At 43.3% G+C, this 70,582-nt stretch overlaps 4 protein-coding genes across 6 annotated transcripts; all 4 read left to right on the plus strand.

Annotated features, from left to right (window-relative positions):
- Window positions 7,517–14,280, plus strand: PEX26 (peroxisomal biogenesis factor 26). Of its 2 annotated transcripts, none has more exons than XM_021390371.1 (5): window positions 7,517–8,151; window positions 8,454–8,597; window positions 8,937–9,250; window positions 10,310–10,456; window positions 11,424–14,280. In XM_021390371.1, the coding sequence occupies exons 1-5, from the start codon at window positions 7,886–7,888 to the stop codon at window positions 11,525–11,527; spliced, it is 975 nt and encodes a 324-aa protein (XP_021246046.1). In that variant the 5' UTR covers window positions 7,517–7,885; the 3' UTR covers window positions 11,528–14,280. The 2 variants fall into 2 exon arrangements, with proteins under 2 accessions (XP_021246046.1, XP_021246057.1); XM_021390382.1 differs by having other exon boundaries at window positions 7,525–8,151; window positions 8,457–8,597.
- LOC110395670 (tubulin alpha-2 chain) lies at window positions 12,503–19,382 on the plus strand. Of its 2 annotated transcripts, none has more exons than XM_021390361.1 (5): window positions 12,503–12,640; window positions 16,047–16,260; window positions 16,871–17,019; window positions 17,418–18,098; window positions 19,042–19,382. In XM_021390361.1, exons 2-5 carry the CDS (start codon window positions 16,233–16,235, stop codon window positions 19,330–19,332), a joined length of 1,149 nt encoding a protein of 382 aa, XP_021246036.1. In that variant the 5' UTR covers window positions 12,503–12,640; window positions 16,047–16,232; the 3' UTR covers window positions 19,333–19,382. The 2 variants fall into 2 exon arrangements, with proteins under 2 accessions (XP_021246036.1, XP_021246028.1); XM_021390353.1 differs by lacking the exon at window positions 12,503–12,640 and adding an exon at window positions 14,438–15,214.
- Window positions 22,775–29,562, plus strand: LOC110395666 (tubulin alpha-4 chain). Its single transcript, XM_021390338.1, has 5 exons — window positions 22,775–22,915; window positions 26,015–26,237; window positions 26,952–27,100; window positions 27,637–28,317; window positions 29,248–29,562. Exons 1-5 carry the CDS (start codon window positions 22,913–22,915, stop codon window positions 29,533–29,535), a joined length of 1,344 nt encoding a protein of 447 aa, XP_021246013.1. The 5' UTR covers window positions 22,775–22,912; the 3' UTR covers window positions 29,536–29,562.
- Window positions 34,011–49,669, plus strand: USP18 (ubiquitin specific peptidase 18). The gene is made up of 12 exons (XM_021396212.1): window positions 34,011–34,053; window positions 34,462–34,756; window positions 37,012–37,205; window positions 38,259–38,355; window positions 39,624–39,769; window positions 41,676–41,755; window positions 42,559–42,705; window positions 44,836–44,931; window positions 46,062–46,232; window positions 46,645–46,776; window positions 47,220–47,269; window positions 47,782–49,669. The coding sequence occupies exons 1-12, from the start codon at window positions 34,011–34,013 to the stop codon at window positions 47,828–47,830; spliced, it is 1,500 nt and encodes a 499-aa protein (XP_021251887.1). The 3' UTR covers window positions 47,831–49,669.

Consider the following 70,582-nt stretch of genomic DNA (forward strand, 5'->3'; position numbering starts at 1 on the left):
GCCTACTGCCCTTCTAGCGCTTCTACACAAATACACTGTGTGAGAAACGTGAGGGCAGGTGCTCTCTATCACTGGGTACCAAAATTGGCAAAAATGGCAGAAGCCATCCAAGTTGCCATCCTTGCAGGACTGCTCAATGTTTATGCAGGGGTCTCATTTCCATCATTTTGCAGCTGAGTAGTTTTCTTTTCTAGTGTATACAGCTGCAGCATACTTTCATTTCTTTGCTTTACTTCAGTGCACTTCTTTTCATTTAAAGTTCTCAGAATGCTTCATAAATACAACATAAACATAGCTCTTTACAACTACCTGAAAGGAGTTGGCCTCTTCTCCCAGGTAACAGTGATTATGACAAGAGGTTATGGCCTTAAGTTGTCTCAGGAGAGGGTCAGGCTGGGTATCAGGAAAGACTTCTCAGGAGGAGTGGTGAGGCACTGGTGCAGGCTGCCCAGGGAGGTGGTGGAGTCACTGTCCCTGGAGGTGTTCAAGAACCGCGTGGATGTGGCACTGAGGGACATGGTTAGTGGGCATGGTGGCGATGGGTTGGCAGTTGGACTAGATGATCTTAGAAGTCTTTTCCAACCTTAACAATTCTATGATAAACTACAAAGCTAATAAACTTTCTCCCAGGTAGGAAAGACAACGACATTATCTGAGAAGTTGATGTTCAGAAAAACTTTATAGGATGAAATCTCTAGTCAATAAACTCTACCTCTCAGATGACTTGGAATAATTCAAATGCTTGACATGTACCTACTCAGGACACTTTTAATTTTTAGCTAAATCAAGACTCTTGTACTTGTTTATGAATCAGTAAAGCTGATTTAAAATGCCTATATTGATATAGTCATTCAACCATTTTGGAAACACTGGGAGCAGCTTAGAAGGTCATTGTTTCCACCCCCAAGGGTACTAACATACCCTCAATGCCCTGACCAGCCTCACCAAGGACTCTCACCCTGTCCCTTCTTCCTGCAATCCAGAGACATGAGTTCCATTTAAGCCCCGTCCTGGGCACCCAGATCTGGCCTATTAACGTATGTTATGTTGTAACTGTGCACGTCTGTGGCCCAGTCTCTATCTCCTGGGCAGACCTTGGACCTGTGTTGTTGCAGTCCTATCTTCAGCTGCTCCTGGTACGGACCCTGAACCTAATTCATCAGTATGCCTTGGCTCATGCTGTTGATGAAGCCTGTTATCAGTGCTCAATGCTTCCAACCCTCTTTGGATCCCATAGGTGTGACTGCACCCTGCTCAGAGGGCACTGCCTCTGCCTTCCCTGAGCTTACAACTCGTCCTCTTCCACGGAGCAGTCTTGCTGCTCCAAAGTTCTTGTCCCCACAGTCAGGCTGCTCTCACACTGGAGATGCTGAAAAAGATCTTGCAAGCACCTCAGTGCAGAGTCCAGAAGACACCCTGGTCCAAACCCTCCTCAGCAGTAGCTTAAAAGCAGCCACTGTCTTTGCCGTGAATTGGCTGACAAGAACTGACACAAGCTGTTGTGTTTCTGCTCTCCACAGATGAGCCAGCATTGGTCTGAGGTGAGAATAATTTGTGGTGGGAATACCATGCTGAATTCCCCAGCTGAATTCACCCCCAAAGGATGACTGCAATTGGAGGCAGGAAAGTTATAGCTTAAAGTTCACTTTGACTAGACCAAAAATATTTAAAATGCAACTGTCCTGATCTATGGAAGAGTTCCAAAATACATTAATTACAGTTTATTAGCTTTTCCATAACAATTCAAGCAAGTTCTTTCAGACTGTCTACACTGAGCCATTGTTTGGAAATAAACATTTTGGATCTAACCCTAAATGACAAACGATTTCATATTTAGTAATACAGACTCAGTTTTCAACTTTCTCTGCACGCAGGCATGCGGAACAAAAAAGTAGTTGCGAATTCTGGCCTTTCTTTCCAGTCTGCCCAGACTCAGGCTGCTTTTAAAGGAGAGGCAGCAGTTAGATTCTGGGCTGCCCTTCCCCCAGTGCCAAGAAGTAAACAAGTATGTTTAAGGCAACATAAACTAATTAGACACCTAATCCGACGTTTGTCTGCATCCAGCACTGCTATGACGCGGCTGAGAAAGATGAGAAGGACCAGCAAGAAATGGACAGAGGGAAAGAGAACATTAATTTGCAGTAGAAATAGGAGGTAACACACTGCTCTAGGCATTAACTTTACACAAACTGTGATCATACCTCTCAATCCAGTAATGCCCTAAAATAGCACGCAGATCTTCAAAAGGAGGGGAAATATCCTACCTTAAAAAGAGTTGTTGCTTTTTCATTACCTACGTAAAAAAGCCTGGAGACAATTTAATAGAAAAGTAACAGCTTCTTAATGACTATATCAGGTCTGTGAGCAAACCATCAAGCCGTGAAGTCTTGACTGACTCCCAACCACAGCCCAGGTGCCCACACACCTTGAAACACAAGACATGGGCTGCATCAGTGAGCAGCCCCTTTCCAGCTGATCCCCTCCAGGGCAGAAGATGCTGTTACCAAGCAACTCCGCAGCACTGCTGGCTTTCCTAAAACAACCTCTAATTACAACCTGTATGAGCATCACAAGACTTGGACAAATAAGAGCCAGGTCCAGCAACCTGAGGTGCACAAGAGTTTGCTAATGTCTGTAACATTTTCTGCAATTTCCACTTCAAAATGCTGAACATGTAGGGTTTGTTTGTAATGATAATTAACAGGAGGTTGTGGTAAACTTGCATTCAAAATGAAGGACGGATATCTGACAAATACTGAAAAAAGCAAATACGGAGAAGTTAGGAAGCTAGGTTAAAATGATGTGATTTGAGAAAATAAATTTCTATTTCTTATTTGCCATATGGTGTCAGTACATCCAGGTTTCCCATTGTCAAGCATTTCTCCTGGCTAGGAGAGCACAATTATCACTTTTGAAAAAAGAGGAAAGAAAGAGATTAATGGCCAACAACTGATTTCAGCAGGTGGGACTCTAAGAAGAGATATGAACAATTAGGAGGACGTGTAACTCTGAATTGGTGAGTGGAGAGAAGCAGTGTTACACAAACAGGATTTAACTGACCCACACTGGTGACAGCCTTCAGTATTTTCTCACAGGTAATAATAACTGGTTGCAGAAAAGAAGCCTGAGGCTTTTGACCGAACTGCTCACCTTACCATGATAAAAAGCTCCACCCAGCACCAATTATTACTTTTATACCAGTAACAATGAAATAAAAAGAAACAGCAGTTATACTTTGCTGCCCTGCCAAGTCCGGCATTTTGTTTGATATGGAACAAAGAAAGAGGCATAATTAACTTAAAATTGACCTTTGTTTCAAAAACCTTTTGCCATTATATGAGAAAAACACAAGTTACTACAAGTTGTAGTAACAACTTGTAAACAACTTGTTTCCAGTTTTCTGGTTTCCAGTGTTTGCACTTTACACAGTGTTTATGTATCTGTGATGAAGGGTAAATCAGGAATTTGCTCATACTTTAATGTCAGGTGATATACCCCCATTGGACTGTGACTATGATTACCCCTGTAGTTTTTCTCTCCTGTCTTCTACCATTCTTGCCTGTTATTTATATGGGTCTTTGTATGGCCAACATAAGAGGTGAGTGTTTTAAAAACCAGTAACTAGGAATAACAGCAGGTGGTCTCAAAAGCAGGTGAATCACCACTTACTAGTTCTAGGTTTAAAACAACAAAACAGGTTTGATTCTGTCCCATACTACGCAAAATAAGAAAGCAGGTCATGCTGGGCCAGCTGTTTAGTGCTCAACCAGAAAGCGCTCACCTTCGCACATCCGAGGGCTCTCATGACAGCCTGCCAGGAGCCAGAGGGAGCCCTGAGTCTGTGAGAACTGAAAGGAACTGCAGCCAGCTACTTTTGTGTTTAACAGGAATATGCTGCTCATGAAAATTACAAGCAAATTACAGGTTCCAGCGTGTAACGGTCTAGCCAGACCTGAACAAAAACACGTGGTGTGAAGGACAGTGCTGCATGCTGGGACCTCACTGCTTTATAAATAGCTACAACATTCTGCAAAACAACAGTTTTCCTAGAGAATGTCCTTTCTTCAGCTGTGTTTATAATGCCTTTATACGACGTGCGACTCTGCTCTTTGTTTTTATATGGGTGTAAACGTGTTTCTTCAAGTCAGAAGGCCTCATTGTTTTTAGCTCCTGGTCTCCCTAATGCTGCTAATCCTATATTAACAGCCTACTGACACAGAAGAGACCGCAGAAAGGACTGACTGCCAGTGCCCCTGGCCCTGTGACCGCGTGCTGGTCAGATCTGGATTAATACTTGAGGCGATTTACCCCAGGAGGCCTTGTTACAGGTGCCTGCAACTCTAAACTCTCCTTGAACTGCTTCGGAGGAGAGGAGGAGGGCAACCTGTACATTCACAGCTGGTGAAGACACAAACAAGGCCCTTCTGTACCTCACCCTCAACCAAAAATCCTAGATTTTGGAGCAGAGGAGAAGAGCCAGGCCTCAGCACCCCACTCAAGGGGCAAAATCCACAGTGAAGTCCTTCCTCTCTTACTACCTGTCACTGACAGCAGATTTGCCTGAATTTAGCTTTTCTGGTTACTAGAGATTGTTATCCAGGAAGCAAGATGCAGCCAAACATGTTGACTTCCTCTAGTATTTTTGTAGTGATTTTGCACAGCTGCATAGGTGAATCTGGGTACAAGTGTAACTCTTACAGCCTTAGAAACAGTTTACACCATTTGCACTTAGCGAAGGCTGGAAAAATAGCATCATTCTTACTTGGCACTGAGATCCATGTGATAGCTCAGTTTACAATTCTAAGCTGCCACACACATCTCTCCATGGCCCAGCACACCTCCTGCATTTGCAACCAGCCATGAGGGGTCTAAGGCCTGGGCTAGGGGTTCAGCATTTCTTGTCTCTCCCGGATGGTTCTGTAGCAGAATTATTTCATTTGGCTTGTTAAGCAATTGCCAGTAGGACAGGTAATTGTTCCTAGCCTGAAGTTCTAGAACTGAGTTACCCTTATTTGTAGGCCAGGGACCTGTCAGAGTTCAGCCTTCAAGGCACCACACTGTCCCCTATAGGAAGAGGAGTGAAGTACAAAAACATACCGTGCCTTACAGAGAAATTAAGTTGACCCATAATTACAATAATTATTACAAGGCTGCTTTTTCCATCTTAGCTTCTTAACCAACAGCCCCACAACTCACACAGCTGTGTTACTTAGTGCATCTCCCGCCTCTCCCCTGCCCTTCTCTGCCTCCAAAGAAATGCACTGTTGTTGCAGCTCACGTGTCTTTCCACAGTTCTTTATTAATAAAGAGCATCTGCAAGGAAGCGGGATCTGATTCACCCCACAGCACAGCTGCCCTTGCTGCTGTTTTCCCACCTGAAACAACAATTCCCTTTCCAAAGTCCCTTCCATCGGCCACAGCAGCTAGCTCCACTGTCACCCAGGCAGCACTGTACCCTCCTTCTAAGGAACAGAATATTCTTGGCTGCTCTCTCCAAGAGATGTCTTTGAACAAAATCTTTGCATAACGCACTCACCTCTTTTTCATGCTGTCTCGCTCCTTTTCAGAATCTCAGTGAGGAGCATTCAGTGAGTGCGAGGCTTTTTCAAATTTGATTCCTTATCCATATTTGGGAATTTGTGCTGGGCACTGGCTGGTACAAGCCAGAATCTTCCCACAGTGCACTTTGGGACTTGTAGTTCCCAAAAAGGAATGTTGTTTTCCCAATTGCAAGAGCCAAGCAACAGTAACAGAAATCCAAAAGGCTTTTATCTCTGCCTTTGCTTAGCTGCTGTGCCCTGCATTCTGCACCGTCTCTGCACTGTGCCTCTGGCTTCAGGGGGCTGAACACGCCTGGAGCCCCTTCCACAGCCTGCAGCACAGCGCACAAACCAGTATGCCCTGCCAAAGGTGCTGCTGTGGGCGCCTGTCCTGAAAAGACAAGGGCTGGTGTATGGTCCTGCTGCCTGCAAGCAGCTCCTCAGGGAGCCAGGAGCAGGCATGATGAGACTCTCCTCACCTTCTTCTGGCATAGAAGCCCCCTTTTTAAGCTCATGCTTCACTCTTCAACGCTTTGCATTAGTATACGTGATTTTTTAATTACTAGAGGACCAGTGTCGCAAAAAGCAGAGTAATAAATCCTGCCTCTTCTGTAGAGATTCATTTTTTTGAAGAGGGTTTTCAGAGTGCAATAGTTATTTTGGAATTCGAACACTCTATTGTTTCCAAATATCAGCTAAAGAAGAATGTGGCATATTTTATATTCCCGCTGTGCAGAACCAGTAGAGACGCTGTTACTATTACCCAACTCCGTTTCATAGCTCAATCCATCTGCAGCAGCGGGCTCTCTGGCTACAGAAGCGATCCCAGAGGAACACAGTTTGAGGAGAGGACAGTGTGTACCCACCCCACTTGCAGACTGCCTCAGCTGTCAGCAAAGAGCGCTCTGCCTTCCTGCCACCCCAAAGCCCTTCACTGGCGAGGAAAATAACTGGATTACAGCTGTCCTGGCTCACTTCACAGCAACCCTCCTCCTGCGCTTGGAAACTGATCTGGGCTGGCCAACATGCTTGTGGTTGGTGACACCTGGTGGTCTTGAGGAGAAACGCTCAGGGCCGTCGCTGGGCCCTGACCCTCCTGCTGATGGGGCAGCCGAGCTGCGAGGCTTGGTTCTCCCTTGGCAGCCAGATGAGTGAGAAGCTAAGGGTTTCCCTTAACCCAGCCCAACGCCCTTGTCTGGAAAGCTGCACGGAGAGAAAGGATCTGGGTTCATTTTGGGGCCCCTTCCTACCAGAGAGACATTGAAGCCCTGGAATATGTCCAGAGAAGGGCAACAGAGCTGTGAACAATCTGGAGCACAGGTCTTATGGGGAGCAGCTGAGGGAACTGGGATTGTTCAGTCTGGAGAGGAAGAGGCTCAGGGGAGACCTCATCACTCTCTACAACTGTCTGAAAGGAGGTTGTGGTGAGGTGGTGGTCAGCCCCTTCTCTGAGTTAAGGCCATTCCCTCTTGTCCTATCGCTGTTAAGTTGCACCAAGGGAGGTTCAGGTTGGATATTAGGAAAAATTTATTCTCAGGAGTGGTGAGGCATTGGAACACCCACCAGGGTGTGGTGGTGGAGTCGCCATTCCTGGAGGTGTTCAAGAACCGTGTGGATGTGGTACTGAGGGACATGGTCAGTGGGCATGGTGGGGATGGGTTGGCGGTTGGACTAGGTGGTCTTAGTGGTCTTTTCCAACCTTAGCGATTCTGTGATTCTATGAATGTGTGTTACTGAGGCAAAAACACGGGCAGCTCTTCACCCTGAGAAAAACACTGTCTCACGCAGGTACAAGTCTGTGGCAATGTTAGGCAGCACGGATCTCCATGGTGCTGCTGGGCCAACAGCAATAATAATCCTCACATAGCTTCGTAACCGGATTTCATCAGAAACCAGCCTCTACTGCAATACAAAGCAGGCCTTACAAAACTGACTGTGATCGCCGGGAAAGCAAACATGAATCCTGTGCTCAGCTCTTCGTTGCTGTGCCTCTAAAAGCCCTCTGCCATAGATGGGCACCAGGTGGCCGGTGGGACGCTGCTAACGGCCACGGCTGGCCCGGGGGCTGCAGGTGGCTGTACCCGGGCCCCACGCCCAGCCCCCCGCAACCTGTCCTGGCACCACAGCGCGTGACCGCGGCTCCTCGGACCGGGGAGAACCCGTTTTTAATGGGTCCGCGCCGAGCTCGCGGGTCGCTGCGCCCCGTAGTGCGGCCGGACTACGTTTCCCGGCGGGCGGCGGGTCGGAGGAAATGTCAGCCGGGGGCGGCCCTTCCGCTGCCGTGAGGCGGTGGCGTCGGGGATCCCGTGCGGCTTCCCGGCGGGAGAGGGCGGCCCCGGGAAGCGATGGCGGCGCTAGAGCCGGAGCCGGAGCCTGAGCCAGGCGGGCAGCAGGAGGCAGGGCTCGGGCAGGGCGGCGGCAGCCCTCCCGCCAGCCCTCCAGCGGCCGCCGTGGGCGGCGGGACGCCGGCCTGGTCCCCGGCTTCGGCCCAGGCGGCCTCGCTGCTGGAGGAGGCGGCGGAGCTGCTGGTGTTGCAGCGGGACTTCGCCGCCGCCCTGGAGCGCTGCGAGGCGGGCTGCAGCAGCCTGGGCCCGGCGCCCGGCGCCGACAGGTGCGAGCCGAGCGGGCTCCGTGCGGTCGTTGTGCCGCTCCTTGCGTTGGGAACTCCGAGGTTTGCGTGTAGATACGAAGTGTGCGGATGCCGGCAGTGCTTGCTCCTAGAGAGAGGGGCTGCGTGCACCTGCCCGGGTGTACTGAATTCCCGTTGTTTGAGGGGTGGGAAAGGGCAGGAGGAGAGGGAAAGGAAGGGCAGACAGCTGGCGGAGAAAGACAAAGCGCTTAAGCAGGGGTGTAGCTCATAGGGGTGGATAATGTGGTTCTAAGAAGCGCTTAGGTAGGTGTGTTTTTTGTTAGCAGTTGTGCTGAAGTGAAGTGCTCCCTTTGTGTGGTGGGGATTCAGGCGCTGGCTGAGATGAACCGGTGGAGAGAAGTTCTGTCCTGGGTCCTGCAGTACTACCATCGCCCTGAGCATCTGCCTCCAAAACTCCTGGAGCTGTGGTGAGTGCGGGCTGCTGCACGCAGAGGCAGACTGATTAGATTTAATAGCCGGCTAAACTTGAATATTGTGTGGTATTCTCACTTTGCGCGCTGTGAGGATGAAAGTGGAGCTAGGGACAGGCCTGTTCTCCGAAAGAAAAAAAACACAAATAAAAAGCAAGGTTGTATTTATTAAAGCAGCTTTAAGGGGATAAAGTACAAAACTCCAAGGGAGAATTGTTCTTCTGGGAAATCTCTGAACCTGAGATGTAAACCTTGTCATATGTCTTCATGGTAAGTGCCACCTGTCTCAAATTCTACAGAGTTATTGCCTTCTAATATTTTTTTCCTGTGTTGCAGTATCCTGTTATACAGCAAAGTGAGAGAGCCCCAGGTGATGCTGGAGGTTGGCAGTAGCTGGCTGAGGGACCAAACTAATAAGAGCCTCCCTGAGTATGGTTCATTGCTGGAGCTCTATCTGCTGCATGTGCTGCTTCCACTTGGCCGATTTGAGGGGGCAGAAGAGCTTGTGTACAGCTGTGATGTTCTTGACAGTGAGCAGAAGCTGGCATTTGTTGAGACCATTTGTGAAAAGCGATGTCAGTGGACTCAACAGGAAGAGATGCACTCAGCTCATGATGAGCAGGAAGACAAAGCAACAGAGACTGTTTTAGGTAGGGTTTCCCTCTGTTTTTTGTACTCCTCTCTCAAATTTCAAGGTTTAGAGGTACACATATCTTAAAGGTTACTGGAATAGTTCCATCTAGACTCATCAACATCCATGCATTCTGTGTCATTAACCTATGAACTGTCTGCTCTCTTCCTTGTAATCTGTGACAGTCCATCCCAGAAAATCTGCTTGTGTCCTAGAGCTATTGGTGACATGGCTTTCACAAGCAGTCAGGGCTTTGCAGTGTGTATGAACAGCAAACTGTCACTGGTACATGAAGAGAGAGGAAGCAAGTTCCAAAAGTGAAAGCTGTTCACGGACCCTTGATCACTGAAGCTGTCTCATTTGCTGATGTCTGAAACCAGGCTGAGACCAGTGGCTTAGGAAGGAAGCAGTACTTTATCTTTCCAGCTGTGCCCTTGCTTTTTCTTAATATTCTTAATTTCCTTAAATGACTTGGTGGCTTCAGTTCAAATACAGTTGTGCATTATGCATTGACTCTTCACATCTAGCTTTAACAGATCTGCAGAACTACCTGACCAATTGTGTTCTTGCATTACTAACAAAGAGTAGCAAGTGTTAAGTCTGTATTAATACTAGAGTTAGGCTTTACCAGCCTTGAGGAATTCCTGCTGGCTATCACAGAAGGAAATAGTGATTTGTTTGCTGACAATTACAAAGCGTGCTTGTTGGTTCTATGTATTCTCTACTTCTATGTTAGCAGTCAAGCCCATGTAGAAGAAGCTACATCTGGCATTTAAAGATCTGCTTTTCCAGCACTTTACCTTCCAGGAGAGAAGCAGGCACTACTGAGGTATAAATTCATATGTAAAAAGAGTGTAACAAATTGTGTTATGAAATTCTAGTCTTTCTTTTTCTCTATGTAGAAACAACAACAAAAAACACCACAACCAACCAAAACAGAACACAGAAAACACCAAACAAAACCTCTCTCATGTATTCAAACTATGAACAGTCTTATTTATATTAATTTCTTAGTATCTGTGTGATTATTTTCATATTTTTTACTTTGCCCCAACAGCTTTTCTGTTCTGTGTTCTAGGTGCTCTGTCTCAAAAGCTCTTGACCATGCTGACTTTGCTGCGAAGAACACTGAGGTCCATGTCAAGCCACTTCTATTTACTTCCTTATAAAAAGATGCTCTTGGCTACTTTTCTGCTGTACCTGGTGGTGGTGAGATTAGACCCAGGTAGAGCATTAAGATCTCCTTTTCTTTTTTCTTTTTTTTTTTAAATTTGATTATGGCTATAGAGAAGAAAATGGATGATTTTTAATAGATTAGATCTGTATAAATGTTTTATCTTTAGGAGAGACAAAAATTGTGTGGCTAGAGGCTTATTTCAAATATTTTCAGTTGCAATCCATGCAGAAAGATGTAGATCTACAAAAGCCAGTCTTCTGTGAACAGTGATTTCATCCTCAGTTCTTTCCAACAGACAAAGTGCTGACTGAGAGAAGCAGGCTGGGCTGTCCTAGATGCAGCCTCTCCCTCAGTCACTTTGAGGTGCTACAAGGTGAATGTCTCTTGGAAGAGTGATTGCAATTTAGAGCTGACCTGTCAGGGAAGCAGAGTGTTAGCTGCCCAGGGCAGCAGTGTGGTCACAGTCCTGATCTGCTTACACGGAGGTCTTGCAAGTAATGGCTGAAGCTGTCATAGAATCATTAAGGTTGGAAAAGACCTCCAAGATCATCTAGTCCAATCATCTACCTACTACCGATATTACCTGCTAAACCATGTCCTTTAGTACAACATCTACGTGTTTCTTGAACACCTGCAGGGATGGTGACTCCACGACCTCCCTGGGCAGCCTGTTCAGTGCCTCACCACTGAAGAATGGGCTGTTTGCATGACACGGGTGGCTACTGAGCTGTGGAGGGATTGCATGTTTTTCATATCTGGAGATGCGCCTTCTGCTGGGTGGCAGGTGTTCCATAGCTATGCAGCAAATAATGTGTTGGAAAATACTGAAAAAACCTTGCTAGGTATGGGAGCAGTGCCCTGGGTGAAGGCCTGAGTACTGAACTGAACAAAACCAAACAAGACACCTAGGTTTCCATTAACTGTAGTTGAATTAGTGCTTTCTTAATGTGTTTGGTCTGTCTTAGCCTTTTGTTACAAAAGGTAAAACTGTCTTGCTCTTTCTTTTGCTTTGCAGCTTCTCCTACTTCCCTGCCATTCATTTGCAAACTGGTCCAGCTCTTCCGACAGGCTTGGGCAGCTGTGTTGTCTCCAATCCACAGGCCTCCAATTCAAGACTAACTGTCTTCCACCACAGAACATCTTTCTCTGCTCCTGTGTCAGCTTGTCTTGAGGACTTTACGAGGCTCTTCAAGGACTGTTGAAATCAGTGTCCTAGTGGAGATGACCACCTGTGATCTCCTGTGAAGTGGTCCTCTCCTTTCTTCAGACAGGGAGTGGTGGTGTATGAATTTTGAAACCATGCCAAGTATTCCTGACATTACCTTGGCTATTCAGCACCATTCTGTCTGACACCAGAGTAAAGCCACTCCTTCTGTAATCTACAACTGATTAAGATCCTCCTTTTGAAACACTTTGCTTTGGGTGTGGCTCTTGAGTAGACAGTCCTGAAGTATGCTGCCTGTTTGGAAGATGGTTCCATCCTTGCAAATACCATGCAGTTCACTGAACAACTGAAACAGCATTCCTGGAAGCAGGAATGTTAAAGGCAATAGAGTATCAGTAATTAGGAGGAATATTCTATTTTGCCTCAAATCGCAGTTCCTCCAGCATGGGACTGAGGAGAAGTACATGGAAGAAAAACACTGCAGAAAATGAAGCCTGCTGTGTTTTGAACACCATGGTTTCTCTTGTGACCGATGCCTCCTTATACAGGCGCTCTTGATTTTAATCATATCTAAGGCAGAAAACCTAGGTGGTGTGCCACAAGTACTGTTGTGCTGCACCTGCAGTTCTTAAATGTGGATTACAGTACTTGTGCTTGCCTGGTGCACAGTAATCTGTAGGAGCCAATGGCAGTGGTTAGGAAATTTATTTTTTTTAATTGTATTCCGTATTATTGTCTAGTTGAACCACTGAGGTTGTTGCATTGTTTTACTCTTTTCCTACCTCTTGCTTTGTTTATGAAGATGTCAAAAAGTCCCAGTATGTCTAGAAACCTTCCTGCTGCTCCCATAAAGACCTAATTTACATGGTAACTGTTCAGCCGTGCTCCGTCATTCAGAACAAAAAAATCTTTGGTAGAAAGAGAGAGCTCTGAGATCCCCATGCCTGTGGCAAGAAAGTTACTGTCTTTACAGAAGGTCTGTTACCAGGCTGACACCGTTTCTGATCACCTGGAGCACAGATTGGAGGTCTGCAGAAGAACGGTTAATTCCCATCGATTGACGACGAGTAAGTGCCAAGGGAGAGAGCACTATTTCAAGATTGCTTCTACTGGGGCAAGCTGTACATGTGCTGGAGGGAACAAGTTAGAGCCATGTGGCAAATGTAGCCAGCCATCCCAGCATCTGTGCCAAGGTGATCCAGGCTGACCAACGTCAGCCAAAACTACAGAAACAAAGCCACCTTTTTGGTGAGCAATTTCTATCCAACACACCAAGCTTGTGAAAAGTAGCCAGTATAGATCCCACTGCAGTCTTACAGTGCTAGCCTCCTTCAAATTGATCGTTTGTTTCTAGAAATAGCTATACATAGATGGTGGCTATTTCGGTTTTCTTTACAAGGATAGCAGCCTGTTGGTGTGCTCTGTCACTTCGCAGCCTACCAGGCCGCTTGGAAAAGTCTGCATCTTTACTTCTAAAAATTATGTTGTGTCTAGATTTTTCTTGAGTTATCCTGATAGAGAAATACTCCAGTGTTAGTGTGAGATAAAGTGGGGCACCCATGAATGCAAAAAGCAGTCATCACCTTGCCTAGTTATCTCAGGTAAACAAAAAAATAAAACCACAAGACATTCCTATCCTCTCTCCTCTTGAATTTTTGTCTCCAGTTGGACTTGATATCAGGACAAGTAGCACATAATGCTTCACCAAATTTAAAAAATATATATATATATATATTTCTAATATACTGTGTATATATAGGGAGGAGCAGTTCTTGATACTACTAGATGATTTATGTAATCTAACTATCCGTGTAGCTATGCTTCCCTGCAGCCAGCACTTGTTGGATTCTACCTGGTTTTCCATCACAGAGGGTCTGGCTGGAGTTGAGTTCCTCCAGAAAGTGACTGGGTTGCATCTACTGGCCACCTAGTTTGCAAGACCTTGCTCTAAAGATTTTGTAAACCAGTTAATGAAATAGTAAACTTCCCTTTGAAGTCAGGCTAAATTCTTAGCAATACGTGACCGTTCAGCTAACAGCCACTTTTTAAATCTCAGTTTCTGTTAACACTTACAGTTAAATGGCAGAGCTGCATTTTGAGGACTGGGTTCAATGGGTTTGCTGCACAGAACGTATGTTATGTGTAGAGCTCAGTTAAATATCATAGCCATTCATTTATCAGAACTCTAACATTCAACTTGATTTTATTGGTAGGTAGCAACCTCCACTTCTTTTGAGTACTACTGATTTTGGACTGGAATCATGTTTAGCTCACCGTTGAGAGGGGAGAAGGCAGAGACAACCAATCTTTCTTTTTTTCTTTTTTTTGTAAAGAATACTAAACCTGCAATATTTAATTTTCACAATTAAATGACTACTTATTTACCTCTTTGTAGAGTTGCTTATTTGTGCTATGATGAAGTGTATCAAAGCTTTAGCACTTAATGTATTGCCGCTGTAGAGCCTTGAAATAGTTTCTGGAAATGTTTCATATGTGTCCTCATTGTACAAGTATATTGGAATCAGGTAGAGGACTTCCCAATTAAGTAGAGACTTACAGGTCTGCATATTCATAGGAGTTCAGAAAGTGATAATTACTTTCTGTGAAAGATACAGCATATATATATTTTTAAAATATATTTGAGTGTTTCTGTGTACCTTGGGATGGCCAAGAGCAGCACTACTGAGAATAAAATACCTGGTACTTATCTTGATCTATGTTTTTCTTTGCATTGTCATTGTATCATGAAGGGAAAAGTTGTAGTCATGTTAATTCCCTAGGAATCCTACCATTTAAGGCTTGTTCAGAGGGAATGTGCGTGCCTACCATGTACATGCGAACTTTGTGCTGGTATCTCCAGATGAAAGAGCGAATGATAGTTCTGCTTTTTTGTTTTAGCATCCTCATTCTGGATGCAAAGAACTTATGTTAGCCTACAGAGTAAACAGGTGGAGGAGTGAAGAAAAGTTGTCTATATTCGGCTGAAGGGACGTCACAAAGAAAGGAGGAAAGAAGATAATCCTGTGTACTTTGCCCACAGATGACCAAACAGTCAATCAAGTGGAATTCCTCGTAGTCCAACCTGCTCCCCAACTCATTTCAATCACTGGGACTTGAGCAAGTTGACTGTAGATGAAACGTGGATGAGGACATGGAGCTTCTGTTGTCACAAGGACAAAATTTGAAAATAATGCCACCTGTTGGAAGTACTAAGAAATTCAGAATTGATAAAAATTCTTAAAAATGAGTTATCAGTAGCATATTCACCAGTTGTAAGCATTTTAATGAAGGAAAACAGTTATTTAACAAAATACCTGTTAAATTCTGGTTAGAAATATCAGCTGCAACTTTTTTTTTTTTTACACCACTATTCGGTACAGAAAATGAACTGGGAAAATGTGTTTAAGAACAGACTACAAGGCTGGGTGAAAGCAGGCTCTGATGTGATGGGTGGGTGCAATGGGATGGTTGCCAAGGAGAAATTGTGACCTCTTCTCCTGCACTGTGATGCTTCAGGGCCCCAACCAGCAAAGTATGAACGCCACTCTCCCTTGCACCAGGTTGCTTATACAACAGTAGATACATCAGTAACCAAAGCTTCTCCTTCCCACCAAGAAAGGAAGCTCACAGGAGGAAGCATGGTAACAGAAGAATCATTATTTTATTGGTGAATGAGCAAGGAGTTGGGCCTTTCTTTTTTTCTAGTCTGAGCAAGATCTGAGGGACAGGGGAAAGGCTGATGAAACTTTTCTTGCTTCAGATTTGAAACTATGGCTAAGTGAGGGGGACCAGAGATGAATGGTCACAATCTGTGGTCGTCCCAGGCCATCACAATTCTCTAAATCTTTCGAGTAGTGTAAACCAGGGAAAGTCTGTAACTCCTGTACTGAGTCAAGGCATTTGCAATTGAGAGGTCGGGTGAATCTTATCAAAGGCTTTCAAGCTTGGTTTGAAAATACGTCCTTGAATAACGAAGAGATTCCCACAACCTCTTGTGAGGTTAGTATTAGGAGAGTCACTATTAGTCTTGGTTTCTTGTTTCCCCTCAAACACACAGACCCTGGACATAGTTGTGTCTTTGCTTGTATTTATCTATGTTAAAATTTGGTGTTTGAGCTAGACACTGAAATTGGCCTTAGCCACTCTTTTCTAATAAAATAAAATACATTAGTTTCTTAAATGTCCAGAGTCTTGAAATTGCTTTCAGTCTACCTCAGATCTGTGGCTGTTAAGGAAGAGCATCTTTGATCTATTTGTGCTTTGATTTCACTGGAACACAGTAACAAACCTAGATTTGAAACTGTACACTGCTATACTATTTTTAAATAAGTGTCGGAACATTTTTCCTTGATTCCAGTCTTGGGGAAAATTTTGTAACCATTGGTTGAGTTGAGATTTCATGTACAATCAGTGTATAGACTATTAGGATATTAACCATTTCTTCTCACCATCTTCCTTGTCCTCCCACTTCAGCGCGAGTGCATCTCTGTCCACATTGGCCAAGCTGGAGTTCAAATTGGCAATGCGTGCTGGGAACTCTTTTGCCTGGAACACAGCATTCAGCCTGATGGCACCTTCAGCGACCCACCCAGCAACGATGACTCTTTTGCCACATTTTTCAGAGAGACAAGCACGAGTAAATACGTGCCCCGGGCTATTATGGTGGACTTGGAACCAACTGTAGTAGGTCAGTACAGAATTAATCCTGGAAAACTGAGATGAATTAACTCCTCTGTGTGCCAAAGTTCAGAACACAGAATAACTTATGTCTTTACCTTTAGGGATGATCCCAGCATCCAGATAGAACCGACACATTTAAAGGTTTTAATAGCAAGTATTACTAGAAGATGCGATTCTCAAGGAAAAGATGAAAACTGACAAACTACGCCCTATCATGGATGCTTTAACTAATATTAAAATGGAAAGTTTTCTATTGTCTAAAACTGATTGAGTACAATTTAACTTTCTTTAAGAAATATTGTTTTCTTCACATTCACGTGGAACACAGGAACATGAATCAGAAAGCAGGACTGTCCTGAAAGATGTTTTACTCCTGCAAATCTTTTCTAATAATTCCTCTGAAGGAGCCCAGTTCTTTTGTCAAAACTGAGAACATCCCAGATGCTGCTCCTCACCTCTGTACTTGTGTTTTTTCTTTTTTTTCCCCTCCCCCCTAAACAGGCAGATCCTCTGTATCATGTGTTTGCCAACATAAAATGCTCCCTTTGTTTTGCAAACATTGTTAACCTTGTTGAACTGTCTCTTCTAAGCTTATAATTCTTTTTTCTCTTGTTCAGATGAAGTGCGAACTGGCACCTACCGGCAGCTTTTCCACCCAGAACAACTGATCACTGGAAAAGAAGATGCGGCAAACAATTACGCACGTGGCCACTACTCCATTGGCAGAGACAAAATTGACATGGTGTCAGATCGTATCCGCAAACTGGTACGCAATATTACATTGAAAGCAAGGCCATTGGCAGATGGGAAATGAAATAACCATGTAGTGCATATTTTCGATAGTGGCTCTAATTTTGCTTTTTTTATTGTAATTGGCTCAGAACAGAGCAACACAGCTCCTCGATGTCCATCCTTAGGTTTCAAATGAGTGATGACTTAGGTGGAAAACATCAAATATTGATGTACCATTATTATATGGTCAGGAAAAAAAAGAAACAGTATTATTGTAGTGATACTCCGGCCTGAGACTTACAGACAATGGGAGTTTTCTGAAAAAACTGCTGATGTCTTTGCTGTGCATTGCCTGTGGGTATTGCTATTTCTATCTGAGCGAAATTTGAAGATACGTTCACTTATTCTTTCCCTTTTCCTGTTGGCTTGCAGGCTGATGCTTGTTGTGGACTGCAAGGATTCCTCATCTTCCACAGCTTTGGTGGGGGCACCGGCTCTGGCTTTACCTCTTTGCTGATGGAACGTCTCTCTGTGGAATATGGGAAGAAGTCTAAACTAGAGTTTGCCGTCTACCCAGCTCCTCAGGCCTCCAGCGCCGTGGTAGAACCCTACAATTCTGTCCTTACCACACACACCACCCTGGAACACTCAGACTGTGTCTTCATGGTGGACAATGAGGCCATATATGACATCTGCCACCGAAACCTAGACATTGAGCGCCCGACATACACTAATCTCAATCGCCTCATCAGCCAGATTGTCTCCTCCATCACCGCCTCGCTGCGTTTTGATGGTGCCCTCAATGTGGATCTGACAGAATTCCAGACAAACTTGGTGCCCTTCCCACGTATCCACTTCCCCTTGGTGACCTATGCCCCCATCATCTCTTCTGACCGAGCATACCACGAGCAGCTCTCGGTGGCTGAAATCACCAGCTCCTGCTTTGAGCCCAACAACCAGATGGTGAAGTGTGACCCCCGACAAGGGAAATACATGGCTTGCTGCATGCTCTATCGTGGCGATGTAGTTCCCAAAGATGTCAATGTAGCAATTGCTGCCATGAAGACCAACAGGTCCCTTCAATTTGTTGACTGGTGTCCAACAGGCTTCAAGGTGAGAAGGGCTGCCATGAATTTCCCTTCAAGGGCAAGTTTAGTCTAGCTGAAATCTTGTATTTAAAGCTTTAGATCTTGTATGCTTTTCACTTGTGAAAAGAAGGAACTTAAGCAAGCTGTGATGGTATAAAATGAGCCCTTCCTCCTTCAGGCATCCCATAGATAGATACTCTTAAGTATTTAAACAAATGAGAGCATATATAGCATTTTTATATTCAGTAACAGGAGTATGTGAACCTACAAATCTTTGAAATTAAAGAAACTGCATTCTAGAAGATAGATTAAGGTACAGCTTACATTCTAAACACACCAGTGAGGGTGTTCTCCATGAGTTTAAAGCAAACCAACAGAATAACCCAAACCGCAAAACTGTGCCAATTATAAATTATTGCAAACTGAAACATTTCTACAACATCTCTGAGAAGTTTATGCCAATTTTCCCAACCATACTAACATATTTTATTTTTTCTTCACTAAGTCCTGTTTTGGTTATTGAGAGTAGGAATTGATTTGCACCTGAAACAGTACATGGAATGACTTAAGACTTAGCAGGGATTTACTGTTCCAGTCTGGTTCTTTCCTTACCTCTTTTCCTTCACCCAACCAGTGCTTTTACAGATTTCTTAACCATTACGGTTTTCGTAACCTTTTGTAACTGTAAGGCTATAATGTGATGGAAAGTACAGCAATAATAGCAGGGTGGCACAATCCTAGGCTGCAGCAAATGAGGACAAGCCCAAATGCAGCAGCCATGGACACAGAAAACAAAGGAAAAAAAATTGCTTACCTTTGGGAGGCCTCAGGTAGGCAAGGATCTCCAGCAAGATGTCCTTGTGTTCACTGTCAGCCCTTAAATGAGGTCTGGGAAGGGGTGGAGCCAGGATCCAGGAACCTGTTTGTTTAACTGTTTTTTATGCAACCATTTTATCTGCTGTTTGCAGGTTGGGATCAACTATCAGCCACCAACACCTACACCAGGGGGAGACCTAGCCCAGGTTCAGCGAGCAGTCTGCATGCTGAGCAATACCACAGCCATTGCAGAGGCCTGGGCAAGGCTTGACCACAAGTTTGATCTTATGTATGCCAAGAGAGCGTTTGTGCACTGGTATGTAAGTGAAGGCATGGAGGAAGGAGAATTTGCAGAGGCCCGAGAGGACCTGGCTGCCCTGGAGAAGGACTATGAAGAAGTGGCAACTGACTCATTTGAAGATGAAAATGATGAGGAACCTTAACATTCACTTTGCCTTTTTCTGTGCATAAACGGTTTGTCCTTCTCTGTGCAGAAGATTGTCTCTGTGTCTTTATTTCATATGGCTACATTTTTGCTTGTCTCACACATAGTATGTTTCTGGCCTCACCTGCAGTACTGTGTCCAGGCATGGGGCCTCCAGCACAAGATGTGGATGTGGAACTGTTGGAGCAGGGCCAGAGGAGGCTATGAAGATGATCAGAGGGCTGGAGCAGCCCTCCTATGAAGAAAGCTGAGGGAGCTGTGCCTGTTCAGCCTGGAGAAGACCAGAGGATAGCCAATGTCACTCTGGTCTTGAAAAAGGGCAAAAAGGTGGATCTGGGAAACTACAGGCCAGTCAGCTTCACCTCTGTCCCTGGAAAGGTGATGGAACAGCTTGTTCTGGATGCCATCTCCAGGCAACTGGAAGAGAAAAAAGTTATCAGGAGTAGTCAGCATGGGTTCACCAGGGGGATGTCATGCTCAACCAACCTGGTAGCCTGTGATTTCATCACTGGCCGGGTGGACTGGGGGAGAGCAGTGGATGTAGTCTACCTTGATTTCAGCAAGGCATTTGACACTGTCTCCCACAACATCCTTATAACGAAGCTGAGGAAGTATGGGATAGATGAGTGGACATTGAGGTGGTTGAGAACTGGCTGACTGGCCAAGATCAGAGGGTTGTGATTGGTGGTGCAGATTCCAGTTGGAGGCCTGTATTTAGTGGAGTTCCTCAGGGGTCAGTGCTGAGTCTAGTCTTGTTCAACATCTTCATCAGTGACCTTGATGAGGGGATAGTGTCCACCCTCAGCAAGTTTGCTGACGATATGAAGCTGGGAGGAATGGCTGACATACCAGAAGGCCTGGACAGGCTGGAGAGTTGGGCAGAGAGGAACCAGATGACGTTTAACAAGAGCAAGTGTAGAGTCTTGCACCTAGGGAGGAATAACAGCATGCACCAGTACAGGTTGGGGGATGACCTGCTGGAGAGGAGCTCTGCAGAGAGGAACCTGGGGGTCCTGGTGGATGACATGTTGGCCATGAGCCAGCAGTGTGCCCTGGTGGCCAAGAAGGCCAATGGCATCCTGGGGTGCATTAAAAAGAGTGTGGCCAGCAGGCCGAGGGAGGTGATCCTCCCCCTCTACTCTGCCCTGATCAGGCCTCACCTGGAGTATTGTGTCCAGCAGCAGCGGGCACCACTGTGAGAGATGTGCCCGGGTGGGAGCAGCGCTCTGCTTGGGGATGGGTATGGAGCTCCAGGAGGAGGCAGGCAGCCTATGGGCATCAGGAGCTGCAGAAGGAGATGCCCTGAGGCAGTGCAGAACCCAGCACTGCTCTCCTTCAGCAGTGATTGGGGATTGCCCAGCTCTGCAATTTGTTAAGATCTCTTTGCAAGGCCTCTTCACTCTCAAGGGAGTCAACAGCTCCCCAAAGCGAGTGTCATGGTACTAAACATGTGCAGACACTTTGGAAATAGGATGGTTATTAAAGGACATGGGGTCTAAGGCTCATACTTCTTTTGTTCCCTTAACACAATCTTTTCATTACAGTAACTCTAAGCTCTAGATTATTCAAAATGCTGTCTTCAGAGAAGTGTCTATTTTTAAACAGAGAAAAAGGAGTTGGGTTTTGTGTGAGGGTTGAGGGTTCTTTGTTGTTGCAGTTGCTTTTTTTAAAAAACCCTTTAGGAGGCTGATTTTGATTGATAGTAGCATTAACAGTTGGAGATAATAACTCACAACTGCACTTCTGTGTTGTCATCATATAGCACTCCCTCCTCCCCAGAAGTGTTCGACCAGTGAGGCATGACCCAGACTCTGTTCAGTGTGGCACCAAAGATTGCTGAGTCTGTAGGTCCTGGACAAGTGAGGTGGGCAGCAGAAAAATTAACACTGATTCCAAGAGGTGCTCTAACTGCCTGTTCACAACAGAGGAGAGGGGTAATAGAAGAGCAGAGAAAGTGCAGATATGGACAAAGTTGCAAATGTTTTAGTTTTTTTTAGTAGATTCACAGAGCTCTTCTGGCTTTTGTAGCTGTGACATCTGACATGTTGACTCAAAGAGTGACTAAGATGTTCTGGATAGTGGACTGCCTTGTACTTGCTTTGAGACTTTTTCCTGAGACGATTCTCTGTACAGATGCTCCATCTGGTGGAGCCCAGAATGCTGGGTCTTGACTGGAAAGTTACCAGCTCCTTTGGAAGAACGCTAGACCAACCTATTCTTCAGGCTTAAAGTTATGGTCTGATGGTTTCCTGGAGAAGTGTGAGACTCAGCTTAAACAAAGCGGCAGGTAAATTGTCATGGGAATTCTTCCTCTCCAAAAAATATCTTTGGCTTCAGAAATCTGAAGCCTTCCTAGCCAAAGTCAGAGATGTTAATTTTCTAGGTTTATGTAAAGAACACTCAAACAAGAGCATACCGAAGTAAATGCGAGCTTATGAAAAATTGTAGGTATACTTCACACTATTAAAATGAAAGATTTAAAGCAAAAGATAGGTTGCCAACAATGGCAGAACAATCTATTGATATCATCATGTCAAAGTAGACTAACCTAAAATTAGTAATTGCAAATTTATATTTCTAATGATTAAACAATTATAAACAGTATATTTCTAAAGCTGGGATACATAATAATACATAATACTCAGATTCAAGTGCCTTTCTCTTTGTGACCTAGGAGCTGAAATAATGAGGACTTATCTGTCCAGTGGGAGAAGCTGCTTCTTCCCAATGTTGAGCTAGTGCTGAAGGAGCAAACAATGCAATGGTGGAGGCAACTGTCCTAGTTCAGAGCACAAGCATTTGTGTGATGCCTCCAGCTATTTCTTGCAATAAGCAATGCAATGAGAATCAAATTCCTTTCTGTGTTTGGACAGACAAGTCAGACTTCATACTGAATGCCGCACCATGCTGCTGACAGTACAGCCCAGATGGCTGTATGGAAAGAAAAGCAACGGAACTAATTGAAACATTAACAGAGAGGCAGCTGGAATATGGACAGAAAGAGGACAGCCCAGCATTTAAGAGCACTGTCAGAAGACACTTCAAAATGGGAAGTATATTTACTTTCCAATTCTCAATTTTTGCTTTTTCTTCTATTCTTTTCTTTCCCACTCATTCGTTCCCTTATGAGCTCTGTATTCCACACTGGAATTTAGGAATGATTCTTGTCTACACATGCACGCTGACAGAACAGGGAATTGGGACAGCATATCTCCTGTATGTGACACGTATTTATAGTACTCAGAAATTACAGTGTGAGGTACGTTGCATGGCCACATTCGAATTTAATAATCGTGCAGAAGCAGAAGGGTCTAAATGTGAAATCTTGGGGTATATCTGAGCTCTGCCTGTCTGGCTGAATTTGCATATTTGGGGCGGCTGGGAGGGCAGAAGGCAGTGATGCGGGAGGCAGAACTGTGGAGTCTGTGACCTATTGCCCAAAGCACTGTGACACTGAAGAGCAGAAGCAGGTGCCCAGTGCTGGCCCAGGCTGCTTCCTGCTCTGCAGTTCAGTGCAGGGCTCCGCAAAATCCTGCCATCACTGATCCGAGAGGGAAGGAAACACCACTGGAGACGCCATGGTAAGGGGGAATGTGGGATCACCAGTCATACAGGGACGGGGAGGATTACGGGCAAGGACAGTCAGGGGGATCTGCCATTATCACCGGCTTGTGCCACGAAGTCTGATCTCATTCACTTGTTACGATGTAAAAGGTCAGGAAAGGAGTGTCAGAATATCTCACTGGAGCTGCAAGGCATGCAGAGCCACGATTTTCTTCAGAGGGTCTCTAATTAGTGGAATTACAAAACGAAGTAGATCTGGAGTTTTAGCTTTCTAGTAATCTCTATTGTGTCTACATTTTGTCAACACATGTTCATTTTCATATGAAATAATAATCCTTTTCCTTACAGTTGTGCTTGTCTTAAATTACTTTAGCCCTGATGGCTGTACTGTTCACAGCTATACACAGTATGTGTTTCTGGAGTGCAGGAACGTTTCTATGTGGGTATGTGTTTAAGTAAGTAAAACAGAATTTTAAAGATTTTTCTTAATAAATCCATAGAAATTGCTCAAAATCTCTTATGTGAAAAAATAATTTCACCTGGTACACCAATTTAGGTCTATTCCTGTCTTATTTTAGTGTAGAGAACTATGTAATTTTCTGCCAGTACAGCTGCAGGTCCAAAATGAGAAAACTTATTTCACAGGCAAAGTACATACACTTCCATGTATTTACCATGCCTTCAAGTGGACTCTGTAAAAGTCAGGTCCACAATTTGTACGGTAGGTCCTAGTACGTTAGTGATGCGGTGTGAAATGTGAGTTTGGAGTAGGCTCAAAATTCAAATACCGTGTAGAGATCAGCTTACTCTGCTTGTGATTCTGAAGAAGGGTCATTCTTTTTCCTACTAAAAGTCTAACATCATTTTTAAAGCTGTTTACTGCTCAAAATTAGAAATCTCTTTGTTACTGTCTTCTCTACTTGCCAGAATTTTTCCAAGCAATTGCTGGGCTAGGAAGAAACGGGAGTTGAAGCCAGGAGTCACGGCAGAAAGCCTGGCTCAAAATGCAGAGTTAAGATACTGCTTCAAACTAGTGGAAGTGGAAGCTCTGTCTGACAGGAAACAAACTGGGTCTGCAGTTTTTAACTGTAGTCCTACTCTAAGCTCTACAATATTAACATTCTAAGGCAACATCCACAGGAAAAAAAAAATTATTCCTCTACTGACTTGAGAAAAGGTTCCAAGTATTGCTTGACTTTTAATTGTAGCTTTGCTCTAAAGGAGAGTCAATTAATTAATTACCTTGCCTCATTTCTGTGTTTAAAAGACAGAGCTTCTTTTTTTTCTTGCTGTCAGCCTTGTAGATCCGCTCAGGGGACTAACAGAAAAGCAAGAGCCTGCGCTGTGCCAAAACAGCATTCACTGTACTCACTAAATTCAGTTTTACCTTCAGTGTTTCCTCCAGATTGCAACTCCTGTGCAGACACACCAGCACCCAAATAACTCACTTTTGCAAAACTCAACTGAAAAAAACGAGGTTGCACAATGTACTTGAAAGGACATTACACACGCTTTTGCAAATGAGTTCTCACAGTCAGCAACTTAAAATGAGTATGGGATAGAAATAATATAATTCCTTGGATGAAATATTTAGATTGATTTTCTATATTAATCTGAACTTCTGAAAATGACAACCTGCGGCAGTATTGACTTCTAAAATACCACTTGCTTCTGAAAAAAATATATTTAGTTCTGTTTATAGAATGCAAACACTGTCAGTTTGGGAAGAAAACTGCTCCAGAGACGATGCTGGTCGTGCATTCTGCCAGAGGATTTGGTTTTTGGGGAAGATATATTCAACTGTCAGATCACAGGATGATTTTGCAGAATAAGCAGTTACAGAATTTGACAGCAACAACAACAACAAGTTAACTGGCCGCATCTGCTCCTGTGTCATTGGATATATCTACATTACAAACTCAAAATGAGCGGGGGCCACTCTCTTGCCTTGAGGCCAGCCAGGATGGCCTGCTTCATATTTACATATCTCTTTCTCTCTCAGAAAACCAGACAGTGGTCGGCGAGCTGCTCACTGGAAAGCATTCTCAACAGTGAGCTGTCCTCTGAATGGTACCCAAGCATTACCTGAGAAAGTATGAGCTGGCACAAGCCAAAATTCTACCAGAGTGTGTGTTAATTATCAGTCAGTACAGGCTACCCTGTCTCTTTTACTCACTAGTATAGACAGGGCCAGTGATACCATAAACGTGGAGCACAGAAGATTACAATTACAATTGCTCCAAAGCAGAAAATGAGGTTGAAAAACTCCATGTGGTCTAAAACCACCTTTAACTACAAAACTGCCTTTCCCTCCATGCAACATCATGTTAGTCCGGGTCAACTCAGAAGCCTCTGCTTTATGATTTTCTTTCTGAACTTATGAAATCCAGCACCAGGCCCCTGTACTGTAAGTGTCAAGGCTTTTGAGCAATCGGCATCTGCTTAGTTAAGCCTGGTATTACATATGTTGTTTTCCTTCCATTGAAGTTCCAAGCTACCACAGGAATTACGCTCAAAATTATGTAAATAAGCACATTATATACTGTGACACTGACTTAATAAGCAATGAACCTGCAGTGTAAAATCCACAGCTGGTTCAGGATCTGGAAAGAACAATAATTTCAGCCAAAAGAATCTGAAGTCATTTCTGGAGGTGAATACTGCTGACAGCAGTTCCTCCAAGTTTCCACGCTGGTGTGCTATCAGAGGGTAAAAGGATCAAAAGACATCACCTGTCTTGGGTTACATATGGTTGAAAAATACCATATGACTGTGTCAGGTTCCAGCCAGAAGTAAAAATAAACTGAAGTGGGATGTGTTCCTCAGTATAGCCAATTCACAGGAAGAAAGGCAGGTTTTGTATAACTGGAATTATTATTTCTTGCTTGCTTTCATGTGTTACAGCACAAAGACCTCAATTTTTTAAAAATCTGTCCCAGTCATTGGCCTGTATAGGTACAGTCTCAATCGTGAAGTTGAAAAAACAAATGAAATGCTGCCAGTGACAATTAGATTTTTTTTTGAAAAGTAATATTCTGGGAAAAATTAACTTAGGAATAAGGAATACTAATGCACATTGATTTTCCTGACCCTATCTCTCTGCTCTCTCCCGCTAGCGTGAGTGCATCTCTATTCATGTTGGCCAGGCTGGAGTTCAGATAGGAAATGCATGCTGGGAACTCTTCTGCCTGGAGCATGGCATTCAGCCAGATGGCACCTTCAAGGATCAGCACAGTCAACCCAACTATGACGATTCTTTTACCACATTTTTCAACGAAACTATCACTGGGAAGCATGTGCCACGAGCTGTAATAGTGGACTTGGAACCAACTGTAGTAGGTCAGTATAAACCCATAAAATGGAAAAGGGCTTACTTTTCCTAAGCATCACCACAGTGTGTCACCAGTCTCCACTGGCACAAAGGAGCATATCCTTCGTACCGTGTGTACCAGAAGACTGCATAAAATTAATTTTACTGCAATACTAAATGTCACGTTCTGTCATGATGCTATTATCTCTATAGGTGTTACAGAGCTAGGAATGGCAGGATCCCCAGCAGTTTAATAGCTAGTATACACAGATGACTCTTTGCGGAAACTCTTAACTCTTGGTTTCCTTTCTCGTGACATTTTTGTCATCTGAATTCTGCCTTCTCCACTTTGGATTCAAAATGAGAACCTGACAGTTTCCTTCCAGGAAAAATGGGATTTCTTAAAATTGGGAACCAGATTTTCTTCTTCCAAGTCACATTTTTTTTTTTCTGATGATCTGTCCTCTTGTCAGTACAACTAACTAACAAGCTTTTCTTGAGAAAGAACAGCTTTGGCAGATGTCCCACAACAAGTAAACAGAATGCAGCAACAACAACAAAAATTCTTAGGGAAGTTTTCCCTTCTCCATTAGTTTTCCCCTCTCAATCAGTAGATGTTTTTTGGGTCATTTTTGGGTCATGACCTCCCATGACTGAAAGCTGGCACCACTGCCAACAACAACCAGCTTGTTGGCACTGGAGCATAGTCATGCAGCTTCTTCTAATTTCTCTTTTTTGTTCAGATGAAGTGCGGGCTGGCACCTTCCGGCAACTTTTTCATCCAGAACAGCTGATCACTGGAAAGGAAGATGCAGCTAATAACTATGCTCGTGGCCACTACACTGTTGGCAAAGAAATCATTGATATAGTGCTTGATCGTGTTCGTAAGCTGGTAAGTTCCAGTAGTTTTGTAATAGTGCTTTGGTTCCACTGAAGGAAGAAGTGCACAACAGGAAAGCTAAATCCATTCAGAAAAGAGACAGCAAGACGAACAGAAGTATCATTACTACTCTGAGAAAGAAGACCAGTAGTCACTTCCCAGTTGTATGGCTTCATATATTCTTAAAAGATGGTTCTGAATCTGTAATTTTTCATCATTAGCATGGCTCTAAAACACCAACACTGAAATAGAAGGGTGGATTACATAGTTCTGTTTCTGGTTTCAGTTAGATTAACTGAAAGAACTGTGGAGTTCAGGGAGAGAAGCTCACTGCTGAGGGACTAATATTATGTCAAAAGCTGAGACAGTGAAGGAAGTGAAGAACGGGATTATCATCAGCCCTGTCTCAAGAAATACTGACCTGAAATATGTGCCGTCTACTGCTGATGACCGCTCTCTCCTTCATCTCAGAATAAGCAAATGCAGTAGATGTAGTCTTTTACTTTTTTTTCAGCCCCTATTATTTCACTTTATCTTTTGCTTTCTAGACTGATGCCTGTTGTGGACTGCAGGGATTCCTCATCTTCCACAGCTTTGGTGGGGGCACCGGCTCTGGCTTTACCTCTTTGCTGATGGAACGTCTCTCTGTGGATTATGGGAAGAAGTCTAAACTAGAGTTTGCTATCTACCCAGCTCCTCAGGTCTCCACTGCTGTGGTGGAACCTTACAATTCCATCCTTACCACACACACCACCCTGGAACACTCAGACTGTGCCTTCATGGTGGACAATGAGGCCATATATGACATCTGTCGTAGAAACCTAGACATTGAGCGCCCGACATACACTAATCTCAATCGCCTCATCAGCCAGATTGTCTCCTCCATCACCGCCTCGCTGCGTTTTGATGGTGCCCTCAACGTGGATCTGACAGAATTCCAGACAAACCTGGTGCCTTATCCACGTATCCACTTCCCCTTGGTGACTTATGCCCCCATCATCTCTTCTGACCGAGCATACCACGAGCAGCTCTCTGTGGCTGAAATCACCAGCTCCTGCTTTGAGCCCAACAACCAGATGGTGAAGTGTGACCCCCGTCATGGGAAGTACATGGCTTGCTGCATGCTCTATCGTGGCGATGTAGTTCCCAAAGATGTCAATGTAGCAATTGCTGCCATCAAGACCAAGAGAAATATCCAATTTGTTGACTGGTGTCCAACAGGATTCAAGGTGAGAATGCCATGAGTTTAACTTTTGAAGTCTAGCTGAAATATTGTATTTAAAGCTTTAGATCTTGTATGCTTTTCACTTGTGAAAAGAAGGAACTTAAGCAAGCTGTGATGGTATAAAATGAGCCCTTCCTCCTTCAGGCATCCCATAGATAGATACTCTTAAGTATTTAAACAAATGAGAGCATATATAGCATTTTTATATTCAGTAACAGGAGTATGTGAACCTACAAATCTTTGAAATTAAAGAAACTGCATTCTAGAAGATAGATTAAGGTACAGCTTACATTCTAAACACACCAGTGAGGGTGTTCTCCATGAGTTTAAAGCAAACCAACAGAATAACCCAAACCGCAAAACTGTGCCAATTATAAATTATTGCAAACTGAAACATTTCTACAACATCTCTGAGAAGTTTATGCCAATTTTCCCAACCATACTAACATATTTTATTTTTTCTTCACTAAGTCCTGTTTTGGTTATTGAGAGTAGGAATTGATTTGCACCTGAAACAGTACATGGAATGACTTAAGACTTAGCAGGGATTTACTGTTCCAGTCTGGTTCTTTCCTTACCTCTTTTCCTTCACCCAACCAGTGCTTTTACAGATTTCTTAACCATTACGGTTTTCGTAACCTTTTGTAACTGTAAGGCTATAATGTGATGGAAAGTACAGCAATAATAGCAGGGTGGCACAATCCTAGGCTGCAGCAAATGAGGACAAGCCCAAATGCAGCAGCCATGGACACAGAAAACAAAGGAAAAAAAATTGCTTACCTTTGGGAGGCCTCAGGTAGGCAAGGATCTCCAGCAAGATGTCCTTGTGTTCACTGTCAGCCCTTAAATGAGGTCTGGGAAGGGGTGGAGCCAGGATCCAGGAACCTGTTTGTTTAACTGTTTTTTATGCAACCATTTTATCTGCTGTTTGCAGGTTGGGATCAACTATCAGCCTCCTACAGTAGTTCCTGGGGGAGACCTAGCCCAGGTTCAGCGAGCAGTCTGCATGCTGAGCAATACCACAGCCATTGCAGAGGCCTGGGCAAGGCTTGACCACAAGTTTGATCTTATGTATGCCAAGAGAGCCTTTGTGCACTGGTATGTAAGTGAAGGCATGGAGGAAGGAGAATTTGCAGAGGCCCGAGAGGACCTGGCTGCCCTGGAGAAGGACTATGAAGAAGTGGGAACTGACTCATTTGAAGATGAAAATGATGGGGAGTAATTTTAAAATACATCTTGTTCCTAGTGAGCACAGAATTGTCTCTGTATCACCGTATTGCATATGTCTACAATTATGTCACACCTTTGTAATATACAGCAATATAGGAGGAGTCATGTAAAGACATTTTTTTGTTCCATGAATCACAGGTAAATTGTCCTGTAAGATATGATTAGTTGTAGAAATGCTCCACCATTCCCAATGATGTACAAAGACTTGCTCTCCTCTCTTGCACATTTAATGTAAGCTTTCAAAAACTCTAATACATGTTAAAACATGATAATCCAATATATACAGGCTTATAGTGGATTACAGTGAAACAATATAGTTTTCAAACTTAAATTTGACATACCTTTGCCTTTTGCTTGTTGGCAAGTCAAAAAATAATGAAAATGAAGAAATGCTTCCTCTGTTCTGTGGTTTATTATCCTCTAACTGACCTTCAACTGACTGACCTAAAATGGACATTTCACTCTTTGAAATATCATTTCTGATAAGGCAAACATTTTCATCACAAATGTTAAAGCAATGCATCTTTTACAGACTTGGGAGATAAATATCTGTGTGTTGAAAACTGCTGCAGCAGAGAAAATATTTTTTTTCAGTTTCTGAAATTCTTTAAACAAGAAAATTGCCTCCTTTGAAAAACAACAAGCAAACTTACTGACAAACATAAAAAAAAAGGCATTTTTTTTTGCATCATACCTACTGAGCCTAAAACATTTCAGTATTCTTTACCTGAATGGTTCTTCCTCTGCAAGCAGCATTCTCTACTTGATCCATCAGATCATGATGTCATCTTTATTTAGTGGACCACCTGCAAGCGAGCATGCAATACCAGCATTTGAATATTCACTCAAAGGTAATTCAAAGTAGAAATAAAAGACCCTGGATTTATAGGATTCGCATCCTAGTAGGCAGTGACAGTCTTCCTTGACTAGGAAAAATCCCAGCAACTTTTTATGTAGACTTAGAGACCTGATGGGATGCAACCACAAGTGCTGAGAGAGCTGGCAGATGTCATTGTGAGGCCACTCTCAATAATCTTTGATATATCGTGGCTACTGGGAGAAATGCCTGAAGACTGGAAGAAAGGAAATGCCACTTCTATCTTCAAAAAGGGAAAGCAGGAGGATGCAGGGAACTGCAGGCTGTTCAGCCTCACCTTGATCCTTGGGAAGGTCATCCTCGAGCAGCTAACCCTGGACACCATTTACAGACACATTAACAGAAAAAAAAAAAACACAACATAGTAGTAGTCAGCATGCATTCACCAAGTCATGTCTGAATAAGTTGATAAAATTCCATGATGAAATGACTGGCTTCATAGACTAGGGGATAACAGTGAATATAGTCTACCTAGACCTTGGTAAGGCTTTTCATGATCTCTGGTCAGATCTTCAAGGTCCTCAAAGAGAAGCTGTTTAAGTGCAGGCTACATAAGTAGACACTGAAATGGATTGAAAACTGGCTGAATGCCTGAGCCTAGAGGGTGGGGATGAGAGGTGCAAAGTCTAGTTGCAGGTCAGTAACTAGCAGTGCACCTCAGGAATCAGTACTGGATCCAGTTTTGTTTAACAACTTCATTCACAATTGGACAACCACAGAATCACAGAATAGTTGACGTTGGAAGGTCATCAGGTCCAGCACACTCCTCAGGCAGGGTCACCCGGAGAAGTGTCCCCAGGACCATGTCCAGACAGCTTGTGAGTATTTCTAAGCAGGGAGACTCCACAACTTCTCTGGGCAATCTGGGCCAGTGCTTGGTCACCTGCACAGTACAGAACTTCTTCCTGGTGTTCAGACAGAAACTCCTGTGTTCCAATTTGCACCCATTGCCTCAGAACCTTTAATGAGCACGACTGAACAGAGCCTGGCTTTGTCCTGATTGCACTCTTCCTTCAGGTATTTATGCATATTAGTAAGATTTCCTCTGAGCCTTCTCTTCCCTAGGCTAAACAGTCCCAGTTCAGCCTTTCATCAGAGGAGAAATGAGATATGTCAGCTCCTTAACCAACTTTGTGGCCCTTCATTGGATACTCTCCAGTATGACTATATCTCTCTTGTGCTCAATAGCCCAGCAGTGGACAGAGGACTCCAGTGGCCTCACCAGTGCTGAGCAGAGGGGAAGAATCACCTCCCTGACCTGCTCGCAGTACCTAATGCAACCCAGGATACCTTTAGCCTTCTTTACAGCAAGGGCACATTGCTGGCTTATGTTCAACTCAGTGTCCACTAAGACTTCCAGGTCATTTTGTGCTTTCCAGTCGGATGGCCCCAGGTGCCTGGGGCTATTCCACCTCAAGTGCAGAACTCTGCACTTCTTGTTGAACTTGTACAGTTTCTGTCAGTCCATTTCTCCAGCCCATCAAGGGATGCTGTCTGAATGACAGCATCATCCAAATCATTCACGAATGATGTTAAACAGAACTGGACACAGACTGAGCCCTCAGCAAGCTTGTAGATGGCGCAGACTGGGAGGAGTGGCAGATGTGCCAGAGGGTCATGCTGCTCTAGGTAGCACTGTCTGAGCTGGAGGGTTGGACCAGACAACCTCCAGAGGTCCCTTCCAACCTTAACCATTCTGTGATTTTGTGATTCAGTTATCTTCCTCACATAGAGATTTCTATTTATGTTGACAGTTACAGTTTGCAGTATGTCACAAAAAAACTTGTATGCTTTGTATGCACGATATGCATTTAATTATCCAGATCACTAAAATACTAAACTATGTACTTATGGAATACTAGAAATGCCTCTCTTTAGGAAAATACCCCTATTCAGGATATACTTGATTATGTATTTAAACTGAAGCAACATGAAAAAGTATTACTCAACCCATGGGATTTAGACTCTTAGACTCACTGTTATCTCCTAAACTGGGACCAAAATCAGAAACAGAGGAAACTATGCATGGAAAGCTGTCAGAAAAGAAGTGGTGACAAAAATGGCAGACTAAGCGCTTGCTTTCTTCCCTGAAAAACTGCTGAAAATGATGCAATGAAGAGGAGGAAGACACCAATCCAGAGTGGAGTACTTTATGAACTCTACATCAGAGGGTGTGGAGTTCTTAACTCCCAAAATGCGTTTCAAATCTGATCCTAATTATCAGTTTTACGGTTTATTTTATTTTATTTCCCAGGACACTTAGGATCCCAGTTCTCTCAGTAGTCAATGAACTCTTTAGAATGATTTGGAGGTTACTTCAGAAGTGCTATGGCAGTTACCAGGAGCAAGCAAGTTTTGTCAAAGTGATGCTACCCTATGACACTCAACAGGCAGTGTATTTGTATCCAAACACTTAATCTACTCACTTTTAGCCATCTCTTCATCTAAGTGTATTTTCCAGGCTCAGACATCCGGCCAATATCTGCTTTGGAACTGGAGTGTCACAACAGACTTCTGTGGGCAAACCCTACAATATTATTAAATAAGATATATGCTCCTCTTAATCTAGTAACCAGACTCTCTAAGAGGTCATTACCAAAAGCCATGTCAGCTGCATGCTCCCTCACTGGTTTACACAGATCTGTCAGAGCTAGCTCCTAGTTTATCTCCGGTGTCAACTTGCACTCTGCTTAGTTGGTTTAACTGCTTCAAGGGCAACGTAGAGCTGTGCAGTTCTTCTTTCTCTTCCTTTTATCAGGCAGACTCCACACAAACTAGCAATGCAAAGTGAAAACCACTATCTCTAAGTCATTGCAGAATGATTCACAAGAGCCACAGGAAAGGTGCTGAGTCATTTGTACTCTTCTGCCCAAACCTCTAGAAATAGTCTTATCTGTCCATGTTCAAGAAGCTTTTCACTGCCACTGCTACTTTGGCGGAAGAGCTCTCGCTGCGAGAGCCAGGCTGTATGAGCAGGTTCTCCACAGCCTGCCCAGAGGGTGTGAAACTGGGACCTCTTCTGCACAAGCAGTATAGTAATAATGAGAATGGTTATAGAATCGTAGAGTCATTTGAATCCGAAAGGACCTATAGAAGCCATCTAGTCCAACTCCCCTGCGACGATTATGTCACATGCCTTGTGAAACATCTTCGCTGCAGAAACTTTATCACAAAGGCCTTCCACATTCAGCTCCCATATTCACTCTGTAACTGCTAAATGTCTGTACAATACAGACATGTACAATAAACATCCAGTGGCAGCTGCAAGGGAAGGAAGCTCTGTCTCTGGGTCCTCTGGAGCTCCTGGGTAGTGGTTAGGCAGGTGCACAATGCTAAATTGCACAGGGACTCACACTCCTGGGCCCCCAGAGACTCCATCTACGTCACATACATAGCAGGGCTCCTACTTCACACACACCTTTTCCCCAGCTGGCAGGGCAGCATCACTCATCTCTCAGCTCTCCTGTCTCCTTGTGTGGCACAAAGCAGGGCTGGTAGCTATTCCCCAACAAGCAGAACTCCCAACCAGGGCACCATACCGCTCCATTCCTCCTGCTAGTGCTCTGGAAGAAGAGGAAGGTAGCCCGGACATGCATTGGAGGAGTGGGCACCCGGACTCCTGCTGGTCTGGATGTAACTGGACTTGCTGAGGCCACAGCATGATCTGCAGCTACTCTGTGGCTGAGTAATTTTGTTTCTCATTGCACCACCATTCACCCATACCCTTCTGGGGACCATGGCTCTTTTTAGTGTGGAACTGGTTAGACTTTGAGGTTGCAACATGGGTTAAGTTTCTCAGCAAGTTACTTATTCGGGGTTATTTTCAATGAGCTATTTATCGCTTCTAAGTAGGTTGCTGTGGGCGTTCGTAAGAGTTTGGCTTTCTTGCTGATTTTGCTGCTGAAAGGAACAGATGCTGTATCCGACAAAAGCCTGCTGCTGCATCCCGTCTGCCCCTGGCGGCGAGCGGGGCGAAGCGAGCGGCTCCTCCCGGGCTGCGCCGGAGCCTAGTTTCACTTTCTGTCCGAGGGCAGAGCTAAGTGGGAAATGAAAGCTACGCGGCTTGCCGCCCTCTGACGCAGCCGGGCGGAGGGCAGCACTCTCTCAGGGAGCGCCGACGCGGCAGCCGCTTCCTCAGCGCTGCCCGCGGGGCCGGGGAGCTCTCCGCGCTGCGGGTGAGCGGGCGATGCGCCTTCCTGGCCCACCAGCGCTGCGTGCGGCCCCGGGGGAACGCTGAAGGTCGGCCTTGGCTCCGAGCGCTCGAGGTCCTGCAGGAACTGGTAGGAAACCTTTTCGACTGCTTGTCAATGCGGAGAGCCACAGCCATAGGGCGCCAGTAGAGTGACCCCACATGCACAGTGTATTGGGGTCCTCTGGACTTCAAGCTCTTACTTAGCTGGTTATTGGGCATGCAGTCAACGGGGCGCAAATAATTGGCGTTTGTAGCGGCTGGAATGGTTGCTTTTGTCTGGTTCAGCAGAAATATTTAATTTATTATTATAAATAATATAATATTATAATATTATTAACATTATTAATAAAATATTTAATGAACAATATATATATATATAGACGAAGAGGAAAGAAGGGAGCTGAACAAACACGTAGTTCAACAAGAGGAGTGGAAAGTCTCATTTCAGTCGTGTCAAGAGAAGTGCGTAGAAGGGCTGAAGTCCATCTCACAGCCCTGCAGCTGCACCGCAGGGCTGCCATCAGCTTGTCGGGGCCACCACCATCTTGTCGGGGCCACCACCATCTCGTTAGGGCCGCCATCATCTCGTCAGGGCTGCCATCGTCTCGTCGGGGCTGCCGTCATCTCGTCAGTGCCACCATAGAATCCTAGAGTGGCTTAGGTTGGAAGGCACCTTAAAGATCGTCGAGCTCCAGCCACCTGCTGTGGGCAGGGTTACCAGACACTAGATCAACTCCTTGGGGTGGCCATTATCTCCCAGAGCCACCATCTGTTCCCTTGGCAGCCCGTACCCCATGAAGACAAAGCAGTGATGGTGGTGGGAAGGGTGACTGGTGACCAGGGACAGAGCCCATCCTCAGGCAAAGAGGGCTTGGGTGGCCAAGGGGCGGCAAGACCGCAGGGACGCCTGGGCTGAGAGGACCATGGTACAGAGGTGTGAAGGGGCCATGGGGATTTGTTGTGGGAGGCCGGTATCCTGAGGGGACAGATAGATAGGCTGTGGTGCAGAGTGAGAGTGGAAGAGACGACTCTAAGCTGACTGAGAGGTTGGGCAAGAGGGCTTGCTGATGATGGGTGAAAGGTAGAAGCAAACATGGCTGCTGCCCTCTGTCTGCCTGGAGTTAGCGTGCTTACTCGGCTCATCTAAGCCACGACCACTGAGTGAGCAGTACTGAGTCACCCCTGTCATCTGCCAGGGAAACAGGGAAGGGACCCTGCCCTTGCAGTAGGAGGGGAGAAATCAGGGCGAAGAAGAGAGCCTGCTCCCCGAGTCCTCTGCCCGCTCACCAGATTTCTTATACATTTATGCAGGAAAAGGAAGAGCATGTGCAAATCTTAGGAATGCTGTATTTTTTGTAGCTGAGACAAGGCAGTTTCATGCAGTGGTTGGGAAGTTCTGGTCTTGTCCTTGCTCCCAAGCCAGGGTTCCTGTTAGCAGGGCCTGGGTGCCTGTGGGAGATTTTCATCAAACCACAGACCCAAATCCTTCCATCTCTGTAGATCTCTGCACCTTCCTGCGCTAATGTCATCCTACCTATTTCTCAAGTCACCCAAAGCTTCCTAGCTCTGAGCTTGCTTGTTCATCCTGCCCTTAATCCTACCAAAAGCTATGTCTTGCAAGTTCTCCTCATCTCCAGCACACCCATAGCCGCTGTTCAGCTCCCTCTACTCTGCTGATCATTTTCCCTCCTGTCTGTCTCCTCCTAAATTCCTTCTGGCTGACGGCATTACTCACACTCTTGCTGATTTACAACAAATAAACCCACTAGTTTCTGCTGCACACAAAGATGCACTCCTTCTTTGGATGGCTTAAACAGTTCCTTTGTAATCATTTGAAGAAGCGTGAACTGAAAATATTTAGATGCTTAAATGCCTTTAAAAATTAAAATACAAAGTGCCATAGTAGAGCTATGACTGGGGTGCTTAAAAACAATGCGTAGAGCGCAACCAGAAACTAAATGCTTATCAGCTCAAAAGATTAGAGGAGGTGAAATTTTCCCCTTTGAATACTTGGGCATTACTTTAACTAAACAGAGGAGTTTTGCAACATCTGACATTTGAACGATTATTATATAATTCACCAAATCTTGAGCAAGTAAGTATATCTAGAATTCCCTTGGTTAGGTGGAGCTATTTCTGTGGAACCAGAGGATCATTTATTTAGTCACAGAGGGAAGTCAGGATGTGCTGATGCCAACAAGCTCCATGTCTTCTACCTTGCTGATATATTGCACAATTACCATGCCCATAGTAATTTAAATGTACCAAACACTTGCAGCAATCAAACTGATTTTATTGGCATTCCATCTTTTTCATCATGAAAATATCAAATACAAATACTTATCTTGTGTTTCTGGGTGTTCCCTATCTTTCTGATCTTTCTATATGTCCTTCTGCAGTCCTTCTGTGATTGTACATACAATACTGTTGATGGGCCAGAGAGCTGGGCATCAAGAAAGTGAGAAGAAACTGGAGATATCACTGAATGGGACCATGAAGGCAGAAGAAGAAAATTACAAAGAGGAAGACAAAGAGCTGAAGAGCAAAGACTCGAGGCTACCATCAGTCTTTGGTGCTGCAGACTTAAAAAATGGTAATCACATTTTGTCTATTCTTTGCACACATTTTCTGGCTCTGATGCCTTCTGTTCCATTCTCTGTCCTTGGGCTTTGTTTTCTCCTTTACTCCTTTACTGAGGAATATGCAGATGATTCTCATTTTGCACTGCCAAGTAACCATTTCGGGTTTTGATAAGGGCTTACATGAGGATCTCAGAGATTTTTCCCCTTCTAACTCCTTGTACTGGCCATTGCAGCTGAGAATAAGTAGATGGCAACCTTTTTCCAAGCACAGCCAGCTTTGCCTATGGGTTTGCTAAACCACAGAGTAGGTCCTAGTTACTATGCTGCATCAGTAGATTGGTTCCCCAAAGGCTGCCATCAGTATTTCAAGTGTACGTTCTGTTCTGTATCACATGTATCTCTCGTTATCACTGGCTGTATGCATTTCACAGTTGTTCTGAGTTCCTGTTCCATTTCCTTTCTCCAGACTTCAGAAGATAAACTTTTTCTTTCTGATGATTTACTAGTATTGCTTTGGGGCACAGAATATGCTTTCTTTCTATATGCAGCATAAACAGCTGTGACTTGCTTTTTCCACTTCTCTCAGGCTAGTTCCTTTCTTCAAAACTGAGACAAAAAAAAATAGTAGAGGTAGGCTGAAGGAGTATTTTGAAGCTTGTGTGGTGGACAGTTAACATGTGGTCCCCACATGTAGCTCCTTATTTTGTTGTTAGGCCTGGCTGTTTAAAAGGCAGAATAAAAATGCTCATACAGGCAGCCCTTGGTATCTATTTTCTTTATTTTAAGTGTGTTATGAGAGGACTGAAAGTAGAGGAAACGGGAGACATCTGAGTATCATAATCCAGGCTGAGTTGGGTTTTTCCTGTCAGTTGTCCAAAAAAATCAAATATTATCTGCTTGAGGAAAGTAGGTTGGACCCTCTCTCAGGTCTGAGCAACATGTTGAACCTGTGCACTGAATGGCTGAATATGTACAAAGATAAGTTTGCTATCTTTTAAATCATTTTCACTTTCTTTTCTTGTTACCTGTCTTTGGACTCACTTCATCTTTACCTGTGCCTACAGGAGCTGTTGGACTGTACAACATTGGACAGACCTGCTGTCTGAACTCTCTGCTCCAAGTGTTCTTGATGAACATACACTTCACAAAGATACTGCGAAGGTATTGCCTGCTTGAACTACCTGAGGTAGTTCTGTTGTTGTCCCATTGTCTCTGTTCCTTTTTTATATGGGATGTACATTTGAAGGACTGACTCATTAAGAAGTGTTAAGTACTTTCAGCTCAGTCAGAAAAATCTCTACCTTCCTGTGCCTCTTATTTACATACTAAGGCCTACTAAGGTAGCAGTTGCAGTTTTCTGACTTGTTCGTTATCTCTCATTCGTGTAATGTTTACACATCAGGGCACTGCAGTCTTGAACTGAGTCTTTATGATTTGTACCTCTTTTCCATAGCAGGATATGGTTTTGTTCCAGGTATGATCATAGCACATTCTAACTAAAGGATGTGCCATGTATAACCATATCCACTATTAACTCTGTAACTGTGAGCATGTGAATGTGTACATACTGGTGATCCATAGCCTCTGGCCCCCATTGCCCTGGCCAACACTTGATAGAGATGAATAAGTGTGGTAGCAGACAGCAAATACACTGCTATTTTGTTCTGCTTGATAGTGCTTTCTACTTGTTTGTGAGCAGGATGTGGGCTTCTGCTTCTCTGTCTGCCACACTTAAAACTGGTGTCCAGTTTGCTCAGTTCACTGTAGCTTTATGCATCTAAATGGATCAATCCTATTCAGTCCTTTCTCCAAATCTCTTACACACTTAGCACTGTGCAGAAGGGGAAGGAGACAAGTTACAGGCGTGCAGGGACGATACCACAAAAAAAGCTAAAACTAATGTAGGCTGAAGGTTACTATTGTTATTTGAAGAAAGACATGGAAAAACATGTCGACTATAATAGATTTAGAGAGGATATAGAGCTTCCCAGTTGACATATAGTTGAAATTGTGTATTCTTTTGTATATTCAACATTCAATAATTGTGATATACTTGCCCGTGAAATTTTGAGGGTATGCTGAAAATGAAGGAAAGAAGAGGTGTAAGGCAAGAGCAGCTCTGAAACCAGCTGTAAATAATGTTGCTTCTAGAGCACAGAAGGCACTGCAGGTCCTGCTCAGTTTACCCCTTATTCAGAAATGGGCCAATTTAAAATCATAGCCTTTTGCTTTACAACTGTCAGCTTGCACTGTGGGCTGAACTAGTGCAGGTGTTTGCTTCCCATGTTTCTTTATTTTGCTGAAAACATGCCCATTGTGGTTCTTCTTGAGTTGCTATCTGTGCCATCCATGTCTGCTCCTTCAGGTGTGATATCTAACGTTCCTCCATTGTGCTGCTTGGTTACCATTCATTTTACTTCTCTTTATAGGATCACAGTGCCAGCATGTGCTACACAACAGATGAAGAATGTCCCATACCAAATGCTTTTGCTGTTGGAGCAGATGCAGTGTGGCAAGCAGAAAGCTGTTTCTCCGAAAGAGCTTGCAACCTGTCTTGTAGCACACAGACTGAAACGTAAGCAGCCACCTTCTCATGCCCACCTCTGCCTGCAGACTGGGGATGTTTGTTATCAAGCACTAGAAATCAGTGCAGACCTTGACATCTCATTCAGATTCAGAAATGCGAGAAGTAGGTACATGGTGATGTAGTGCTCTTCATAGCTATCTCCCTGTCATGAGTGAGGTGCTGTGTCTTACCTCTGAAGAAGGGAAAAAAGGCCCTGCCGGATATTCTTGCTGGTGTCCAAAGGATGCAAAGATGATCAGCCTGCTAGAAGACTCAGCTGTTGATACTTGACAGTGTGAAAGGGTTGTGTGAGACATAGAGAGGATGGCTTATGGCTTGATTTGTCTTGCTATACTGTTGTAATAACAGTGAAACAGCTGCTATTTCTTATTAGAAAGAAGGGATCATGAGGGAAAGACACTGAGCTCACCCAAATCCCCAAGGATCCCATTCCTGTTCCTTGCTACAAGTGCTAAGAGAAGAACTTGCTGACCCACCCTCCCATCTGGACATGGGCACAAAGGAGAGAAATAGTTGTAAGCACAGTGACCAGTAAGGATGGGAAACTGAGGGTCTGATTATGTGTACAAATATGGATGGTAGTTTGCATACAAATGCTCTGATCTTTATATAAAAGCCAAAATAGGGCAATTCTGGTAGGGTCAGTCGATAGCCAGCCCAGACCTGTATGAAGGAGAAACATGCGCTGACCTTAATATTTCTATTTATATAGTTCTTCCCTCTGAGGTTTTGCATTCTGCCTTCTCTCTTTCACTTAAAGAGAGATGCCCAAACAGAGCTTGTGAAACATGACAGTTTCCCACTTCTGTCCTTCAGCTTTAAAATTCAGGTGTGGTTCATAAAGTTCATATCCTGGCAAGTGGTGCTTTACCCAGATCACAGATGTGTTACCAAACATGAGGAAAGATATATTTTCTGAGCTGTGTTTAGTCAGGGATGCCGGTAATCTTATCTGAAACTGGATGAAGATCTTTAGCAGATCTTGCAGACTTGCAGGGAAGTTGAAAGCACTTCCGTCTCAGGGTGTTGAATTATTCCACAAAATTTGTTTCACCTATGGTCAAGCACATAGGTAGTCCAGAAATATACAGATTTTGCTAAACTATATGTACTTATTCCCCTGTTGCTGAATCTTGGGTTCATTATGGACTGAGAACATAATTTCTTTGTATTCATGGGCATGGATTTTTTCTCCTCAGTTCAGTCCCACAGTAATTCTTTTGTGAGCCATTTTAATCAACCCATTCATTGAGCTGTATCCCACCATCTGTGGTTTCTTAATATGCCAGTTTAGCCAGAGTGGAAAGCCAAAGCATGACATTACTGTATCATCCTTGGCTTCTTGCGCAGTAATTGTATGTTTTATCCCTGGTTGGATATTGAATGGTTTGTACATTTGTGTTTGGGATATATGGGTAGGTCTTCGTATCATTTTAGTTTCAGCTTTCAGGAGTTTGACAGCCTTAGTAAGGGGATGGGGGAGACGAGTTTGTGGAATAAGGAAAGTAAGAAAGGAAACAGAAGCTTCCCTATACTGCTTCTAAGAAGGACTGAAATAAATGCAACCCTTAACTCAATGAGGCATCAATCAGGCCTATCCTCCAGCAGCTTATATGTATATGCCAAGCTCTGTGTCCTACTTACAGAGACATTCCTCTTGCACTGGGTTGTACAGCGAGGTACTCAAGCCCTCCCTTCTCTTCCCACTGCTTGCTCAGGTCACGTGAGAACACCGCAGCTTGTCTCCAGTCTAAGCTCTGTCCCTGGTAGAAGGTGGCAATGGAACAGAACGCAGGTTCTAATGGGGAAGAACAAATCTACCTTTGCCATCTGTGGAAAACATGCTTGGTGCTCTTGATAATACTGATTGAGGTTGTGTTTTCTGTTTGTCCAGTGTTTGTACAGTATGATGCTGCTCAACTCTTTCTGACTCTTTGGAACTTGTTAAAGAAGCAGATGAAAAACCCAGAGCTGGTAAGGATGATCACTGAAATGAACACCAGGCTTCTTTGCCTTTGCCATATGTGCTTTCTTCTGTTTCTCCAAGAAGAATCCCATTCGTTGTCAATTATCCTAAATGAAATTCTTGGAATTGTCTCCCATCTAAATATTCCCTTTCATATTTAAATGTGGACAATCTTGATCTCATAGACTTCATTGCTTTTAATCACAGTTTTATTCCTCCTACATTTAGAGCATGCCATGTTCTCCTTCCTAATGGGAGAGTCTATTAATAAACAAAAAGACTGATCTTTTAGCAACACTAAGTTTAGTTAACTTGCATGTCTTTTCTTCCCATATTTCTGTAAGCATTAATTGGCATGTCTTTACCCGGTTCCTTCATTCTTTGAAGTCAGCCATGTGCATTTCCTTATTGATAACTCTTGGTACGTTATGTATATGACAGTTCCTCCAAAGAGAATGGTGTAATGTAAGAAAAAAGTGACTGTTCCTCAAATCAGTATCATAGTTCTGTTCCTATACAAGACAGCTTCCGGTTACTATTCCAAACGGAACAATAAAACTGCATTTAAAGCAGGCATTTCGCTGTCCTTGTTATAGGAGCTGTCTTTCACCTCTGTTAGGGTGTGAGAGGAAGGAGCTGTTCTCCTTTAAATGGCTGGAATTGCCCGGTCCACATAAGTCAAGGTCAGATCTGGGTTCAAGCCTTGAAGCACTGACATTTTGTGAAGTGACATGTCCCTTCCACCCACAGAGTGAAATACTTCAGTTGTGTTCTTCACAAACCTTGTTTTGGCCGTTTTTACCTCCTCCAGGTTGAAAAGCTGAGTGATTTGTACACCATCTGTGTGCAGGAGCACCTGGCCTGTCAGACATGCTCTTCTGAAACAAAGAGGAACAGCAGCATGTTAACCCTTCCAGTCCCATTACTGGATTCCCACTCTCACTCACTGAAGACTCTGGTGAGTTCAGTGTTAGTGCTGTTACCATAGAAAGAAGATTCCCCTCTATTCAGTATCAGAGCCTTCTCTCTGTAGGACTGATGTCTTCCAGGACTCATCTAGGGAATCTCTGAAGATTGTCTGGGGCCTTTTCTCATTCACATTTCTCGCTTGTTTTGAGGGCTTCTAAATTTCTCCAGAAAAAAAAAAAAATCTGTTTGATTTTGGAGAAAGAAAATAAAATCTTTGAAGCTCCTTTCTGAGAAAGCTGTAGACCAAATACTCTGTAGGATTCAAAGACTTACACTATATGGTGATGTGTACCTGTGAGAGCTTAGTTACCATAGTGAAGTGCCCTAAATCAGTTTTAGTCCCTTGCCAGATACACTGCATTTGCCCAGCACAGCGTTCTTTTACTGTTAAAGCACTACTGCTGTTTGATATCCAGATAAAGAGGTGATGGTGGCTGTGTGGGTGCTGTGGCAAATAGAGTGGATGTTTCAGGTGTCAGTGGACAACTGAACCTTATTCTAATTGCTTTATGCTGTTCCAGGATAAAGGAACCTTCTTCAAAATCATTGAGGCTTTGGGATGGTGTAAAATACCCTCATATATCAACAGCTTTTTTGTGCCATGCAGTACTCTACTTTTTCAAATAGTGTAATTGCACCCAGAGCTAAGAAAGAGGAGATATACAAGGAATTGTCTCTTTATAGCAGATTTGCCATAGTATAGCACTATCAAATTTGGAGAAAAGCAACGTGATGGGCATGATCCTGTACTAGGCTGCATGCCAGGGATATGATATTGCATTGGAATGCATGATAGGTAAGGATTGAATCTGGAATCCAGTCTCACTTTCACCCATTGCAAGGGTAGAAATTGATGAAATCTCAGGGCCATGGTAAGAAAAGGGATATACTGCATAATATGTGTCCTGTTTGAAAGACACACAATTATTTGTTTCTGATTCTAAAATTGGGTTTAAAACAATGTATTTCAATTGATGTTATTTTGTTGATACTTTATGGATTTTTTTTTTTATATAAAGAAGATACTCTTTCACCTGTTGAAATAAAGGAACATGTGTCTATTTCAGAACTGTCCCGGTCACATTGCAATAGAAATGATTTGACACAGTGTGTGTGGATGCATGTGTACGTATAGGAATGCACATTCAGTATAGTTTGACTATAACGATGTCTGTATAGTCAGTTATAATAGAAGGGTCACTATATAAGGGGAAGTTTTACAGTCATGTGTTTGCTGACTTCAGATGGTGGGAGATAAGGAAGTGTGGCTCAGTGAAGATCACACTCAGAAGTCACTAGTGATTTTGAATCTCTTGGTTTTGAGTGTTCCAGCTTAAAGGCTTTTTAATTTATGAGGTCCAGTGCTAAACGAGAGCTGCCAGTCCTAATTCAGTGTAAACAGGGCCTTTGGAAATTAAGGCATCTAATGTCACTAGGCACTTAAATACAGGTAGGTCAGAGTGTCCACCAGCTTTCCATCCAGCTTTCTGCATTTGGTGAAATTTCCCAGCTCTGCATTACCCAGTCTTCTTACCTAGAAAGTCTTCTTACTGCAACCTTCCTTCCTAAATTCCATCTTTGTATTTAGAAGAATAAGTTATTTTGCTTCTGCCACTCTCCTGTACAGGAAAACAAACCGTGTTAGAGTTCGAGTTGAACAAAAAAGGAAAACTTTTTTTCCATACTGAACCTGTATGTGTTGAAATGACCAAACCCTTCCTGTGTTTTCTTTGGTTAAAATATTAAATGCATCAATGCTACTGGGATGAACATGTTTTACAGTGATGCTTAGTGCTTAGTCTACAGGTTACTGAACACATCACGTTTCGTAACTGCTTGTGCAGTTGGTTATTCAGGAACAAGTCTAACTTACAGATGAAAGCAAGGCAGGCAAAATCTTTCTTAGCACTGAAAAAAGCAGAAAAATTCAAACCGACTAATGGTACTTGATTTCACTCTTCCATTCATGGTAAAGGAGAGAAAACTAATTTTTTCCTTCGAATTAAAATTCGCCTTCTGTAGCTTTGTTGTTTGCATGTAGCCTGTGAAACAAAGTAGAAATAGAAATCTAGCTTGAAGGAAGGAAATAAGATGAAAGAAAACTGCTCTGTCTTCGTAGGAGGAGTGCCTGCAATGCTTTTTCCATCCGGAAGAGCTGACTGGTCACAACATGTGTTTCTGTGAATACTGTGGAAAGAAAACACCTTTTCTGCAGGTAAGCAGAAGTATTTCCCCGTACATCTCTTATACAACAGAACTCCCTTTAGGACTGTGAAAGATGGAGAAATAACTCAACCATATCTGTTTAAGAGATCAACAACTCAAAGCTGTGTTGGCATAGCAGTGTCAGCTAGGTAAAAGCCATATGCCAAGATCCCTGTTGTGAACATAACTCTAGTGACAAAAGAATGCTTTCATGGTTTTTAATATAAGTCACCGAGGGGTAGACGAGAGTATGTTAATGGTGCTGTGCTTATCTTTAAGAGCAGGAGAGCATAGGGTGTTTTCTTTTCTCCCCTTCTCTCCACTGGGCTCGACATTTTTACAGTATTGGTCTCTGCCAGTAGATGTTTCATGCAGAAGCAAGTGCATTGAAGAGAGAGGTGTGCAGGGGAAGACTGCCTCAACCCAAGGTTTGGAGGTGACTTTCCACAACGTTTTCAGGGTTAGGCCACCCTCCTAGGCCACAGTGCATACATGTATTGGTGGCAGTTGTGGCAGCAGCAGTAATATTGACAAAGGCAGTGCTAGGTGGAATGAGCTGGCAGCGTGGCATCCTCCACAGAGCTCAGCTGGCCACGTCACAAGGAACTTGGCTTGCTTCTCCTCACCAGGCACAGTGCTTGACTATCCACTCACCTGCCCAAAACCTCTTCCGGGAACAGCCAACCCAGCAGACAGCAAAAACTACTTTAAGTAATCTTCACAGACAAGTTGTGCAAGAGGGAAATTTCTTCTGAACACGGCAGTTCTTTGTCTTGTAGAAACAGCCTGCTGACTGTGGCAGCTTGGCAGCATGCTGCACCATCTGTATTGTATGCAGTGGCTGATTTGGTAGCCTAAACAGTCTTTAGTGTCATAATTTTTAGGCCATGGGTTAGTGAACAGAGGGAATAGTTACGGGAGTGCTACCAACCGGGGGTTAGGAAAGCAGATGAGAAATGAAGCAGCCAATGAGACATGCAAGGCTCAGTGCTGATCAAGCTGAAGTTGAGAAACCTGATCATCATGGCTCTGCATAGATGGGCTACTACGCTACATTCACTGTCTGGTGATGAGTGTTTCCACCTCAGCTTCCCTGGGTTTGCTCCTTGGTTTTAAAATGCATTATTTATTCCTTTTCAGAGTGTGAAGCTAGTCCACCTGCCACAGACTCTGACCATACACCTGAAGCGCTTCTGCTTTGGAAGATCAGCTTACATCCACAAACTTAGCCACTGTCTGCCATTCCCAAAAGACCTTGATTTCAATGCAATCTTGACAGAACAGCAGTGCCAAGCATATGACAGTGAAAAGGTGAGATAATCCTAATGCTCTGTCTAAAAGAGGCAGATTTTCTTCTGCCTTTATCTCGAATTTTATAATAACTTATAGATCAGTCCAGTGCTCACTTCATTTCAAAGCACTGTCTTAGAAATGTCTCAGACTTTACCCATGCTTGGTGTTGTCTGATGTCTCATTGTTTTGACTTTACTGCCTCTTTGCTGTCCTGTTGCCTTTTCTATATTCCTGTGATCTCCAGGGACGCTGCTAGTCCACAGTTGGCAGGCAAAACTCTGATGGTAAGATTATAAAAGGCAGGATGCTCAGGGTCAGTCTAATCTTTCTCCTTTTTTCCTTATGAAATGCACATTCTGCCTGTCCTGGTTGCTGCTTGTCTTCAGCAGTGGTAAATGAAAATTGCCTTACTCAAAGTTCCTCTTTACAGGCTGCCTGGCAGTATGAGCTTTTTGCTGTTGTTGCTCATTCAGGATCAATTAGCTCTGGACATTACTGTGCCTATATTCGAAGTCTCACAGAATGCAAATGGTATTGCTTCAATGATTCTACTGTTCGCCAGGTAAGGAGACAAATCTGTATTTCTTCTGTAGCTTTCCAGACATTCCTCTAGATCTTGCTTAGTCTGACTGACTGCTAATTAAAGAGAAGCAGGAGAGAAAATTGAAACTGCAAAGCTTTGTGCATCTCTTTCCTCTTCAACAGCATACTCTGAGCTGAGGGCAAAATGGCTTTAGCTGAGGACCTCAGGATCTGCTTCACATTTTGCACAAGCAGCCATTGACCATATACTCTACATTATGTACTCTTGATCTGTTTAATGTGTGTTTTCAGAAGAGGCAAAGGAACTGAGTTTCCTCAAAAAGCATGAGCAACAAACTGTTTAATTAAAGTATTTTTAGTTCCTGAAAGTAGCAGTTGTATCACTGTCATGAAGACTGTTAAGCTGGCATCACAGTATGTCCAATTCAGGAGTTTTTACCACCTTTCTGTGTTTTACATCAGGTGTCATGGGATGATGTTAAATGTACCTATGGGCATTCAGACCTCAGCTGGTAAGGAAATGGCTCTTTGTTTTTACTTAATGCCACTCTGGGGTCTGCAAAACCATGTAGCAAAGAGAGGGCGAACAAATGATTGGAACTGTGTTTTGCTTGCCATGAGCTGGGGCTGTTGGAGTGTAGAGGGAGGATTCTTGTGTTCTGATTACTACAACTATAATGACTGTACCTGGAGCCTGCAGTGGTCACAAAAGGGCGCCGTGGGATTGGTATTGTTACGATTGACCCTTGATCCTGACTAGCGTTAGGGACATCAATCAGTATTCCTCAGTGCTTTGTGTGTTGATGAATCATAAGAAAATGAGCATGGAGAGAGAAACTTCCTCCTATAAGCTATAGTGCCAGGGGGGTTAGTGTTACGTGCTGCCATAGGAACACTGGAGAGGGCCACTTCAACTGACCTAAATCTCAAAAAGATGAGTGGGAACAAACCTGGAAGGTTTTTTGCAACCAAAATCAGTGAGATCTTCAAACATACTAGTTTTGCTTTTTTTTTTTTTCTGTAGGGGACAAACGGCATATCTCTTGTTTTACATGAAAAAACATCCCCAATAGCCTTATCTAGCTGTATCAGAATGTTTTCAGAAGCCGTGCCTTGCACATGGAGCTCAGCATCTGCAAACCAGTGTGGATGTGTGCAAATGTTCCTCAAGAAAGAACTGCACTCCATCAACGACCTCTGCATTCACGTTTTTTTCCTATGAAAGAAGTGCAGGACAAACTCAACTGGAGAAAGGACCTTAGAAATATTGCATCTAGAAGTCTTTTCTTTCATGCCATGTGATTATTTATTTATTGTAACCTTCATATTTGTGTGGTTCTGTATATTAATTTTCTCTTAAAAATAATAAAGTTAGTTCTTTTCTCTGCTGACCTACCATGCTGGTGCCTAGATTCCAATACAGAGGAACGTTTTGGCTTGAAAGCCTGCATGGTGTTCCAAGAGGGCACACAGTACGGCTGTAAGACCAAAAGAGTTTTTCAGGCCATGTTCGATGCCGGCAAGCTGGGCAAGGGACCCTGAAAGTCTTGAGAAACAGCTCTAACAGGGATCCGGACCCTTATCACACATGCAGCAGTGATCATAGAATAATAGAATGGTTTGGGTCGGAAGGGACCTCTAAGATCTTCTAGTTCCACCCCCCCTGCTATAGGCAGGGACATCTCCCTCTAGTCCAGGTTGCTCAAAGCCCCATCCAGCCTGGCCTTGAATGCTTCGAGGGAGGGGACGCTTACTCTTAAGAAACTTCAAGGAAATGAATCACAGAGGAATTGAGATGTGACTGGAAGTTGGTGTCAACATAAAAAGATGTTTTTAAATCGGGAGCTACTATAGTAGTTCTGATGTAGGGGTTGAGTTTGTATGGATTTACATAGATGATTATTGTTTTAGCATACCTATCAGGAATATATATGTATTTAGTGGAAAATATTCACCATGGTAGTCGAAGATGATGACAACACACTCCATGCAATGTGGGAAGAGGAGAAAAGAAATGCCCTGATATGCTTGAACTTTTAGGATTTTCCTTTTTCTTCAAGGGGTTGCCAGCAGGAATTGTATTGCTCTCTACTTTCCTTCTCTGCTCATGAGGTCGAAAATGTCCCTCAAGCAGTAAGTGTTCTGCAGACTACAAGTTTGTAAAGAAAGCAAGTCATTTTTAAATCTCCTGTTGAATCCTGTCACTTTGTGCTATTGGTTCAGCCTGTGTCCCCGTAGCAGCTGGAGGGAAAATGCAGAGGGAACTAGAAAGGAAGGCTGGTAGTATGTGGCAGTCAGAAGAGTGGTGTTTTAAGATTTCTTCACGGGCTTCAGATTTGAGGAAAGTTTGAAGTTTGGTGCTTTTAAAGTGTTTGCAGTGGTAAGTCTTGACCTATCACAGTCTGTGAAAGGGTCAGGGATTCCAGCACCTCGATATCTTAAAGTTCTTTCCAGCCTAGCAATATAGACTGTATTTTTTGATGGTGATGAAGCTGAATCATGTTCATTTCCTGTTGGTATATGGAAGATAAATAGATGTCTTGGAGCATAGCTGTGAAAATTACATTTTTATGAGCTACATGGCACTTATTTAACTGTATTAATAAAAGGGCCGTTATTCTGTTCAACGCTATTCTATTTGCACACTTCATTCTGCTTTAAAAAATCCCAGTGTATTCTTTGTACCCCACATGAGGAGTTTTCAGCCTGTTTTTCAGAAAAAATCTGCACTTTTTAAAAGTACCTCATGACTGATGAATAAGAAAATCAAGATCCTATCTGCTTTTATCCTTCATCCTGGAATTGCTGAGATATATATTAAGAATCTTTTCAGTCTGTATCTCAATAAAAAGAAATCTCTGGTTTTTGTTTGCTGAATTAAATAGTATTGGGATAAATTCCCTAGGAAACAACCTCTCTGAATTGTTCTTGGCCTGGTTTTACCTGAAAACATAAATTGCCTGGAAGGGCTGCTCAGTTCCCACAGGGGACGAGCTTGCCCCACCTCGAGCAACAGCGCAACTCAACTACTGAACGTCTGTGTGGGCACAGCGTTCCCTTAGGTGCTGGAAGTCAGGAGCTGTCAAGTCCCCAGTGTGGTGCTGCCAGAAGTGTGTGTTTAATACTGATGAACATTAAGGTAATTCTAACAATTTGGGCACCTAATTTCCTGTATGAGAAATTGGAACACCCCAGAGAAAACAGAGATGCTGTAAGAGAGAACACATGCTATGTGATCTGTCCACAACTGGCTTTCTGAGCTTTCGAAGAGCCTACGGCTGTCAAAAACAGGGGTTTAGCATCTTGCTATAACCCTGCAGTCACCCTGAGCTCTCCACTCTCCTCTCTAGTACTCGTCCCTGAGCACAAGTGGTAAAATGAGTGCTCTACTCCCTTCAGGACTGCCCAAGTTCATGACCTGGATTAACAAATGTGGAGACCGGTTCTGGTTCTCTTTACTATGGCAGGTCCCCAAAAACTGCATGTTCCTGAGGTCTGCACAGTTGAAGTGTAAACTGCTTCAATCATCATATTAAATGATGTCCTGAATCAGCGCCCTCTGAGGTTGGAGGATTCCTGGTGCCCAACCTTCCTTATGCAGCTGTTGGGGTAGCTTGGGCAAAGACCTAGCGTGGTGGCCTGAGTTCCAAGGCAGGCCCTTGAAACAAAGAGTGAAGGTTCCAAATAAGGTCTTTCACAGCTCTCTCACAGAATTTGGGTGTCAGATCCAAAATTATAGCTGACCTATATCAGCTCTGACCCTAAACACTGAACACTGAACACCTCGTGAGGTGAGGAGAGGACAAAGCAACTTCTGTGCTCAGCCCCAAGGCAGGGGAAAGGAGGTTGCAGAGCCTGCTGGTGCACTTGTGGCCTGACCAGTTGGCTTTACTGCTCAGCAATCACAGGTTTGATAAGCGTCAGTGCATCATGTAGTTCTTACAGGTGTGGAGCACACACTGCATGCAGGGCCTTGAACAGGGAGAGAAGGAGATACAATGCGTTTTTGAGGATGAAGATGATTAACTTCTCTACTTCTAAATAGCATGCTCCTTTTTGACCTCTTCAATGCTGCCTTTTACAAAATTCAGAGTAGCACAGATTTGGTGGCTGTCCATAGCATTATATCCAGAAAGAGGCTGAGCATGCTATGCAAATTAATAACTAGTAGTAACATAATACACTTCGCAAATCCAGGGTCACTGCTTACAAGACTGCCTGGGAGACATACACTGGGGAAGATTCACTGTGGCCCTATGAAGAACTGCCATGCCTGGAAGGTGTGTGGAAATAAAGCATCAAGCGTCGCCCTGCATAAAGAGTACAAACCTCCTTTTTCATCCTTCACTCTGTTGAACAGCATAGCAGGAAATACCAGGAGGCTCAAGGCTACTCAGAACTCATACACTGGAGAAATCGCACCTCAGGAGTAATGAAGACAGAACTAACAACCGAGAAAATGAGGCTAAACCTTCCCAGGTCACTTTGCCCTTGTACTGGAGATACAGCGAGTTTATTGTCAGGGTTTGCAGTCAGTTTATATTGCTTCCAGATCCAACTGGGTCAAGGGAGGAGTGGGACTGCATTGCATATAGATTTAAAAAGTGCCAGACCTGAGCTGTTTTTGCAAAAAATCACCTTGGATGCCCCTGTGTCTACCTGCAGCAGTTAATGTGTGCGCTGGATAAACTGCCCAAGGAAGGCTTTCAGTGCATGGGATGAAGTGTCAGGCAAAACAGCTTGTGCTGAGACTCCGTGCCCTGCAGTTATAACCTCACATAGGGGCAGGGTGAGGAAAAGCACCTCCTGCATTTCTGCCAGGGTTCCCAACAGCCATAGAGTCCCCTCAGAGGAGCTGGGATTATTGACCCTGTACTATAGCCACTGTGCAAATGAAACCTAGCACAGGTAGCAAGGTCCTTGAGAAGCAAGATAAAGCCAAAAGAAGACTGGAGAGATAACTGTAGGTTCTGGTAAATCTTCATTTCCTTTTCTGGGAGGTTTGTTTTGGGATTAACAATTCTTAAGGGGAAGAATCTGTGAGATAGGAATAGGGCCATAGCAAAATGCACGGATTCTCTGCTTCATCTCTGGGATACACATCCTCAGATTCAGATATTCCCCACTTTCAATATCCCCAGTTTCAATACACACACAAAAACCAGAACATTTTAAAATAAACGTGTATATTTTTATATAATATATACAGTCACGTGTATTCTCTAAAAGTTCAATATGTTGTCAATCTACAGGTTATACACGGAAGTAAAAAAGAAATAATTTTTGATGCTTTACTTCAAGTATAATTGTAATTTACAAGAGTTTCTTATCAGAAAATTATCACTGGTGTTCCCCCCACAGTGTTCCCGGAGCTGTGGCCACCTGAGGGGAGGAAGGCCCTGCTGGAGTTTCTCCTGGCAACGCGGCCTGTGCTTTCAGCTGTACACAGAGGGCAGTGCTTTCCTCGCAAATGCAAACAGACCTCAGATAGCCCTTTGGAGATATTTCGTGAAGCAATTAGTTTTCAGTTTAGAGCTATTTAGCCCTGACTCCGTGCTGTTTCCCACACGGCTGGCTTGTATTTGACCAGGCTGAAGCTTGCATGCAGCAGGCTAAGTGGTGTTTGCACCTGCCTGTGAAAACAGGCACAGGAGTCATAAATGCTTTAGAGAGCTTGAAAGGTAACACAGATTTTTGATGTAATGTGGTCAAGAAACTGGAAGATTAGTGTTTCTGAGATAAATCTCATGAAATTAAAGAAAAAATCCACAACATAACTTATGAGCATAACTGCTGTGAAAAACTGAACAAGGGCTTAAAGGCAAATCATGGAATCATTTAGGTTGGAATAGACCTTCAAGATCATCAAGTTCAACCATCAACCTGCCCTGACAAGGCCTAACACTAAACCACATCCTTTATGCCACATCCACGTCTCTTAAATACCTCCAGGGATTGGGACTCCACACTTACCCTTGGCAGCCTGCTTGACTACTCTGTCTGTGGAGTAAATCTTCCCGATATGTAATCTAAGCCTCTTCCTGAGCAGCCTGAGACCATTTTAATCTATGTGGAAAGTGACGCTTTCAGCAGTCATTTGTTTGGTTGTGATAATAAAATAGAAGGTAGAAAGGTGGGCCATTCAACAGAAGCATCTCCATATCTCATCCACCTAACATCTCTGTATCTCATGACTTGGAGCAAGACTTCAAGTGGAAGAAAACAGTACTAATCCTACCAGGGCTTTTGCACAGATACATGAGATGGAAGCTGGGCTTATGTCTCCAAAGCAGGCAAAGATTTTCACTCAGGCTTAAGAGCGCTCTGAGGTAATTGTTGTTTTCCTAAACAGACTAATGACTGAAAGCTCTGCCTCCAGTGGGATGCACAGTTTGATTCAGTGTTGAAATGTGGGCCAGAGCTTCTCTCCAAGACTGCACTGGCAATGGGCAGAGTAGAGACTGGACAATAAAGATATTCTCCTTTAGCTTGTCCCAAAGCTGCAGCAAATTCACACCTCTCAATTAAAATCCTTGGACATGGGTTGGAGCTGCCTGTGGTCAAGGCCAGTGTGGAAAAGGTCATTTTGCAGGAATAAGCTGCAAAGGAGGTCAGCAGCCTGGAGCTATGCAGGAAGGGGCAGGCTGCGAGAGAAGAAGGAAGCTGCTGGTTTAGATCAGCACAAGCAGTGACAGAGGATAGAAGAGGAAAATTACCCAGTGTGAAAAGGTACAAAATGCTCAAGGAAAATTGGTGCTGGAGAACAAGAGTTTGGTGTCACTGGGGACCTCTTGCAGGGAGTGGCAGTTGACCCTTGGCCACCAGATTGATGCTGTTGGCCTTTCAATGGAAGAGTGGAAGCTCTTTGCATGTCTGCCCAGTGGGTACTGAGCATACTCACGCTCAATCTCATGAACTCTCAGTTTTTGTTGTTGTTTTTGTGTGTTGAATGAAAAATGGTGGATTTATGCTTTCATGTTGAGCATATCCTGCATGCAGGGGTTGCAAGCAGCAAAAAGGGCCTGAAAGAAATGATGTGCACTGGGTCACTGGGCATCTGAGGCTCTGCCTGTTGAAACATGGTGTTACCCTGGGGCTGTTCTTTGCTGTAATGGGCAAAGAAGCACCAGAGAAGGAAAAGTTCATTGATGACTCGACAAACGATATGCGCTTACCACTCATATCTTTGAAATGAATTCTTGTGAAATCTTGGGCAGTGCTCTGAAATCAGATAGCATATCAGCTCCTTCTCTCAGGACACAGAAGCCTCCAGGCTGGAGTCAAACCCTCTCTATGTGAAAATGAGCGGTTTGGGATTTTCCAGAACAGACTGCTATTCTTCCTGAGCCTTGCAAACTCATTATGCAATTTATGCAGAAGTTTTTCAGTTATGAATGATAAACTATCCAATATAGGACAGTATGCAAACAGATAAGGCCACAAAGTAGCACTACCACAACATTAAGAATCAAGACTGCCACTGTTGATCGTCTGTCTTGCAGATAAAATAAGTTTGATTTTGAAGAATCACTCGGAGCTAACAAAATGGATCTTGAAATGACAAAGCTCTACTTAGTATTTTTTTCTTAACTCTTTCAAGTAGGGAAAACCCTTGCTTAAAGGAACTGTGGATCTTGACAAACCACATTGTGGAAATGTCAAAATACCTCCAGAAATATGTCATTAACAGGTGAATGGGGAATAACCCATTGTCTGTTTGATTATTTTAAAGATATCAACAAAATTACATCAGAGCATTTTAAATGTGTCAAACCGTCAAACAGTTTGACCTTTGACAAGATATTATCATTATTACATCCTGTGAATGATAATATTAATCCTAAGAAATGCAGGAAGATTATAAATGAAAGGGAAATAGGAATGGGACATTCCTTTTTAGTTAATATCTGCCTTTATCACATTGTGTAATGCAGCAAATTGTCATACAGATAAGCCATCATTCAATCATAGAATTCTATGTCAAAGAAATATTCTCTGTAGGAATGAAGTTCTTTGAAGAGATGAAGAATTCCTGAGGAAAACTTAAATCTGTCTTTAATGGTGGTGTAAATTCACTTCCTCACTGACCTGACACATCCCTACACTGAGGCTGAAAATCTTGTAAAGTGTATTTTCCAATATAGAAATTACTTCCATATGGTAAGTACTTTCATAAGGTAAGACTGTGGAATTGCAGATTTCAAGATATGTAGGATGATGAAAATGAGAATGATGGATAACTGAGAAAAAAAATTGCATACAGTGGAACATGAATCAAGCAAACACCCTTTGTACAGTGGTTGAGGGCAAACATTGAAGAAACTTTATTTCCTCTCTGAGGGAGACAAGAGATAATGTCAGTAAATCTGCCACTTTCACAGCAAGACCTCTGTCAAGGGACAGGACAAAAACTACAGTAGGCTTTTAAATTGCCCCCAAACCCTTCAGAGACAGAGATTTTGACCGTGCAGTTTGGCCTTGGGCATCAGGCAACTCTAGTGTCACCATTTGTGCTCGGGAAAGTGAGATGTAGGCTGCTGCCCTGTGTCTCATGAGGAAAAGCTGTGGGCTGCAATAAAGGCAGTGAAGGGGAAGTAAGTAATGTGGGTGCATGGTTCCTTGAGGATGAAGCAGGACTGGGTATTTTTTACAATGATCCCTCCTGTGGGCAAAACAAAGACAAGTGCCTTTGTGACTTCTTCTAGTGATGTGCTTGGGAAAGGACAGGTGAGACCAGAAATGGTTATTTGAGGGTGTGTGAACTCCTCAAATACCTTTTTCTTTTTTTTTTTTCTTTTCAGAAAACCAGAGATTATGAGGTACGTAAAAATCTGCAACCATAGTCAATGCAACATGTGTAACTGAAATGCCAAGCTCACTCAACAAATGTGTGGAAGGAGTCCACAGTAAGTTTTGACATTCTCTGAAGAATGACATGAAGATAAAATCCCTTCCTTCTCTCACTTACTGTACTAATTCTACCCAAGAGGCATTTGTTGCCTCTTAAAATATTTCAGGTTTTGTAGTTTTTTTACACCTGTCCTTCAGGAAATATTTAAACTGAGCAGGTAGTGATGACAAGGAAAATTTTATTAGCTACATAAAAAAAACCCACATACTACAATAGAAAAAAATTCTACTGAGCCTGTTTTTCTTTCTTCTTGCTTTTTTCCATTGAGTATTAATAACCTAGTACGTTGTGTAGGTGTCCTTTGATGAATGCATGTAGATATGGGAATTTAAGTGACATGTGGTGGATAACTTATTCATATGACAGCAGATGAGTAGTACATAGCAATTTGCAGGAAAAGAAAGTTGACTAGTTAGTTCTTCACCTGCAAATATTATATTACTGAATTTAGATGAGAGAGAAGATTTAAGGACATACTGAACTATAAATCTAAAATTGGGTGGAACATTTGAAATGAGAGAAAATGAGCTTATTAAGAGGGAGAGAAAAAAAGTGGATTGTCACTTGAACTGGAGACTGGAAACTAAATATAAATTGTAAATTGCTATGTCTATAACACACCATTTGGTCAGCATAAAGGTATCTTAAACTATTTTGTTATATTTCTTGGTCAGCTGCTGCTATTCATAACATAAGTAAAAATTAGTTCATCCAACCCTTTCAGCCTTAGTTGGTTTGATGACAGAAGATACTAAGAAATCTAAACAGTAACTAAATAGGCTTTAAGCGAAAAGTGAGCCTTGTGTGGGGCCTCTTAGGGCACTAATGCTAATGAGCACTCGGAAAGAACCGGTTAGTACAGTAATAGGATCCTATTAGGACTACATAGAAGGAAATTTTTGGACACGTGATCTCTGTCACCACAAAAAAATCTCTTGCTCAAGTGCAATGAAAACATGGTCCAGACCTACTGAGATTAAATAATCAAAACTATTTGATACCAAGGTTCCCATGTAACTGGAGCTGTAACTCTCCGTGTTTCAGTGAGACAATGGGGTGTCCTCTTTACTCCCAAAGTCACTCTGACTTCAGGAATTTGAAGTTCTGTACAGTGAGCACAATATAACAAAATAGATCATTTTTCTGAAAAACATTTTTTGTTACTCAGCTTTGTGTATTGGCAGGGTATATTGTCACCGCTGTTCTCCACCACCTCCTCCTCCACCCAAAAGGAATGCAGATCACTCCCTGCTGTGGTTTCTCCCAGCCAGCTCTCTCCAGCTCAGAACCACAGAATGTGCCTCCAAAGATGAAAACTTGTACAACTTTATACTTGGTCACATGTAGGCTCACGGGAAAGCAAAACAGAAGAACAAACCTGCTGTGGTTTCTTATGTGAGATTGTTTTGAATTAAGTTGAACCAGAGAAACACCCTTTGACTGGAAACACTTGGAGAATTGAAATAATAATAATAATAATAATAAAGTGATGGATGGAGATGTAATTAAGCTAAACGTAGGCAGTGGTTGTTGTTTTGGATCATATTTCCTTTTGAAGTGCCATTTTCCAAAGCTGATGTCTGGCTGTCAAGCAACTCTTCAGTGCCTCTGAGCCAAGAATGGAAGTATTTTGCTTTTCTCTTAAATATTAAGCTGTGCATTTTACCCAGGAGGTGGCACTGTCTGCAGTGGTTTGCAGTCCTCTTGTGTCCCTTGTCCTTCCTGTGTTAACAAGAGTCAGTTCGTTGGTGTGCAAGGCCAGAAGCATTTCCAGAGGTGATTCAGGTTCTTATGCTGCCAGTATCTCATCCTGGAAACTGCTTTTTAATTTGGGGAATATTAGAACTTATTTCAAGATACCTTGGTGCCAGAATGTGAGCATTCAATCCTCACAGAAGGACAGATCAGCTCAAGCAAGAAATCAGTGACTTGTGGCCAGTGCCAAAGTGTTCATTTTATTCCAGAAAAGTAACAAAAACAAGATCCAAATTGGAGCACCTCAATATTCTGGGTTTTAAAGTCTCCGGATTTGAAGGACAGTAAACTTATTTTTCTGGTTTTTTTTTTGTTTTTTCTTGTTTCAGTCTTTCCAAGGAAAAGCATGAGATGTGGTGAAGTTTGCCATCAGTGCTGCCTACTGCCACTTTGACTCTGCCTGTGTGAGAGTGAGATCGGGGTGCGCTACAGGAAAAGATTGAAGAGGGAGGTGTGAGGCGAGAAGACCTCTTTATTTACGGCCTTGGGTAACTCATCTCACGTGAGGCCACCGGCCCACAGATGGAACTGGGCTGGGAGCTAGCTCCTCTCTCAGGTGTAAGCATTTTGTGGATGGAGAGAAGAGGTCAACCCCTGAAAAACTGGCTTGATGCGAGCGGGATTTTTTTTGTAGTCCATATCCATTGTCAGCTATGGAGACAGGAACTGAGGCTGTGCTCTCAGCTGCCTCTGAGATAGGAAGCACAGCTATTGTATTCGTGGTCGCTCCCGCTGCGCTGCAGGGCTCAGCCTGTTAACTCCCGGGTGTTATGTTTTGTTTTGTTTTTTCCCCCCACAACAATGGTAGGAAAAATAAAGTAACTTCTATCTACTGGAAACTGGGGGTTGATTTTCACCAGTTTTGCTTTTTAATTCATTTTATTTTATCCTCATCTAAATTTCTAGAATTTTTGTCTTAGTCTCATTTTACTTAGCCGACCGATAGTGCTGCAAATAAAATAAGATGCACATAACTGCAGCTTCCTCAGGATGAGGAGCTGTCCTTTATGGTGAGTTGCTTCTGTTCATACCAAGTGCCCCCTGCTTGGGATGCTCTGCAGCTGAGAGAGCAGCTAGCTCCCAGCTCTCTGTTCCTCCCAGAAGTGGTGCACGTTCTACAAGAAGCCCCTGGTAGAAGAGGCCTAGCAGAAGACACTTGCTGCCCTCCAGCTGTATTATATGGATCTCTGCCTGATGCATTGGCCCATGGGATTCAAAGTATGAGGCTTCAACTCTCCCGAGCCCTCTGTCAGGACTCTGCCACTTCATCCTTGGGGATCTAATGAAGAGCATCATTAAACCTCATTAAGACATAATGACATTGTGACATAATACAGAGTGACGAGGAGGAAAGGTAAGATTATGGCTGTTTAAGATAGGTTTCATAATACAAAATCAGCTTACTTTCACCTGCACAGCATTTCCTTGTCAGCGATCAAGTCACCATTCAGATCACATTCCTCTTAAATTCTGGGATTTGGCTGTCCTTTGCTTACCCAGGATCAAACAGTTGTGAATTCCCTTTTTTCTCTTCTTTCTCTACCCCAGGTTAAATAAATCCTCACTTCCCCATTGTGTCACATCCCCAGGCTTCCCACAACCCGACTGGAGCACATAAAAGTGTCTGCCCTTCCTCTGCCTGCAGGACAGATTCTCCAGAGGCAGATTTTCTTGAAGATTACTGTGTTCATACAGATTACTGTTCTTGGCCACTTCTCTCCCCAACACAAACATAAGCCAGGATATCCACTTGCTTGTTGGATTTCTATGTGATTTCTTTAACTACTTGTAATTCAGCCTACCTTAACCCTTTTTATTTTGCCATGATTGGCAGGAGAGGAGATATTTCCTGCAGAAGACAAGAGTATGATCGTTCCCCGTGATACAGATTTTCTGGATACATAAGAGGTACATTCATTAGCTGAATGAAAAATTCTTGCTAGTTTGAAATAACAGCCCAAAAACTTCATGCTGGCCACAGTAGGAGTCATTCTGGGAGAATTACTGACATGAAACACGCTGTGGTGTCCCTACAATGCCCCAGGCATTCATGGGTGGCTTTTCTGGAGCTGTGCTCATTCCAGTCTGTACCTGAGCTGTCAGAACATAGCCAAGATAACATGCCCATGCCAGTGTACCCAGAACATCCAAATTTCCCCCTCCAGAAAGGTCTGGAATTGACCAGAACCTATGGCTAATGCTGTGTGTGCAGGTACATGCACAGGTGGTGTGTGAGTCCAGACCTTGGTGCAGGCCCACATTTCTGCTTTCTGAATGATTTTTTTTCCTCTCCTCTCCTACCCCTTGTGCTCAGAGGATGAGAGACTCATAAGTCAGTTGAGTTCCTTGATGCTTTCCCCTTCAGCCAGAGCAAGAATTAGGCACAATTTTGTTGCTCGTTTGAAGGAAAAAATTGGTCATGTCAGGCTGCTGCATGCACGCTGCCTAGCAACTTCAAATGAGAAGGATTCCTGATTTGGTAAAGGTGTATTTTCTGCTGAAAAGGCAGTACGTTATTTTTCTTCTGCTTCTTCTATGTTGGAGGTGCCAAACTAATTAGAGCTGTCCAGTGGTTTTATCGTTTGTAAGTGTGAAAGAAAATAGGAAGTGGGAGGAATGTATCACTGCTTGTGCTAAACCAATGCTGCTACACATGGTACGGCTCCTGTGGGAAATTAATCAGCAGTGATGATCTGGTTTTCTGTTCTGGCTCTCTGGGGTTAGCTGAACACAGCCACTCTGTTCCAACGATGGGCTTTTTATTACGGGAAACTTATTTTATTAGCTAAAAAGCCCACCTCTGCTGTTTTGGAGCAGAAGGTCTGCTTAGGGAAGTATTTCAAAATTCACAGAATCATAGAATTAGCTAGGTTGGAAAAGACCTACAAGATCACCTAGTCCAACCATCCACCTACCACCAATAACCCCACTAAACCATGTCTCTCAACGCTATATCTAAATGTTTCTTGAACACCTCCAGGGACGGTGACTCAACCACCTCCCTGGGCAGCCCATTCCAGTGCCTGACTACTCTTTCAGAAAAGTAGTGTTTTCTAATGTCCAGCCTAAATCTCCCCTGGTGCAACTTGAAGCCATTTCCTCTTGTCCTGTCACTAGTTACAAGAGAGAAGAGGCTGACCCCCAGCTCACTACAACCTCCCTTCAGGTAGTTACAGAGAGTGATAAGGTCCCCCCTGAGCCTCCCCTTCTCCAGACTGAACAATCCCAGCTTCCTCAGCTGCTCCTCATAAGGCCTGTGCTCCAGACCCCTCACCAGCTTCGTCGCCCTCCTCTGAACACGCTCCAGGGCCTCAATGTCTTTCTTGCAGTGAGGGACCCAAAACTGGACACAGTACTCGAGGTGGGGCCTCACCGGGGCTGAGTACAGAGGGACAATGACTTCCCTACTCCTACTGGCAACACTATTTCTGATACAAGCCAGGATGCCATTGGCCTTCTTGGCCACCTGGGCACACTGCTGGCTCATGCTCAGCCGAGCATCGACTAATACCCCCAGTTCCATTTCCTCTACACAGTCTTCCAGCCACTCTGCCCCAAGCCTGTAGCATTGCCTGGGGTTGTTGCGGCTGAAGTGCAGGACCCGGCACTTGGTCTTGTTGAACCTCATCCCACTGGCTTCAGCCCAGAGATCCAGCCTGTCCAGATCTCTCTGTAGGGCCTCTCTACCCCAAGGCAGATCCACACTTCCTGCCAGCTTGGTGTCGTCTGCAAACTTACTGAGGGTGCTCTCAATGCCCTCATCCAGGTCATCAATAAAGATATTGAAGAGGACAGGCCCCAGCACCGACCCCTGGGGAACACCACTTGTGACCGGCCGCCAGCTGGATTTAACTCCATTAACCACCACTCTCTGGGCCCAGCCCTCTAGCCAGCTCCTTACCCAGCAAAGGGTGTACCTGTCCAAGCCACGGGCTGCCAGTTTCTCCAGGAGAATACTGTGGGAGACAGTGTCAAAGGCTTTGCTGAAGTCTAGGTAGACCACATCAACAGCCTTTCTCTCATCCACCAGATGGGTCACTCGATCATAGAAGGAGATCAGGTTGGTCAAGCAGGACCTGCCCTTCACAAACCCATGCAAAATTGTTGCATTCTGCTGAAATAATCACAGTATGAAAACTGTTAATCTAGAATAACGCTGTTATTTATTTATATGATGGCACATGACATGAGAACCTGATTCTTTGACCAAGGTGCTGGTGTTCACTGTGCTGTACAAGTGCCACATCTCAGCCATGATAAGTTTTACCATTATTCTTCTGCAGGCACCTTTTCCATATGAAAAAAAAAAAAGATCTTAATGCAGTAGCAAGTCTGATTCTGTGGTATTCTAGGCTATGGAAGAGCTGGTGGATGGGGGATGGTAAAAGCCATTGGAATCTCCAACTTCAGCTGTAGACAGATTGATCGGCTCTTGAGCAAACCAGACTTAAAATACAAACCTGCCAATAATCAGATAAACTGTGCTTCAGCTCATCAGGACTGGTATCACACCTATCTGTGACAATTAGTGTCTTGCATTTAATGGAGCATCTCTGGCCATGAAATAGCTTTTATGTCAAAGCTGTGGTTTTCAATATCCCTGTGAAAATACACCTGTCTTCGGCTGAATGATCAAGAAATGGAAAATGCAGATTGCCTTTCTCCAGTCTTCGTGCCCCAGGGCTGGCAGAAAAGAGGCAGCATGACTAGACAGGAACAGAGCCAGGCTACACTGTGGGGCTAAGGTGAATGGCTGAGGATGGATAATAAGGCAGCTGGATGTAAACAGCTGGACCTTAGAGTCAGTTGATATGGGGACTATGAGAAGTCATGAAAAACGAGGGAGACAGCTGGAAAGGGAAAGTAATGTAAGAAGACTGGGACTTGTGAGGACAAGTTGAAAAGGGGAAACATTCTGACATATTGGCTGACACTCTTAAAAACCATATAAATGCAAAAATTACAGTCTTTCCGAAGATGAGGTGGGGTTGGTAGATCACCATGGTGATGTTAAACCTTGAAGAAGCTTCTGCTTTCAAAGAAATTGAATATTTTTATTTGTAGATTGAAAACCACCCACTGAGGAATCAAGAGGAGTTGATGACATTTTGTCAGTCCAAAGGGATTGCTGTCACTGCATTCTGTCCACTTGGAGCATCCAACTGGCCATGGTAAGAACTCTTCGTGAGACTTCACTCTTAGAAACAAATGGGAACCAATACAGTAAAACTAGTATGTGTTTAACCCTTGACAAGGTAAAACTGATGTGATTAGAAAGATACTTAGTAATTTGTACAAAATTGAAGAAAACGAATTCCCAGCCTGATCCCAGGCTGTAGAACTCTGGACTGGAATGTATTATGAGTATCTGACACATTAGAAACTACAAACATCTGCACACGTCCCTGCTTGTGATAAAAGGAAAAGAATGAAGGCAGGACTGGAGCAGCAAGAAGATGGTGAATTACAGTGCGCAAAATGTTGCTTTCTTATCATTTAAATAATATTAATGCACTGCAGTCTTTGAGGGAGAAGACAGCAGGACATTCAGTTGCTGAAGTCTGCTCTTTATTTTCCAGGTCCAAGCCTGAGGATGTTTCCCTTTTTGATGACCCCCAAATTAAGGAAATTGCACTCAAGCACAACAAAACCCCAGCTCAGGTTAACATAGGTCTTGGTATTTTCTCCAGTGATGTTTACTTTTTCCTCTTGCGCTAAAGTTGCAAAAGACCTTATGGAAAGTTGAGTTCTAGCTGTCTCATCCCCAACTTAACGCCTTATAAATTGTCTCTAGATTTTAAGACTAGTGTTATATGGTTACCAGTGATTACCAGTGTCTTTGGATTTTAACTGGTGGTCTTTAATTGGTGCTCTATCCACTTCCACACATAGCATCCCTGGCCAATTCTGAATTTCTGTTTGATGCACTCCCATTCTGTCATCTCAACCTGAGAAAAATGGTTAAACGACTTCATGCAAAAATCAGGAAGTGCTTACTATTGCGCTTTTCCTCTGTTTTTCCTATGCAAGCCATCTGTGATTATCTGTAGAGGTGTCCCCTGTAACCATGTAGGAAAGCATGATTTTTGGCTTTCAGAAGATGGGTGGAACTTCCAGCTCTAATTCCCTATTTATCCCTATAGGTGCTTATCCGGCTCCAGATTCAAAGAAATGTAATTCCCAAATCTATCACTCCACATCATACTGAGGAAAATTTTAATGTAATCTTACAAAATTCAAAGTGGTATTTAACTGTTTGTCTTGGTTTTATGATTTTTGTTATTGGTATTCCACATCATAACATCATGTAGTGCACTGGGAGTTAAAGAGTTAATGCTCCAGTTCCGTGGATCGTCGATAGTTCCAGGTATACCTGTCTCAGAAGAGAAGAACAACTACATCTCCCAGAAGACTGTTCACTGTTCTGTTACCATTTTCTGTTCAGAGGGAAAGATAAAACTGTTCGCAGATCACAAGACGTCCCTTCTTTGATCTTCTAGCTCGTCTCTGCTGCGTGTGCTCCTCGCCGTATCGCCTCAGCTTACTTAGAGTAAGGCCTTCAGTTTTTGGACACTCTCTCTCATTTGATTTGATTTATAATCCTCAGTTTTAATTATATTGTATTACATTGTGTTATCTTGCATTCCGATATCTTATTTAGTAAATTAGTTTGTTTCTCCTCAGATTGTTGCCACTGTTTTGTTTTTAGGCCCATCTCCCTACCCTTTTCCATTTTCCCTTTCCTGGGGCGTGGGTCTGTGGGTCCCCCCGCCCCATTAGTCATGGAACTGGGCTGAACCAGCCCATAAACCACTGACACTCTTACACAGAGAAATCCACTCTGGAGTGGAACCAAGTACTCCCTTCACACTTAGAATAAGGAAAAACTTTTGTCAGGTATCATGTAGGTTACTTCTTTATGAATGCTAAATGTTTCTTTAAAAGTAAGGAGGACCTGAGACTCCTTCATTAAAACAGATCAAGGAAGAGACATTACTTTTCGCGCCTAGTGATATAAGATGATGCAATTTGGCTCCCACTAGTACTGTAGCTTTATTTTCATTGTTCACCAAAAACATGCATGCATTGCGTGCTTTCTAGTGTTCAAACAAATACAACACTTTTCTACTTCTGTTTTTGATATTCTTCCTGCCAATCTGCTTACACTTGCCTTTTTGCAAATTGTAAAACAGCTGTTGGGGACCTTTACTCAGGTTTTTGATGTTGAGTTGGATGAAGTGGAGATGGAAACCTTCCTCAGTTTCAAGAAGCAGTATCAAATCTGCGCATTAAGCGAGTACCTCCTTCACCATCTTCTCCTCTACTTGTAGGCAGGACTAGATTATCATTCTATATCCTCCTAACAGACACCCATCGATAGCCTCAAAAAAAAAGAGGGAATCTTAGCCAATACCCGATCACATCTGTATCTGCTGGAATCCAGCAAGCACCAGGGTTTGTTAGAGCACTGTCCACCTTGCACAGGTCGGTAGCACTGGGATTTATGTGGAGTTGATGTACGCTAAGGCACCTTGTAATGGATTTCAGGCTGTTGCCTGAAGATCAAAATGGGCTGGATTATTTTTCTGTTTTCTTTGGCTGCTTTACATAACAGACAGTAAGTGTAAATAAACTCCATTTTGAGTTTCAATTTCTTTTTTTTGAAGTGAAAAGCTGCGCCTGTGTATTTTTCTTAGCATTAAGAGAATATCCATGTAAGTGTTTTAATCATATGCTCTATTTCTAGATGCAAAAATCACAAGGATTATTCTTTTATAGAAGAGTAACATGAGTTAACATGGGTGTTATCTTCAGATCCTCCAGGGATCAAAAGGATTGTGTTTCATCGTTCAAGTGATTTGTAATTCTTCATGCATATTAAAACACAGCATTAAGTCAAATGCTGTATGTATCACACAAGATGGAAGAACGTAGTTCAACCGAATGCTGAAGAGTAAGCTTTGAGCATACATAGGCTTGCTTCTTTTATTATCAACTACAAAGATTTTGATCTTTTGTCTGGATCTTTTCTTTGATCTTGTAAGTATTCTTAGTTGTAACAAAAGAGGTTAACAGGTTGCCCAGAGAGGTGGTGGATGCCCCATCCCTGGGGACACTCAAGGTCAGGCTGGACAGGGCTGTGAGCAACCTGACCTACCTGTGGGTGTCCCTGTTCACTGCAGGGGATTTAGACCAGATGGCCTTTAAGGGTCCCTCCCAACTCAAACAATTCTATTCATTACATTAGCATTTAGTAATGAGAGTTAAATAAATGAATAATCCTGAATCCATGAGACATCCAAAAGCAGTCTGTCAACGGTTTACGGGCATTTGGCCCCATTCCGTGATGAATGGGGCAGGGGACCCATGGACCCACACCCCGGGAAAGGGAAAAGGGGAAAAAAGGTAAGGAGATGGGCCTGAGAGCAAAAACAGCGGCAGCAATCTGAGGAGAAACAAACTAATTTACTAAATAAGATATCGGAATGCAAAACAACACACTATAATACAATATAATTACAATTTAAGCTAATAAATCCAATACAATGAGAGAGAATGTCCAAAAATCAAGGTAGGCCTTACTCTAATACCGATGATAAGATGACTGGGGAGCGAGATGCTGCCAGGGCAAAAGACGGGCAGAAAGAGAACAAGGCCTTGTGATCTGCGAACAGTTTTATCTTTCCCTCTGACCGGAAACCGTAACAGAGGAGCAAAGTCCCCTGGGGAATGTAGTAGTCCTTCTCTTCTGAGAACCAGGTACATACACTACATGATGTTATGATGTGGAGTACCAACAACCAAAAATCATAAAACCATGACACAGTCTTTGTCATAAACATAAATTATGGCAGGTATTACAGAAATTTAGATAGTCTCCTGGTATATTTTTAGACAACAGGTTAAAACACACTTTTAGTTGTTAATATAAGACAAGCCATTCAACATCAGAAGACCTTTATGAGGTAGTACAATATGCTGTTTTAGATTCTCACCAAGTTCAGTAATAGCTGTGTGATTGATTGAAAACACCTCAGAGGACACTACTGAATTGTATTTCTGGAGCTGCTTTCTTACTGAAGTTTCCCATTTATGAACTGCTAAACACTAACAAACTGGTAGGAGATTTGTATGTTTGGATTATCATATCTACAGAAGTATATAAACACTGCCTTTATCAGTAGAATAGCTGCAGTTAAGGCTGTGAACTTCTTGCAGCAAATCCAAAGTTTGATAAAGGAAATAAAGGAATTATTTTATTTGGCAGAAAAGTTGGGAAGATTTCTAGAGGCCAAGAGTACATTTTCACTGTTATACCACTCTCTGGCTAGTGGTCCCTTTCTGTTCTGACCCAAAGGTTGTTACTGAATGTTGCTTTCCATAGGGAAAAAAATAAGTCAGTGTTGCTTCAGCCTATGCACCTGCTCAAGTTTTAACAAAGTGTTTGTTAATCAAGACTTCTTGCTCTTGAGTTCTAACACACAAAACTCCTATAACACCCTTGGGTTCTTCCAGTCCAGGAGAAGAACAGTGTGGACCAGCACTGCCTGCAGAGTGGAAGGATGATTATGCAATTAAGGTTCAGGGCTAGGATACAGATTTCATGGATATCCTTTGCCAATTGATTTCTTTTGAACTTGAGGTTTTTAAGCCTTTAAGGGAAATGACACATCTTTGAGCTACGTTAATCTTCTCTAAGATACTTTAATAACAGGTGCCCTAGAACCAGGAAAGCAATTCTATCAAATTGGATTTCACACAGCAACTCTTTAAAGAAAGCATTGGTCTGAAATTCATATCAGCCATTGATGCCAAATGGTCATAATGCAGTGCTGTGGACAGGAAGGTGCCTGCAACAGGTATTTTTTTTTTCCCCTCCCCAGCAGATGAAATTGAAAAGGTCACGTTACAGTCTATCCTTGTAATCACAGTTAGAAAACAAGCCATGTGCAAGATGTTGAACTTCCAGGCACTCAAACTGCAGCCTGGCTTGGCCAAGAAGATCCCAAGCAGATCCTGAGCTGTTCTGAAGCATCAGGAGCAATACTCACTCAATGCTGCAGTGCGCGGCCTATCCTGCTTCACAGGAATTTTCTAAGAACATTCCAATTTAATCAGCAATCAAAGTTATTTACAGGATGTTTATGGACACTGGTAGGCATGAAGCCAGACTAGATGATCACAGCAGCTGCATAATAGTAAAAAGTTCAAAACAAGCTGGAAGCCAGAAATTGTTCATTTGTTATACAGACAATAGATTTTTTTTTTCCCCCCCCAACGGCAGAGAGCTTATCAGAGGTAAAAAGAAAAAAAAATGTGGGTGATATCAGTTACAGAGAATAAAGTATCTTTAGTTCTGCAGCCATGTGACTTAACAGCATGTCTTTCTGGCAGACTAGTACTGCCTCACAGCAGCCTACAAAAGCCTGCCATAAACTGCTCTAGAAGTATACTTCCATAGCCTCACCAAAAAGTGTCATTTGTTGTAAGGGGAGCATCCTGCACAGAGATATTCCCACTTACTGACAAGTGCTGGAAGCCATTTCATTACCACCTTCACATTCTTTTGAAGTCTGTGTTAACAAGAGAGTGTGCACTGGTGGGCATTTAACCCACTCCTCTTTCTGAGCTTGCAACCAATTGACCTGCATGCTGCTATTTAGATACATGCGGCAGCATTCTATCTCCAGCCTCTTCCCAATGACCTATGGAACACTTGTTCATTATTAGTCTCCAAGCAATATGGATACATAGGCAGATAGAGGCAGATACTGGAGAGGCCATAGTTCCAGCACCTCATAGACCTGAAAATACCAAGGCCATCTCTTAAAGGAAAGAGACATGAGCGAAGCTACTGCAACATGCTTCAGGAAAAGAAAATGAGTGTTCTCCCAGCATGAGCCACAGCTAAACTCCTTAGAGCCCGTTTATGCAAGCTTCTCAAAGGACCAGCAAATTCTCTTCCTGTGTGCCAGTTTCCTCAGCAGCATAATCACTGTCTTTCTATTGGAACTACAGCAGAAGTCTTACATTACCACCAAATCATTTTTAATCTCCCTCAGCAATGTCACAGTGCGCTTAGGACAATCCTGCAGATACATCTTTCCTAGTCAGCAGTGAGATTATCCACGCCACGGGACTGAACACTGTAAATGGAAAATGCCTTAGCTTGACATTTTGCCTTTCTATCACAACATGTTGTCCCATGACTTGAGCTTTTATTGTGAAGCTCATCCATTCTGGTATAGTTTGCCCTTGATTAAAAGTTCCAAAGGGGCTGGGTGAAAAAACAAAGTGTTATTCCCATTCCATTCAGAGGGAAAACATGGTAACACAGATAACAAACAAGTAGTAAAACTCGGGACACTTTGCTACATCATTGTTTCTCTGGTTTTCTATCTACTGTAATTCCAAGCTTTCCCACATTGAACTCCATATCATTCAAAAGCAAACAATGAAAACAAAGACAGATCTATTCTACTACACAAACTTTTTGCATTTAACCCTACACAGAAAGTTCATACAACCCTCTATCTTACAAAGAGGAATAGAGGACTGACTAGTATGATCCATGGCATGGGAATAATTCCTACAAGCTGTAATTAAGTAGGCTAAGACCCTATTTGATCAGTCACCAGTGCAAGGACCAATGCCAGAATTTTACAGAGTCCAGAGCAGCTTGGAAAGCATGAAAGGTTTTAAGAGCTGCTTCTCAGCTTAAACGAGAAAGGCACCACCAGAGTAAGGCCCAGATCTGTACTTTCTAAGTGACCAAGGATAAGGTCAGGTGTGTGTCTGGTACATGATGAAATGCTACTGATGGAGTTTAATGATAATAACCTGTAGGATTAAGTGATTAAAATTTGCTCTAAGTCAACTGTTCTGTGTCTAAATTAAGCAGGAGTTTCATCATAGTATTTTCAACATAGTGAATGCAGATTACAGTTCAACAGAGGATTTTCTTTTCCTGTGCCCCAGATTCCACAATCTGGCATGAGTATTACAATATGCTCCTGTGTCAGCCTCAAGAGCTCAAAAGAACAGCCCCCTCCCACTTCCCCAGAAGTAAAGACAGTCTAAGTTACAGAGCAAAAGTTATTCCAGCCAGCCAGCTCGTCTGCTTGTATTCCAATATCAGAAGTTAAGCCATTTTCACCCAAAGGAACATTAATGGCAAGCTGAAACATATTGTACCTGCAGAACTGCCAGTGGTGTCTTATCTCCAAATAATCTCATACTGAAAGCAGCTTCTTGTGTTCTCCTCTGCTACACAAAAATTCCTTGGGGAAGGACCTATTTCCCAGATAAAGCAGTTCAAGGTTCTTCACTACTATGGAAATGCACCTGTTCTCTCAGATGCATTTTCCCTTAACAAAAAAAATACTTCCTAATCTACTATCATTTTAAGCAGTGAGAGGACAGCTGAAAAATGGAAGGTTTGAGAGTAAGCGCTGACTTTATAGGCTCTTGGATTGTGCTCGTTTCCAGCTGTTAATCTTTGCTGCGGGCTGGTCTCTCTTCCCTAGGGGTGCTGCAGTATCACACTAGGGTAGCTGCTGCAGCAATGTCCTGAGAAAGTCTGGTTAAAAATGCCAACAAGGTGGAGTTGAGCCGCATGTTCTGAAGCTGAGAAAACAAAAACACAGCATTGGAAGAGCTACAAAATTATATTTGTCCTTACAAGTTTCTTTGATCAGAAATCCAGAGATCTGTCAAGTCACAACAGAAAAACAAATGCTGTGAACAGTTGTAGCAGGAAGAACTCAGTTAGCAGGAATGCTAGGCTCCGGATATCTAATTCTTTGATCATTTCACTTTACCTTTTAGGAGATAAAAGGAATTTTGTGTCCCGGTATACTTGTTACAGTAAAAATAAATTGCTGGTTTACCCCCTACAATCCCTAGATCAGCTTATATTATAATGAAGACTCTGTTGTAGTCTAGAAGACTGGCTCTCCCCCTACCCAAGCCTTGTTTGATTATATGAGGCCTCAAAGAAGCAACTGAAGAAAAATCGGTATAATTGATGAGGCTTTCTACCACTCACTCTTTCCAATCCTCATCGTCTGAGGAGAAAGCTTTGCTTTGTGTTCAAAGTTAGGCGTCACTGTCCCTTCCCTCAGGTGCTTCTTTCACCTCTATTTCCACTCACACATCT

This window comes from Numida meleagris, chromosome 1, assembly GCF_002078875.1.
Source record: "Numida meleagris isolate 19003 breed g44 Domestic line chromosome 1, NumMel1.0, whole genome shotgun sequence".
NCBI classification, from domain to species: domain Eukaryota; kingdom Metazoa; phylum Chordata; class Aves; order Galliformes; family Numididae; genus Numida; species Numida meleagris.

Coding starts and splice junctions, on each gene's coding strand:
- PEX26 (XM_021390371.1), top strand. CDS start 7,886: ATGGCGGCGCTAGAGCCGGAGCCGGAGCCTGAGCCAGGCGGGCAGCAG. Junction 8,598..8,936: donor CCAAAACTCCTGGAGCTGTG/GTGAGTGCGGGC, acceptor CCTGTGTTGCAG/TATCCTGTTATACAGCAAAG. Junction 9,251..10,309: donor AGCAACAGAGACTGTTTTAG/GTAGGGTTTCCC, acceptor TCTGTGTTCTAG/GTGCTCTGTCTCAAAAGCTC.
- LOC110395670 (XM_021390353.1), top strand. Junction 16,261..16,870: donor CTTGGAACCAACTGTAGTAG/GTCAGTACAGAA, acceptor TCTCTTGTTCAG/ATGAAGTGCGAACTGGCACC. Junction 18,099..19,041: donor GGTGTCCAACAGGCTTCAAG/GTGAGAAGGGCT, acceptor TGCTGTTTGCAG/GTTGGGATCAACTATCAGCC.
- LOC110395666 (XM_021390338.1), top strand. Junction 27,101..27,636: donor TTGATCGTGTTCGTAAGCTG/GTAAGTTCCAGT, acceptor TTTGCTTTCTAG/ACTGATGCCTGTTGTGGACT. Junction 28,318..29,247: donor GGTGTCCAACAGGATTCAAG/GTGAGAATGCCA, acceptor TGCTGTTTGCAG/GTTGGGATCAACTATCAGCC.
- USP18 (XM_021396212.1), top strand. CDS start 34,011: ATGCATTGGAGGAGTGGGCACCCGGACTCCTGCTGGTCTGGAT. Junction 46,233..46,644: donor AAGCATATGACAGTGAAAAG/GTGAGATAATCC, acceptor TCCTCTTTACAG/GCTGCCTGGCAGTATGAGCT. Junction 46,777..47,219: donor ATGATTCTACTGTTCGCCAG/GTAAGGAGACAA, acceptor GTTTTACATCAG/GTGTCATGGGATGATGTTAA.